General features: G+C 54.2%; 3 protein-coding genes and 1 long non-coding RNA gene across 5 annotated transcripts in view; 2 read left to right on the forward strand and 2 right to left on the reverse strand.

Annotated features, from left to right (window-relative positions):
- The first annotated feature begins 2,291 nt into the window (after nucleotides 1-2,291).
- On the forward strand, nucleotides 2,292-36,713 carry ADORA1 (adenosine A1 receptor). The gene is made up of 3 exons (XM_040462181.1): nucleotides 2,292-2,503; nucleotides 3,372-3,769; nucleotides 34,747-36,713. Exons 2-3 carry the CDS (start codon nucleotides 3,429-3,431, stop codon nucleotides 35,384-35,386), a joined length of 981 nt encoding a protein of 326 aa, XP_040318115.1. The 5' UTR covers nucleotides 2,292-2,503; nucleotides 3,372-3,428; the 3' UTR covers nucleotides 35,387-36,713.
- Nucleotides 36,714-37,233: 520 nt separating this feature from the next.
- Nucleotides 37,234-45,430, reverse strand: MYBPH (myosin binding protein H). Its single transcript, XM_040462188.1, is given in 14 exon segments — nucleotides 37,234-37,304; nucleotides 38,174-38,246; nucleotides 38,248-38,361; nucleotides 38,487-38,623; nucleotides 39,860-40,019; nucleotides 40,611-40,750; nucleotides 40,942-41,033; nucleotides 41,035-41,140; nucleotides 41,504-41,596; nucleotides 44,046-44,154; nucleotides 44,157-44,218; nucleotides 44,969-45,103; nucleotides 45,221-45,251; nucleotides 45,254-45,430. Coding segments are annotated over 14 exon segments (1,500 nt in total).
- A 3,054-nt stretch (nucleotides 45,431-48,484) lies between these two features.
- Nucleotides 48,485-57,345, reverse strand: CHI3L1 (chitinase 3 like 1). Of its 2 annotated transcripts, none has more exons than XM_040462178.1 (10): nucleotides 57,066-57,345; nucleotides 56,801-56,830; nucleotides 55,664-55,865; nucleotides 55,113-55,169; nucleotides 54,342-54,492; nucleotides 53,131-53,252; nucleotides 51,715-51,838; nucleotides 50,801-50,983; nucleotides 49,388-49,504; nucleotides 48,485-49,147 (listed from the first exon to the last, which is right to left on the reverse strand). In XM_040462178.1, the coding sequence occupies exons 1-10, from the start codon at nucleotides 57,118-57,120 to the stop codon at nucleotides 49,007-49,009; spliced, it is 1,182 nt and encodes a 393-aa protein (XP_040318112.1). In that variant the 5' UTR covers nucleotides 57,121-57,345; the 3' UTR covers nucleotides 48,485-49,006. The 2 variants fall into 2 exon arrangements, with proteins under 2 accessions (XP_040318112.1, XP_040318113.1); XM_040462179.1 differs by having other exon boundaries at nucleotides 57,096-57,339.
- A 7,097-nt stretch (nucleotides 57,346-64,442) lies between these two features.
- Nucleotides 64,443-68,839, forward strand: part of LOC121021624 (uncharacterized) — a 21,620-nt gene continuing 17,223 nt past the window's right edge. The window contains exon 1 of the long non-coding RNA XR_005786613.1: nucleotides 64,443-65,265. This is a non-coding gene — a long non-coding RNA (uncharacterized LOC121021624). The remainder of the gene's footprint in view (nucleotides 65,266-68,839) is intronic.

The raw sequence follows: 68,839 nt of genomic DNA on the forward strand, positions 1-68,839 counted from the left end.
CTTCTGACTCTTAATCAAGTGCTCTCCTCACTGTAGCCAGTGGCTTTGCTGTCCGGGAACACTGTGTTCACCACTGACACCCCCACTGACGCCCCATTCCTCCCTGCCCAGGAGACGCTGAGGAGATGGTTTTTCCAGAGCAGCTCCCTGGGATGGACCCGGACTGGGTCAGCTCTATTCTCAAATAGGCCCGGCTAATCCCCCAGGAGGCCTGGCCCTGGGAACAGGCAAAGGTTGAGGGAGGAAGGGAGGGAGGGAGGGAAGAAGGGAAAAGAGTTTGGGTTTATTTTACCCAGAACTGAGGAAAAAACAAATGATCTGCAGGTATTATGCAAACGTGTCTACTACATGTCAAGCACCCACAGTGGGAGTTGGGGGTGGCTCAGGTGCCCTCCAGAGCTAAAGATGCCGGAAAGTTAGATAAGGTGACCCAATCACCCACCCCACTCCCTGCCTGGGTCTTCCCGGGTTTTTCTGTCAGCTGCATGAGTGAAAATCAGGGGGCTGAGTGAAAATCAAAAGAAAGCCTTGGTCCCCAAACAACCTGGGCCAAGGCAAGGAAGGGTTCAAGGCAGCGGGTGCACGCACAGGCTGGGGTGTTCGTGGGCATGGGGAGTATGCGGAATGTCAGGCTGCCTGTTGGGAGGGTTGAGGAAGTCTGGGGCGGGTGTGTGGAGGGAAAGGGGGAAAGGGGAGTGGGCACTTCCTAGTTTCTCTAGCTGGGCTCCAGGGCAGGACTGCAACTTTGCTGTCTGAGGCACAGATTCCTTGCTCCCCCCCCCCCCCCCGCCCCACCCCAAAAGCAGAAATGGAAGTGATCTTGCCCCAAGCTGGGTTTCTTCCTGCTCCCCCAAGGAAGGTTCAGCCCCCTCCTCCCTCCCTCAGCTTCAGGTCCCAGCCCACCCCCCACTGTGCCTCTGCGCAGACCTCCCCCCTAGAAGCTGTGTGCTCACCCTCCTCAGGGCAGAACCTTTCTCTGGATATCCTGAGATCCTGCAGGGGGCAGTGCCCTCAGGGGCCAGATTCTCTGATTCTCTTTGCTTGCCGGCCTCTCTTTGCCCTCCCAGGCCCTTTTCCAATATCCGTGAACAAGGATTTTTCTCAGGTCAGGATGTCTGCGAGGCACATGTTCTGGTTAAGGGTCTGCCCCCCAGGTGGTCCTTGGTGGGGACCAGTGAGCCACCTCAACTGCAGCAGGAGGCAGCCAAGGGAGGGATCAGGATGGGGCAAAGTGTGGAGGGCACTGTGTCAGGAGTCAGGAGCCTGGTTTCTTTTTTTTTTTTTTTTTAATTTTTTTTTTTCAATGTTTATTTATTTTTGGGACAGAGAGAGACAGAGCATGAACGGGTGAGGGGCAGAGAGAGAGGGAGACACAGAATGGGAAACAGGCTCCAGGCTCCCAGCCATCAGCCCAGAGCCTGACGCGGGGCTCGAACTCACGGACCGCGAGATCGTGACCTGGCTGAAGTCGGACGCTTAACCGACTGCGCCACCCAGGCGCCCCAGGAGCCTGGTTTCTTACTCTGGTCCTCTTAGGATTTTGCTGGGTGATCTTGTGGAAGTCCCCTCCTTCTTTATCTATCAGGGCATTTAATTTATCTATGAGGGGATTGGACAGGATACCTTATGGCTTAGGTACTTAGGTGCTGTGAAGAGGGAGAAGGAGGAAAGAAAAGGGGCACAGAAGGGGTGACACCGGCCAAGATAATCTTAGGAAAGTAGGTCACTCCTCTGAGCCCCAGTGCCCTCATTTGTGAAATGGACATTGCTAATAGACTAGCAGGCCGTTCTGAAAGAAAGAGGAGGAAGAAATATAATGACTCAGGGTAGAGCCTGCAAAGTGATGTGCTCCGGAAGGATGTTAGTTCCTGAGACTATGCAGGGGCTGGCTTCATGGGAGAGCAGGGTTTCAGGATTGAAGGGTGGGACAGCGTGTAGAGCTTCCAGCTGACTGTTGGGGGAGGTGGGGGTGGGGTGGGGGACATCCCGGAGCCCTGCAGGTGAGAGGTTGTGCGGCATCGGGTGCAGGGGTGCCGCCGGAGGCCAGACCAGGGCTCCGGGCAACCCACATGGAGAAGGGAACCGGTGAACCCATGGAGGCTGCACCTCTGTCCACTCCCGAGACTGGGTTCACACACCAGACCCTGCGAAAATCTCACATTTTCCCAGCTTTTCTCACCCAGAATCACTTCCTTTGTTTAGAGGAGGGGGTGGGGGAGGAGACGGAGGGCGAGGAGGGAGGGGCCCGCGGGTGCCGCCGCCGCCCCCGCCCCCTCCCGGTGTGCGGAGCCCGGTTGTCACTCAGCTCCCGCGCCGGGGGCGACGGAGGCGGCGGCGCCCGAGTCGAGTCCCAGCCAGCTACCGTCCCCCTGGACCTCCCAGGCTGGCCCCGGATCGCCCAGGCATCCCCGGAGCGAGCGGCTGCCGAAGGCGTCGAGCTGGGAGGGCGCAGAGACACGACCGTGCAGGTAGCTAGGAGCTCTGCCAGCTTTGGTGACCTTGGGTAAGTCTGTGCCTCGCTTCGCCGCCGTGGCTTCTCAATGGGGATGCAGGAGAGTGTTGAGAGGGGCGGCTAGATGTCCCTTGGGACTGGGGTGGGCGAGGGTCCGTGGCCCGGGAGGGTCCCTGGAGCGGAACCAGGGCACTGCTGGGAGGCGGGCGCCAGCAGCGGCTTGGGTGGGTGGCGCCGTGCACGTGTGTGCGCCAGCTGGGCAAAGGCGGGGCCCGCGCCCGGGTCTGCGGCTGGGCTCGGTCCCCCAGACCCACGCCTGCCAGCCCAGTCCCAGGTGCGACACCGGGGCGCTACCTCTTTAAAAGCGCCTGGGGCTGAGCCTCCGCCGCACCATGTGATTGCTGGAAAGGCCGGGCTGGGAGAGCTGCGGCGGGAGCCCCAGGACGATGAGCCGCCGCGCGGGTCCCGGAGCCCAGCCCTGCCCGGCGCGGCCCCGCGGCTCGGCGCGCCCCCAGGTGCCGGCAACTTTGGGCACCGCCTCCGGGACCCCCTGGTGGCCAGCGGGCAGGATGGTGAGCTCCCTGCAGCCTGTTCTGTGGGCATGGGTGGGCAGAGCCAGGCAGAGGGACCCCTGTGGGGTGCGTGTGTGTGCGCCCCGGGAGCTGCCTCACACCTGATAAAGGAGCCAGTGGAGGAGTGAGCGCTGCTATTTTAAGTTGTCGAATGGACCCTCTGGGGAAGATAAGGGGAGGGGACAAAGATCAGGCAGAGAAAGGGCCAGGGTATCCCGCCAGCCTGGGCAGGCACTGGGTGTGCCAAGTGGGGCACAGCTCCAAAGGGCAGTGGGAGTTTCAGAGCTGCCTGGGCTCCCCCTGCACCTGCCGGCAGGCCTCCCCACCCCAGGCTTCCGTGACCACAGGTGCCTGCCTCGTGCCCCTTGGTGCCTGCCTGCTGATGTGCCTCGCCTGTGCCTGTCATGCCGCCCTCCATCTCGGCCTTCCAGGCCGCCTACATTGGCATCGAGGTGCTCATCGCCCTGGTCTCTGTGCCCGGGAACGTGCTGGTGATCTGGGCAGTGAAGGTGAACCAGGCGCTGCGGGATGCCACCTTCTGCTTCATCGTATCGCTGGCGGTGGCTGACGTGGCGGTGGGCGCTCTGGTCATCCCACTAGCCATCCTCATCAACATTGGGCCACGGACCTATTTCCACACCTGCCTCATGGTCGCCTGCCCTGTCCTCATCCTCACCCAGAGCTCCATCCTCGCCCTGCTGGCAATTGCCGTGGACCGCTACCTCCGCGTCAAGATCCCGCTCCGGTGAGTCCAGAGCAGCTGAAGGTACCCCCTGCGCCCCATGCTCGGTGGCTCGAGGGCCATCTAGAGAGGATAAAAGGTCGAGCGTAAGGCCCCACAAAAGCCAGATATTCCGCGGGCCGTTGTGCCCCAGCCCTCACTCTGCCTTCCTGTCCTCTGCTCTACTGAGGGAGGCCGAGCTGCAGTGGAAGCCGTGAGAGCCTGGGGTGCTGGAGGAATGTGAACCTGGCAGTGCCCACGACCCCAGAGCTGAAGCTGCGGCTGCTCTCCTGACGTGGCCAGGAATCCCAAGGCTGCCTGTGCAGCCTGGGGTGGGGGGTTTGGAGGGGCAGCCAAGACAGTCGCAGTGAGCTCAGGGTGGGAATAAACAGCTCCGCCCGTTCCGGGGAGGTGGCAGGGGCAGAACAGACTGCTGGAGTGGGGTGAGGATGGACGGAGGGGGACGTACCAGGGGCAGAGGAGTGCTGCTTCTCGAGCCAGACCCGGGCAGGCTTCCCGAAAGAACGCAATCTTCGGCTCTCCTGTTCTCTGGCATCTGTGGCCAGCTCCGCCCTCCAGGGCTGTCCTTTGAACCCAAGCAGTCTGATTACTTCTGCCCAGCTCCCACTCATGGGATCTCCGTTGCAGGCAGGAGGAGGGAGAAATTCAGGCACTTGCTTTTACTGTGCCTATTCTGTCCCTAACCCACGTGTGTCTTTGCCAGTCACAGCAGAGGTGCTTGTGCGGTGTCCAGGCAGCGCCGGGGTGGGTGGCCTGACAGTGGCAGCCCTCGTGCGGGTGTCCAGTCCACGACGGGGCCTGCCAGGACATTATCTCGTCGCCAGGCAGTGCCTGGGCCACCGAGTGCCAGCGAATGCCTGGGCGCACTGCCAGGGCTGGCCCGGCCGGGATGCTCTTGTGAGGCGGGCTCGCCCCCTCTTTGAGTCTTGTCACCAATAGGTTCCCTTTCTACCAGGGAGCTCTGGCCATCTCTGGCACCTGCCATCCCCAGAGTCACTTCCATATCTGGGACATGGGGCCTCTGGCCTCACTTGGCAGCTTGCCCGGGGAAGGCCTCGGCGCCCACGCTTCTCCTGTTTGCCTTGCATTTGTGCACATTTACCTTTTCAAAGCTTTTCTTCATGCACCGCCTTTTCCTATTCCCTCCGTGATCCCCTAAGGGAGGTGGAGTAGGAGCTGGGAAAGGAGAAACTTCAGAAAGACCCAGAGGGTCTCCCCAAGCTGGTGGGGAGCACAGCCTAGATTCCGCCGCCCACCTTCCTTCCTGATTTCCCGTCCCCTCCCCCACCCCCCACCATCCCAGATTCTGCGCCTTGCTTACGGCCCTCACACTTTCCCAGGGGAGGGGGGTGAAGATGGCTGCTCAGGGCACAGGGGGAGGCACAGGAGGTGGCCCTGGAGCCCCGCAGGCACAGCCGCAGAGGGGCCTTCATGTTGCCATTAGTCCCAGGTCGTGGCCGGGCTGTGCAGAGGAAGCTGGTCGCAGCCCATTAGAGTGGGCTGGGCCTCTGAGCGGGACCATTACAACAACGTATTGCCACATTAGAAAACTCACACAGACACGCAGATGTAGGAAGGCCTGCTCAAGAAATTCTGTCTGCTGAGCAGATGCCAAGGTGAACCAAAGGCCTGATCCTGCTGTGACGGAGGTCACAGGCCTGCCGAATGTGCCCTACGTGCCCTGTGGGGAGGGGGCTGGCTGTGCCGGCAGGGACTGCAGGCTCGTTCTTCCAGGAGGCAGCTGTGGTTGTTCCTTGCTCCAGCTTCCGGGAGCCAGGGGTCTTGAGGAGCCGCTGCCTTCCGAGGGCCGAGGCAGGTGTGTGCACAGAGGCTAAGAATACAGGCTGGGTTCGAATCCTTGCTGTGCATTCCTAGCCGTGTGACCTCGGGAAAGTCGCTTGTTAACCTCGTGAGGCTTCAATTTCCTCATCTATAAAAGGGGATATTAATAATAGTACCTTCTTCCAAAAATGATTGGAAGAATATAATAAACCCCTATACATAAAACACTTAGTACTATGTAATGCACTCAGTATTATCTGCCAGCCATTCAGTGGTATGTTTATGTTTGTAGCTTTAGTATCATTATTCACGTATGGCTCAAAGTGGGTCTGAATGAGCAAAGCCCTCGCCCCCCACCCCACTGCGCCCTGGTGCTTTCAGACAGCAACACACACGCCCCCACACGCGTGCACATGCGCACGCGCACAAACCCCGCGTTTCCAGGCAGATTTCAAAACACCGTGAAGTTATATTTGTACGTGAACTTGTACTTTTCTTCCCCGGTGGATTGTCACTGTGTCAAGGGCAGTGATCTGAGCAGCAGCAATTGCATTTTGTCCATTTCTGCGAATTCTCCAGAATGCCTCGCCCAGTGTCTGGCACATGGAAGACACTCAGGAAATGTGGACTGAACTGGATGAGTTTTCAGAGCTCATAGGGTTGAGCCTCAGGCAGGCATTCCAGATGTCTAACCTCTAACCTTCTTGCGGGAGACTAGACCGCCCGTGCATTCTTTTTATTTATTTTTTATTTTTTTAATGTTTATTTAATTTTGAGAGAGAGAGAGACAGACAGACAGATAGACAGAACACAAGTGGGGGAGGGGCAGAGAGAGAGAGGGAGACAGAATCCGAAGCGGGCTCCAGGCTCTGAGCTGTCAGCACAGAGCCCGAGGCAGGGCTGAGCCTAAGTCAGACACTTAACCAGCTGAGCCACCCAGGCACCCCATCTGCCCCCTGCATTCTGCTTCAGGTATCTGACCACGGCTGTCCCAGTAGCTCAGGCAGTTCCTTAAGAGCCGCAACCCTGCAGTAGCTTGGGAGGGCCCTGCCCCATGGAGAGGAGTCTCCTCGGTTAGAGAAAGGCTGCTGTGGTCTAGCTCCTAAAGCCAGGATCCTGGAGGCTGGGCTGACGTGATGGGCCACTCCAGGCCCTTGCCCGTCACTGCCAGGTCCCCCTGCAGGAGGAACAGCATGATGCTCCCGGGGCAGTTACAGTCAGCAGGCTGCTGGGCCTGGGGGACTGTCTGTCAGCCAGAGGTCCCCATGCACTTGACTTGCTGCCCTGACAAGCCAGTCGGAGGTAGATGCCTTGGACGCTGGGGAGTAATACTGAGCAAGCGTTGGTGAGACATCTGTGGGGTAGCCGGGTGACAGAGTGAGCTTGGGCCCCTCACCAAGCAAAGCATGGTTCGGTCAGTCAACCACAAATTTTATTTCATTCCATTTGGCAGAAAGCCAAGAAAGAAAAGAAGGTTCACATCCCATAGTGTGGTCCAGTGACAAAAAAAAAAAAAAAAAAAAAAAAAAAAAATTAAAAAGGAAGAAAGAAAAGAAAAAAAGAGATCTCAAATTGTTGATTCATCAATAACCTGTGGTCATTTACATGTGTTTTGCATCCTATTTGCATAGCACCTCCACAGGCCTGGTAATCCACACCCCATTACCCCCCCGAGCTCGTACTTCTAGGGAATCTCCAGTCTTTATCCACCACTCCCGCACCCTGAGTTTCCTTGGTGGCCCTCTGTGGCCTACTCCAGGGGGCTGGTTATGGGAAGGAGTGCCAACAGGGGGGCTCCCCGGCCAAAGCCCTCTCTGTGGGAAGGAGACCTGAGCAAGGGTTACCTGTGGCCAGACAGGCTGGGGTGGGGTTGAAGGGGCGGTGGATGCTTGGGAGTCAGGAAAACTTGAGTCTGAACCTTGCTCTGTTACTTCCTAGCCCTGCATCCTTGGATGAATTATTCAAACTCTCTGAGCCCCCCCCCCCCCCCACCTCATGTGTTAAATGAAGGGACTAGATTTGAGGTCTCTGAGCTGCCTTTTAGCTCTAACTCTGTGGTTCTTCCTTATCACGACTCCTGAGAAGGTTGTGTTTTTTAGTTCCTAATGGGTAGGAGCTAGGCACAGTGCTATGTTTTTTTTACATGCTTCATCTCATTTAATGCTCCTGGCTTCTCGCTAGGAGAGGGCATTGCTGTCTCCACTCTGTAGACACTCCTGTAAACAGGTCTAAGGGGCAGGGAGGTTCAGTAAGTTGCCCTGACCAAATTCTTGTCGCCAGCAGAGACAGGATTTGAATCTGAGCCTGTCTCACAGCCGTCTTTAAGCAGGGAGCCCCTGTGCCTCTTGAATCGGCCCCAGGAAACTATGGGGATTATGGAGGAGTTTCCTCAAGGCTGTCAGTGCGGTGATTTTGCTCCCCCGATCTTTGCCAATGGCCCTCGTGCTGTGCCCGTGCTGGGCGCCTCCCTCTGAGTCCTCCTCACCTTCACTCCAGTGCCGCAGCTGAGCCCCAGGCAGCCCTGCCTCTGTCCACAGCTGGAGGCCTGCCCAACTGGGCTGCTGACCCGGGGAGGCACAGCGGGGAGTGTGGGAGGCCAGCATGCTGGGGCCGGGGAGGAATCTGGTAGATGAGGACATGTTTGCTGTTGGGCATAAAGTTAGCGGGCCTGGGTCTTTCCGGACACCCAGCGTGCCTCCTGTGCGCGTACCCCAGCAGGCGACAGTCTGTGTCCCTGGAGGCCCCGAACAGTTGTTCTCTATGGTGACACTGCTTTCACGGGTGGGGGGGGGGTAGGCCATCTCCAGCTCCCCTGCGGGGTGGGGTGGTCAGAGGCTGAGAGTGGCTGGGGAGAGGAGAGCTGGCAAGCCCTGAAGCCTGACTTCCTCACACTTGCTGAAGGGGAAAGAGAGGCCCGGGGCCCCTGTGTGTTCAAGGTCCGTCAGCCACGATCTCTTTTCCTCTCCTCCGATCCTGACTCTCGCCCCCAGCGTCTGATGTAAAAGGCTGGGGCAGGAGGAGCCCTTGGCAATCGCCTCTCCTGCAAGAACAGAACAGAGAACGCAGCCTCCCCAGGGTCAGTCAGCAGATCAGTGGTGGGCTTAGAGGGGGAAAGTGAAGAGAGAGAGACGTCCCTCTGAGATTAAAAAGGACATTTCTTTGTTTGACCGAGGGCCAGCCTCCAGGTGGCTTATGCTGAAGAGCGTGCTGAGTGAGGGGGGCATAGACTTCAGTTGAGAGAAATCTGGATTCGTTTCAAGGGCGAAAGAAACTTCTCCCAGCTGGCATCAGAACGGCTTCCAGGAGGCCTCTGAGTGCTTTAGGAGTAAGCTTCCCAGGTGTTCGTGCTGCTTGGAAGCAGGGGAATGGCCACGACGTCCTCCCGAGAAGCCCTCTACCAAGGGCCACGGGTGGAACCTTAGAGGCCATGTCCTGACATTTGATACTTAATCTCCAAGCATGAAAGCCATCCATGTTTCCTGTTAAAATGTTGAGACATATAGGAGGGAGTAAAGATGATAAAGTCACCAGTAATTCTACCACCTACGCGTAACTAGTGTTAACATTTTGGTGTTCCAGAGAATTTTTCCATGTGTGTCTATATATATCTGTACCTCTAAATATAGATAGATTATAAATATAACTTTTACACAGTTGAGAGCATGGATGGTTTTATGCCCCATCCCATTTTGTTTACTTAATGCATTATGAGCATTTCCCCACGTCAATAAAAATGATTCTGTAAGAATTTTATGAGGGTAAAAACCGGATTGTCTTTTCGTCCATCTTTTTAGGTTTCGGCTAAAACAGCCCCTCCTCCGGGTGGACTTTTCTGACCTCCTCTCCTCCTGGACCAGGCTAATTTCCTCTGTTAGGCACCTTGCACCTACTTCTTGCCCATCACTCGTGGTCCAGCTGGTTTTTCTGGGCTTGGTAAACACCGAAATGGCACGTGTCCCCGTGCCTGGCACAGAGGAGGCAGGCTGGAAGCACTTTCTGAATAAATGAGTTTCATATTTTATTTATTCATGCTTATATTTTGGGCCATTTGGATCCTAACTACAATGATACCCACAATTCACATTGTTGGTAGGGTCAGGGCCAAGCCTAGAACCCTAGGTGAGCACAGCTTCCAGCCGTCAGGATTTTTTAATTTTTAATTTTTAAAATATTTCCCACCTCCCTTTACTCCACCTCTCCCCACTCCTCCTGCCCAATTTCATGGAAACTGCAGATCCCCAGACGTGCATCGGTTTTCCTCTGCCCATTTGCCTTTCTGGGCTCAGCAGGGCAGGACCGGCTGGGCTCCGGGCCTAGTCCTCGTTGCCTAGTCTCTATTCCTTGAGGCCTGGACATCCTGTTTCTTTGCCCCTTGGTGAGGACAGCTGTCCCCGAGTGGGAGAGGCTTGGAGGGTGGCACTTGCTAGTTGGCTCCACTTGGCAGGGTAGGCACAGAGCAGAGAGGAAGGAGGACAGATGGTTCCTTGGGCTGCGTGAATTACCCCGTCAGCCTCAGTCTCCTTAACTCAAGCCCAGAGGAGGCTGCCAACTGCTGCAGAACGAGAAAAGGCTGGTGGGTAGCCATGGGACGGGAGAGGAAGAGGAAGCAGGTGGGTGAGGGGACCTCGGTGTTCATGGCCCCTTGGAAATACTGGCGTGGGGGTGGGCAGGGAGGCAGAGACAAGGGCCTTCCCTGACCGCAAAGACAAGGAGATGAGGCACCTTTTCCTGCACTGCTCTTCACCCTGGGAGTTTTATCCCCAGCGGGATTAGGGGTATAATGTTAGGGACATGGTGACTTTCATAGATCTATTCCAATTTTTTTTAATGTTGTATTTTATTCTTGAGAGAGAGAGAGAGAGAGAGAGAGAGAGTGTGTGTGTGTGTGTGTGAGCAGAGAGACAGAGTGTGAGTGGGAGAGGGGCAGAGAGAGAGAGAGACACAGAATCCGAAGCAGGCTCCAGGCCCTGAACCGTCAGCACAGAGCCCAATGCGGGGCTTGAATGCACGGACCCTGAGATCATGACCTGAGCTGAAGTCGGACACTTAATTGACTGAGCCTCCCAGGTGCCCCCCATAGATCATAAACTGACTTGGAGCACCTGCCATGTCCCAGGCACTTTGCAGGGCTACCTGTAGATACAAAGATGGGTGGGCTGGGCTGGTCTCTACCTCCATCTGGGGGCTCTTAGCCATTGTTGAACTTGTGGATTCCTACAGACCAAGGTGGCTGAGGACAAACTCCCAACCTGCCTATGGTGGAAGTGGGGGTGTCAGGAGACTGGCACTTGACACCTTAAAGTGCTTGGGTGGGGCCGCTGGACCCTTCTCTACATTCACTCTCTGCAGCCCAGGTCATGTGGCAGAGGCCCTTGAGGGATATCTTCCTGCCACCTGCCTCCAGAACTTCTCTGTCCTTTGAGAGAGTAGGGCAACTGGCTCCTTTTTCTTGTTCTCATGCAGAGCCCTGATCTATTCATTCGTTCATTCATTCACTCATCCATTCAACAAATACTTATTGAGTGCCTCCTATGTGCCAGGTATTGTTATAGATATTCTGGATGCAGGATACGTTCATTAACAAAACAAAGATCCCCCTGGAGTCTGCATTCTAATGGGTTGGAGGACAGATGCTAAGTAATGAACACAGTGCCTAATATGCAGAGCGTTAGAAGGTAGAATGTGCCAGTGGGGGAAGGAAAAGAACAGTCTAAGTGGGATTGGGGATGCCAGGGTGGGGGTGGAGAGAGAGGGTTGCAGTTTTAAATGGGGCAAAACCTTAGAGGTGAGGGACTATGCTGTGCAGATATTGGGAGAACATTTCACACGGAGGAGATACTTGGAGCAAAGGTCCTAGGGAAGGAATGTACCTGACGTATTTGGGGACTGGCAAGGAGGTCTGTGCAGCAGGGGTGGAGTGATAAAGCTGGAGAGTGGTCAGAGATAGGGCTGGAAAGATGATAAGCTACTGGCTTAGAGGCTGCTGGAAGGACATTGGCTTTTATTCTGAGGGAAATGGGGAGCCACTGCAGGGTTTAGAGCAAAGAAGCAACATGGTTTGATTCACTCTGCTGCTGTATTGAGACTGCACTGTAGGGGCGGGCGGGGGACTAGTTAGGAGCTAATCACATGAGAGCAGAGGTAGGTACCCTGAATCAGAATGATGCAGAGATGACAGTGAGAAGTGGTTGATTCTGGATGTGCATGTTCAAAGTTTATTTTTTATTAAGGTAAAATGTTTATATAGTGAGGTGCATACGTCTTGAGCATACAGCTCAATACATTTTTGCATGTTGATATACCTATGTAACCACCACTCTGATCAGTATTTGGAACATTTTCAGCACCCCAGAAGGTTCTCTTGTGTCCCTCCCATGCCCTCTGAAAGGTCACCACTATTCTGACCTTTATCCCCATGGACTGATTTTCCCTGTTCTTGAACTTTTATAAAGGGAAATCACATAGTGATTTGTGTCTGGCTTCTGAAGCTTAAAATTACGTCTGAGAGTCATCCCTATTATTGAGTGAAACAGTAGAATTTTTTTGTGGGTTGGCTGGTTTTTGTTTCTGTTTTTTTTTTCTCATTGCTAGAATTCCACTGTATGAATGTACGGTGACTTGTTAAAATTCCGGATGTATTTTGAAGAAAGGGCCAATGAATTTGCTTATGGATTGGGTGTGGGATATGAGAGAAACAAGAGTCCAGCATGACCCAAGCTTTAGTCCGAAGCCACTGGAAAGATGGAGTTGGCATTATCTAAGGCGGGAAAGGTTGTGGACGGTCCAGGTTTTGTGAGCAATAGAGTTCAGATTTAGACACCTTGAGTCTGGACTGTTGAGCGGGTGGTTGGATGGCTATGTAAGGATGGGGTTCAGGAGAAAGGTCTGGACTGGGGATATAAATGTGAGAGCCATTGGCACGTGGATGGGGTGTAAATCCCCAAGGGGCCGCCATGAGGTCTCCAAGAGCGGAAGAACAGATAAAGAAGAGACGGGAACTGAGGACCAAGCACTGAGAGGCTGGGGAGAAGAGAAGGCTCAGATGTAGGAGGAAAACTCAGAGCCCCCAGCACCCTGGGTGTGGTGTCCCAGAAGCAAAGCTTAGAAAGTATGTCAAGGAGAAGTGAGGGATTGGCTGTTTCAGATGCTGCCGGTGGATCGAGTGATGTGAGGACTGAGAATTACTGTTGGATTTAGCAAGAACAGTGGCAGCGGAGGGGTGGGAGCAGAAAGCTTGACTGGAGAAAGCTCAAGAGAGAAGAGGAAGGAATTGAAGGCAGTTGGCGTAGATTACTCTTTTGAAGAATTTTGTTACAAAAGGATCAAAGTAATGGGGCAGAAGCTTTCAGGCGAAGCGGGAACCAGGCATTTTGTTTTGTGTTGTTTTCTAAGATTGGAGGGGGACCTGGGCACACCCGTGTGCCCCTATCTCACGATCCAGGAGAGAGTGCAAAACTGGCGTTGGAGCCAAGGAGAGAATTTCTGGAGTGCAGGCTTCGTTTCGGCAGCCCGGGTGGGGACAGACACTGGTGGGCTGGCTTCGAGGCGCTTGGAGATGGCCTATCAGGCATGAAGGCAGGGCGTGTGGGTGCGGATGCTGCCAGGTGAAGTTCTCTCCTAGTGTTTCAGCTTTCTCGGTGAAGTGGGAAGCAAGGTCATCAGCTGAAAGGGAGGATGTGGGAGGAGGCAGCGGAGAGAGTAGCAAGCGGGAAATAATTCTCTGGAACTGGGGGAGGGAGTAGACTCGAGACTCTAGTCTAGACTAGACTCTCTATACTCGACTCTAGCATAATTGGAGGCAGCATTCAGGGCCCACCCGAAGTTCACGGTGATGAATTTGAAGCGAGACTCTGGCGCCGTGGCCTTGTGCTTATCACAGGCCGCGTTCAGCAGCACTGGCTCAGGCATGGAGTGGATGGAGAGTCCCTTCCTTCATTTAGAAGTGCCAGACTTTGGACCAGACGTTAGGTGTCTTAATCGTGGTCAAGAAGTTGGCCCTGGTCCCTGGAGCTTAGGAACTGGTGTAGGGAGAGAGCTAGTCCACAGATAAACAAGCAGGTAACTACAATGATAACTTCAGGGGAATTCAAGGAAGGAAGCCCTCTTTCTCCTCTCTGTGGCTGGCTCTGGCTTCTCCAAACCCTGAGTGTGTCCAAAGAGACCCACAGGTGTTCGAGGACTTAGGTGGGGGCCTTGTAGCCCTTGTGGTTCCTGGGCAAGGGTTTGGATTTTATTCTGAGTGCGCTATGAAGCCTCTGAGTGCTTTAAGCAGGGAATGACGTCATCTAAATTACATTTTTAAAAGGCCAGAATTAGCCAATGAAATATTAGGAAATCAAATCCGGTGATAGGTAAAAAGGATAATATATCATAACCAAATAGGATTTATTCCATGTGTGCGAGGGGGGTTTAACACCGAAAGAACTCAATCAGGGTATTCGCCACATTGACGGAAAAAGGTCACCCTGCCTGCTGTGTGGAGGATGGGCCGGAGGGGGCAAGAGAAGACTATAGGAGGTCATGGCTCTGGGGGGAGGGTGGGGGTGGGCAGGGAGTCCAGGAGGCAGTGGAGATGGAGAGAACTGGAAAGATTTAGGGTATGTGAGAGTTAGAACCCACTGGTAATGGATTAGGTGTGCAAAATGGGAGAAGGGGTCAAATATGAGTCCCGGATTTATGGTTGAAGCCATTGGGTAGATGGCGGTGCTGGGTCCACAGAGAAGGAAGAAACTGGGGGGGAGATTCAGACCCTAGTAGATACTCAAGCGGAGATGATATGATAATGGGTCCTCTGGTGGCCTTCTCTCTCACTCATTCCCCAGCTTCCTGTCCTTTCATGTGGCCCAGCAGGTGGGCCCCTTCTTGCCTCACACAGCCTTGAGGAGGGAGCCCCTCGAATACCCAGCAGGCTTCCTGGGTGCCTCCAGCTGCTCCGTCTTCTCACCTCACTTCTTGGGAGGCTATTGGCTTTCTTAGGCTGGAACCATAGCAATAAGCCTGTATGTCTTTGGGAAGGAGACAGCAGACTTGGGGGTTCTTCCTTGCTGCCAGGCTCCATTCAGAATGAGACACAGTGGCTTCTGGGATCGCTAAGGCCCCCAAGTGTCTGTCTGTCCTCAGGCTCCCTTGGGTGCCACTGTCCCTGGAGTCTCTGTGTGCCTCCAGAGCCTCATGTCCCCCCCTCCCCACCCCCCCGCATTGCTGGAACCCACCAGACCTAGCACCATGGATTGTGCGGGTCCCCTGCAGGGTGGTTGTACCTCCCCCTACCCCCCCACAACAGGCTCCTCTGACGGCCACTGTGGGGCACTGAGTGGTGCAGTTTCAGCTACAGCAGCAAAGAGGATAGTAGTCACTAAGCAGTTATCAAGTATCAGCTCTGGCATTCCCCCCCCCCCCCCAACGATGGGCAGAGCGGGTGGGATGGGGGAGCCCCATCTGGGTCTTTCTTCCTGGCCTGCTCGGAGAAGCACGGTCTGTCCTTCCCCGAAGAAAGCGGCCACGGTGCAGCCTGATCTCGGAGGCCACTGGTTTCCGATTCTCCCCTCTCCACCCTGACTAAGGGCCCAGACTACCTCGTGGCAAGTGCTGGTTCTCAGTTCTTTTTTTTCTGTCCCGGCGGAACCAGGAGCTCTGATACGTACCCGCCCAGCTAGAACGGGATCTCACCAGGCAATGAACCTCTCGTGGGGGCACAAGAGGGGAAGGTCTGTTGGACAAAAGCCCCTCTACCCTAGCTATTTGTAATGATCCCCTTTTCGGAGAGGCTTCTCTCTTCCCCTGCTTTAACGGAGCTACGTCAGTGGAACAAAGGGTAAAAGCAGTCTCCCCAGGCAGACGGTTCAGCACTTAGAGCTGTGCCATTTTGGAGTGCTTACTTAACCTTTCTGAGCTTCCATTTCCTCCTCTGCACAAGAGGCTGCTTAATACTTCCTTCTAAAGGTTGTTAGGAGGCCTAGTGATGAGATATGTTAAGAGACTGGCACACAGTAGGCACTCAGGAAGTGGGGGCTGTTACTATCGTCAAATAATCCTAACTCATTTTTCATTTACCGCTTGATGTTATGTGGCCCCTGGGGTCCCACCGGGCTCAGATCTGTGTCAAATGGGTTGTGTGCCCTGTGAGGGCAGGGTGTAGATCTCTCCATCTGTCTTGCTCGTTGTATCCCAGTACCTAACACATGTCTGGCTGGCACCTAGTAGGTGGCCGAGTCAGTGTCTGTTGGGGGAAGGAATGAGAGGATGCTGTCACGGAGGAAGGAAGGCTTAGGGGGGGCAGATGGAGTGGCCACCTGGGGAAGAAGTCGATTGGGTCTTTTGTATTCACTCACAGAGGTACTGGAGCATGAAGGGTTATTTCATTAAAACATTCCCAAGAGATCAGAGGGTGGGGGGCTGGGAGGCAGAGCGGTGAAAGGTCTCACCTGGGCTTACCAAGCAAGCTGGGGAGAGAATCCTGGTCTCCGGACCCCAGCTTGGCTCCCTCTGGTCTCCACGCTCCTGTTTCTATGAGGGGAGGGGATGTGAGCAGCCCCTCCCAAGACCTCCTTGTCCTTCTGAGGGGCCGGCGTCTGAGAGAGAGCTGAAGCAAGGGCTCCCCTGGGGGCCGCTGGCTCTGTAAACGCTCCCTGGGGAGGAAAACATTCAGCGTGTTTGGGGACTCAGCAGACACACCTGCCAAGGTGGCTCGTCCCCTGCAGAGTAAACACAACCCTCCCCAACCCCCACATCATGGGCCTCCTGGGGCTGCCTTGATGACAGTGGCCCCGCGAGGGCTGGGGAGAGACACAGACACCATTCAGAGTGGCTGTGTCCGGCCCCAGGGACTGACAGTCTGGGAGTGAGCCAGGGAGCCAGCTAGGGGTGTGAAGGAAGGCATGACGCCTCTGCCGCCACCACCTGTAATCACGACAGGAAGCCACTGTGGCTTCAGGCTCTTAGTGGGGTATGTGTATTCATATATGCACACCAGGGTTTGTGTGTGCATGTGTGTGCGCGCGCGCATGTGTGTGTGTGCCTGTGTGTGTGTGTGTGCAGGGGGTTGTAGCTTTTTATTTTTATCTTTACAAATAAAAAAAAATAATATCCTAGGCTTCCAAACCTTTCATTCGACCCTGTTTGCTCCCCCCTGCCCCCCCCCACCCCAGCTCACACTCTCTGAGGCCCAGACAAGAGTCCCAGCCAAGGATCTTTCCTGTTTGTGCTCCCCAAGGCCCTCATGCCCCGCCCACCACCATGAATCCTCCCTGACAAAGGAACACAGTTTGTGCGGTCAAGTCAACTAGTGTTTTCTGACGACACAGGTCCTGTCCTCAAGGGCACAGACCTATAGTCTGGGGGGTGAGACATGGTTTACCAGTGGCCACGCAGCAAGAAGCCTGAGTAGGCCTGGCCTGCACCCAGGCACACAGAGCCAAGGTCACTCCCCCGAGCCTGGGATGCTCAGCCCCACCCCTCCCTGTACCTGTGCTTACAACTCACTTTCCCTGGCTCCGGGCCAGTTACTTCTTAACCTGTGCGTCCTTGGAGTCTTAACATCTAAGACCATATCTTAGACACACCCATACACCCCGGGAAGCTGTTTTCTTTTCTCCTCTTGTCTAATTCCTCCTCATTCTTTAATACTCAGCTCAGATGAGACCTCCTCCAGGAAGCCCTCCTTGCTCTACCTTCATGTGCTCACAGTTCTTCTTCAAGGGCTTTAAACACAGCTCTTGCCAAACTGCACGGAGGTAATCTCCGTCACTTGCCTTCGAGCAGTTTGCGGGGGTGGGGGTCCAGGTCTATGCATCTCTGTCCCCATGGTGCCCAGCATGCTTTCTGCCCATTTTTTATTCCCATGACTGGTCCAATGAATCAACGAATGAATGGTAACAGTAGCGAGTGATTCTTGAGCACCTAGAATGTGTGACACCCTACGCTGAATACTTTATATGGACTCCTTAATTTCCACATTTTCTGAGAAGCTGAGGCTCAGAGAGGCTGAACAACACACTGTTGTCACATAGCTGCCAAATGTAACCAGAAGTGTTAAATGAACGGCTGAATGGATGAATGAAAAGATCCGTATTTGAGCCTTGACTCCAACACTTAAGCTGGGTGATTCGGGATAAATCACTTCCCTCTTTGGGTCTCAGTTTTCACATCCATAAAATGGGCCGAATCCCCATCCCTACCACCAAGAGTTGCCGGCGAGACGCCGTTCTTGCAATGGGAGGGGAGAATGGCTCCATTGTTCAGGGGTATGTTGGCGCGGGGACGAATGTGGGGGAGGGAGGGTTACCCCACCCCACCCACCCCACCCGCACCCCAAATCTGCTCTCTGGCCTGCAGTTCCAGGTGCTGCCCAAGGGCTGGCCTGACTGCCCGGCGCTGAGGTAGCAGAAGGAGCTGATGTCTCCTGCAGGGCTGGAGGCGCATGAGGGAAGCGGAGACCCAGAAGCCAGGTGGAGAGCTGCCGCTAGGAGATGAAGAGGGTCAGGAAGTGGGTGCTGCCCGACGCTTGGCAGAGGAGCCAGGTCTGCCTTTGGAGCTGGTGTTGCAAGAGCAAGCCTCTCCCCTCTCGGGCGTCTACCACCTGCTGGAGCTGCCGACAGCTCCTGGCTGCTGTGAGATGGGCCGTGAGATGGGCCCCCGGGCGGTGGCTGGCTGCCGGCAGGCTGGAGGGTGTGCGCCACGAAGAGACTCCCCGACCACACCAGGCGGGAGGCGTGCCTTGAGGTTGGCCGGGAAGGAACCAGCAGTGACTGAAGGTGCAGGCTGGCCCGGGCTTTAACTCCCCGGTGATGGGGCAGCCCCTGGCCCTCCAGGGGTCCGCAGAGATGTCTCCTCCCGCTGCTGGAGTCAGTTAGGCGAGGAGGGGCCTAGAAAAGGCCTGTCAGCACGCGGCCTGGGTCTGAGCTCCGTCTGCAGGCAAGGCTTGAAGGAAAAATGTTCAAGGAAAACACCTGTGAGGAGAATCAAGGACAGGGGGCCTTCTCCTGAACCGGGGGGGGGGGGGGGGTGAGGGACGGGGGGAGAAGCGATTTCCCAGTCTGGCCAGTCCAGAGGGAGACTGGGGGCTGGGAACCAAGAGGCCGACGGGTCTGCCACTTGGACAAGCCACCCCACCTCGCCCCACCTTCACTGGTAGAAAGGACGCGGGCTTCTCGGGGGTGTTACCAGGATCCGCTGAGCGGTGTCCGTGCGGAGTCTGATGAAGGATAGGGGAGCCGAGGGGCACAGAGGCCCGAGTGCCTCGGGAGTCAGGCTGGCCACACTGCCCTCCCAGCCTGGGCTCTGCTACTTACGTGTTCTGACCTTAGGCAAAGACTCTGAGCCTCAGGTGCTGTGTATGAAAATGGAAGTAATAACCTCTTGAGAGGGTGATACGTGAAAACCTAACGGCTCCCTCCAGGGTCATGGGGCTTGTTCTTCCCCTTCCTGCTGTTTGGTGGGACGGGGGAGGATGGATGGATAATGGTGTGTGTGTGTGTGTGTGTGTGTGTGTGTGTGTGTGTGTGTGTGCGTCTTCTGTCTCTGGTGCGATTGGGGTGGACAGCTGACACTCCCATCCACCAGTGTGGCTTGAGGGGTTCCTTTACATGCATGTCAAGGCCTGCCGTCCTTGGGGAGCTCAGCCTTGGGGAAGTGGCAGGCCTGGGAGGCTCAGAAAGCCCTGTGCACAGGTAGGGGTGTGTTCCATCACTGCCCTGGAGAGAGTGTTTGGGCACCTCCCTTCCTGCTCCAGGCTCTTCCGTGAGTGCAGGGACGAGGGGGTCCCGAGGAAGGAGAGGTGCGGGCTGGTGGGAAGGGAGTGCTCGCCCGGGGAGCATCTCCTTGGTGTCAGGAGCAGCACTGAGCGCCTTCTTTGTCAGCATATTTGATTTTATGTAGTCCTGCAAGGCTGCGATCAGTATCATTTTACACATAAAGAAATAAGGAACCGGGGAGGTAGAGTCCCTTGAAAATTGTGACCCAGCTCCTAAGGAGCAACACTTGGATTGGAGCTTGGCGCCTGCCAGATGCCAAAGTGGATGCCACTTGTGAAATACCCACTCCCCACTGCCACTGTGCGCAGGGATTTCCAGACGGGGAACCGCAGCCCCTGTCCTCAGAGAGCTTCTGGGCGGCGATAGACACGGGACACAAGATTTTGCAGACAGCGAGGTGGATGGGCACAGCCTGAGCTAAGATGGCTGAGACTTCTGGGGCAGAAATTGCCAGTGGGTGCAGACCTGGCCTGCCGCCTGGTTTCCTTTAGGCCCTGCCTGCTTTCTCTCAGGCCCCGGGGCCCGCACGTGCTCGTTTGCCTGGCCGCTTGAATCACAAGCGCAGGGAAGCTAAATCTGGAGGCGTTGTCAGCATCAGGGCAGCGGAAATGATCCCATGAGGTCCACAGAGGTGAGAGTGGTGGAGACGGGCTAGAGAGGCCTCCCAGCAGGCCCTGGGCTGGGTCCTGGCGGCAGGGGGTGCTGTGAGGGGCTCAGGAGGATCTCTCTGCCACCCACAGGGAGAGTGCATCCTGCAAAGAGCACTGGGCCCAAGTCAGAGGAACCTGGATTCAGTTTCAACTCAGACACTAGCCAGCCAAGCTGTGGCCTTGGGCACGCACTGAACCTTCCTGGGCCTCAGTTTTCCAATCTGTAAAATGGCAACAGTCTGTTCTTTTTTAACCTGGCAAGCTGTTTGCAACAGGTAGGATCCCTGGCTTCGAAGCGCTTTGCGATGGTGCCGGGCTGTGTCATTATCATGTTGCCAAGGTGGGGAGCGTCTTTATCCTTTCTTCTCCCATGCTGGCTCTTTTCTGTCTGCACGGTGGGGGGAGCTATCCATTAAGAGGAACAGGTCACACGGGTGGCTTTGCGATGAACCTGCAGGGGACTTGTGTTCCTGTTTCCTGTAGGATACAAGACAATGCCTTTCCTTTGTTTCTGGGCTCCTCAGTCAGCCTCTCCCCAAACAAGGGTGTGGGGGGGGGGCTATTCTTGTGCCAGATATTGTGCCGAGTGCCATTGGGTCCTGCCACCCACACCTATTATAGTCTGAGAGGCTCAGACAACAAGGGACACCAAGGGATGAAAGGCTACGGTCCCTAGCCTCCCTTCCCTCACAGCCTCACGGGAACACAGATGTGTGAAACACAAAACACCACCTTTGGAGGCAGCCTGAGCTGCGATTCCAGTTCCGGTCAGCAGCTCTATGACCTTGGGCAAATCACTCCCGGGATGACTGAGAAAAGAGGGAAGGAGGGTCTGTGTGCAAAACTCAATGCCAGATGGTGACAAGGGACACACCGGGAGCTGGGCCCGGCAGAGCTCTGCTCCATTTTACAGACGCAGAAGCCAGGATTCTGTGAGGTGATACAATTTGCTGACGCGGCAAGTTTGAATCTGATTCAAAGGCAGGCCCTCTAATGCCTGTTAAGAGCCTGCTAGGGCTGGGTTAACCTGGAACTTCTCGCTCCCCGGCCAACCGGCCAACCGGTGTGGCTGTCAGGGATGTGAGTACCAGCCTCGGAGGTCGGAGGAAGGGGAGGGGTACGTGGTCGGGCCTCTGCAAGATTTAAATGTTGGGGGCCCGGGGCGCCTGGGTGGCTCAGTCGGTTAAGCGGCCGACTTCGGCTCAGGTCATGATCTCGCGGTCCGTGAGTTCGAGCCCCGCGTCGGGCTCTGTGCTGACAGCTCAGAGCCTGGAGCCCGTTTCAGATTCTGTGTCTCCCTCTCTCTGACCCTCCCCCGTTCATGCTCTGTCTCTCTCTGTCTCAAAAATAAATAAACGTTAAAAAAAAATTAAAAAAAAATGTTGGGGGCCCCCGAAGGTGGACCTTCCAAGTAGCCCAGATCGTCAGCATTGGTATCAGGAAAGCCACTTCGGTGCCCCCAGCCCCACCTCCCTCACCCCTGTGGCGGCAGTGCGTGTCCTGCCTGATTCTTGCCTGGTTGAGTCCCCAAGGCCCATTACTGCCAGCCCTCTGCATCCTCTTTTTCCAGCTCTGAGCACGACGCTTTGAAGTTTTCGTGAATGGTAGATGGGAAAAAAAAAAAAAAGGGCTTTGATTTAATAAGCTTCCTCCTCCCCCACACACATCGTAATGTGAGATTCCGCCATCCAGGGTCGTAGCAGATGTGAGTGATTTACAGGGCTTTGCAGAAGCGGGAGTGACTGAAAATGAGTTTATCGATCAGCCCTCAGAGAAGCTGCCTCGCCGGGCCCCTGCTCTGGGACGCTGCCAGCAGCTCTGGCTGCTCTGTGCAAAGGACAGGGGTGCAGGGCAGCTCCCTGCAGAGCAGAGAACAGGCTGGGCCCCACCTCCTCCCAGGGCTGGCAGTGAGGAGAAGGGCTGGCCTTGCAGCAGAAGGAAGTGTGGTTAGACTCTTGCTACAACTATCGAATTAAGTGGCTAAATGTACTGGGCTGGGTGACAGAAGCAGGACCCAAGCATGAAATCCTGAGGATCCCATAGCAGGTGCCTGATCTGTGTGTGCTTGGTGCAGGCTCTTCTGTCTGCTGGGAGGGAGCAGGCTTCCTCTGACCCTCCCTCCAACTTTATCCACACTTCTTCTTTTTTTTTTTTCCAATGTTTATTTATTTATTTTGAGAAAAAGAGGGAGAGAGAGAGAGGCGGAAACAGAGAATCCCAAGCAGGCTCTGTGCTGCCAGTGCAGAGACCAAAGCGGGGCTCGAACTCATGAACCGTGAGACCATGACCTGAGCCGAGATCAAGAGTCGGATGCTTAACCGACTGAGCCGCCCGGGCGCCCCTGACTTTATCCACATTAAAAGTGATTATTGGGGCGCCCGGGTGGCGCAGTCGGTTAAGCGTCCGACTTCAGCCAGGTCACGATCTCGCGGTCCGTGAGTTCGAGCCCCGCGTCGGGCTCTGGGCTGATGGCTCGGAGCCTGGAGCCTGTTGCCGATTCTGTGTCTCCCTCTCTCTCTGCCCCTCCTCTGTTCATGCTCTGTCTCTCTCTGTCCCCAAAATAAATAAAAAACGTTGAAAAAAAATTTTTTTTAAAAAAGTGATTATTGACATGGTCGGATTAATATCTACTGTGCTTGTAACTGCTTTCTATGTCATTAGATTTGTTCCTTATTTCTTCCACCTGCCCCCTCTTTTTCAGCCTTCTCTGGTTTTAATTGAGCGTTTTATACGAATCCATTTTCCTTCCCCGAATATTATTGGGTGCCTACCGTGTGCCAGGCACCGCGGCAGCTGCTAGGACACAACACTGAAGCAGACCTGGGTGCTGCTCTGGGGGTACTTGGGGTTTTATGCTCCAGAGGAAAACAAAGAATTCAACTTATTGTCCCATGTGGGGAGGAGGAGGGCGTCAGGCTCCAACTGTGACCCAGGAGAGCCAACATCCTACCTCCTGCCACGTGCTGTTCTGCAAAAGGGGATCTGTGCCCTCCCTGAGTCCACCCGGGGGAGTGTGGGTGCAGGTGCCCCCCCCCTTCCACTGCTTCTGGGGCCCCCCCAGCTCATTTCCGTGGCTGGGGCAGAATAGAGGGGGCCACCTGAGCCAATGCAGGGTGGGGGGCTGGCGGGGCTCAGGGCCAGCGGCTGTTGCCCCGTTCTCCCCCGTGCGCTGTTGACTGGGAAGGACTGGAGTCTGGGCTGGGCCTGGCCGGGGACTTGGCCGTGTGGGGCTCGGTGAAAATGTACACGTGCAGTGAGATACACGACAAACAAAGCACCGGGAGATGCCGACCAGCAACCGTGGAAAACTTCTGGGGTTCTCACTGCTGTTATTTGAGCTCCAAACCCCACTGAGCTGGATGTCCGTGGGGAGAAAGGCCAGGACCTGGGGGGAACACACAGCTCCTTCCAGGTCCTAAGAGCAGTCCCGCTTTTGGATGGTGAGGCAGCAGAAGGGACTGGAGTTAGACCTGGGAAGGATTTCCTGACACAAAAGCAGAGGCTCTGGAGTGGAGGCCTGATGGTGGGAGTGGACTCTGGAAAGGTTTCCAAGGTGGAGAATTGCCCCTGCCCTCTCGGTCCTCCCACATCCTGCCATCTGTCACATCTTTTCTAGAGGAGAGGGCTAGAGGCTCTGAACGTTAGGAAGCCCCCTGGGAACAGTTGCCTCCCCAGGACGAGCATCCCCGTCTCCTAGGCTGGGGAGGGTCTGGCAGAGGCATTGCCTGTGACTCCAGACTCAGCCACGGCGCAGAAGGCCTGTCTCCTGGGTCCCAGCTGGGCTACTGCCTTTGGGAGGCTCTGGAGTCTGCATGGGATCTCCCTGGCGGGGGTTACGTTATGGTCCCTTGATGGACATAGGCTTTGAGGCAGATGCTGACTATCCCGTGGCTTCTAGGCCAGGAGATGCTCAGAAGGGAGGAAGGAGAAAGAACGTGGGCTCCTCCTGAGTCTGCCCTGCCGCTGTCTGCAGTCTCCACACGGGCCACTTCCCCCGAGAGAGCTTTACTGGGCCCAGCTAGGGAGTATGGCTCCTCCAGGGCCCTGTGTGGGGTTTCGTGCTGGGCTGAGCAAGCTCCCACCCTCCCCTGCCCCCTCCCCACCCCAGGCAGATCAGGGAACACAGACTAATTCTGTACCAAGGTTGAGTTAGGTGGGAGAGCTCCTGCAAAGAGAAACTAGAAGCCATGTGGCCAGTCTTCCAAAATGAAGCAAGCAACTTTAAAAAAAAAAAAATTTTTTTTTTTTTTAACGTTTATTTATTTTTGAGACAGAGAAAGACAGAGCATGAACAGGGGAGGGGCAGAGAGAGAGGGAGACACAGAATCAGAAGCAGGCTCCAGGCTCCGAGCTGTCAGCACAGAGCCCGATGCGGGGCTCGAACTCACGGACTGCGAGATCGTGACCTGAGTCGAAGTCGGACGCTTAACCCACTGAGCCACCCAGGTGCCCCAGCAACTTTTTAATCTGTGTCCCTGCAACCTGCTTTGTATCTCTTTAGGAGCTGACCGTATCTTCCAGTGGAGTCAGGGGTGTCCCCTGGGTGGTGAAGTGATAAGGTGAGGTGACAACGCTAGGCCCCAGCTGCCACTATTGACCCAGGGCCTAGACAAGTTAGCGCACCAGCCCCGCGGTCACAGTGAGCCAGCAAAGGGCGTCTTCTCAGGAAGGCCATTGTGCCGAGGACAGAGCTGAGGCTCCAGTCGTTACTTGCTCAAGGCCACGAGCTGTTAACTGGTGGAGCCGCAGCGTGAACTCGTTCAACTCATTCAACAGAGTGAACTCTGACTCTGCAGCACACTTCATTCATTCACTTACTCCTTCACTCACCCCACACACACGCTTCTCTTTCTGGCCTTTGTCACTGCCCATCGTCCTGTCTGTGGGGCACATAGCTAGAACACGAAAGCTGAGGGGAGGAACTCCCTTCTGGGAGACTGTGGTGCCTCACCCCCACGGCCCTCGGGCCCCTCCTACCCGCACTGGGAGAGGAGTTTGGGTCTCAGGCCCCCCCCCGCCCCTCCAGCCCCGCTTTCTGTTAGCGCCAAGCTCAGCTCTCTATATAGGATGATCGAACGCATTCCAGACGAGGGGGCACACCGTGCAGAGCTTGGGAGACATCTGGCTTAGTCCCACATCATCTCGATTGAGGACACAGATGCCCCAAAGGGGAGGCGTCTCACCCAGACCAGCTCACTCCCAGCAGAGCCTGGACGGGAACCTCTCTCTCCTGACCCACACCACAAGGAAGGACCCCAAGGGAGGACTCTGTCTCTTTTGGGGTCCTGAGGTTGCTGCCACGCGGACAGGCAGCATGGGCCCCTCTGTGCCCTCGAGCCCAGGGTGGTGCGCACGTTCCCAGGTCCCTCCTGCCCTGCCCCGCTGATGTGCCAGACACACTGGAAGATTCTTGGCTGCCTCTTGTCAGTGGCCACTGTCTGAAGAGGCCAGAGAGGCCTGTGGAAATGATCCCATCAGGTCCCTCTCCCCAGAGGCAGGTCTTTCCACTTCACTGGAAAAGGAATTTGGCCCTTCACCACCACGGTCGTCACAGTAAAGGCCTCGCTGCACCAACCACTCACAGGCCATTAAATCCGTATGCAGACAGGGTGGGTTTTTCCGTCCCACCCACCAGATGAGTCAGAAAGTCACCCTCGGCAGGTGGGGCCATTTGGCCTTGGTCTTTTTGCCATCCTGGCCTTACCTGACAGCAGGAGAGAATTAAGTCTCAGAGCAGGAAATGGCCAGGAATGCCGAGGTCTGGGTCCGGTTTCCCCGGTTTCCCCGAGCTGACTGATCAGGTCAGACCCCCTCCTTCTCCAGGGCCACCCGGTCACTGGGATGTGGGGCCACACCTGGCCTTGGGAGTCAGAGAGCTGCTTCCCATGGTGGGTGGGGAGGAGGTGACTGCATCTCAAAATCACCCAGGGCATCGTGTGTTCGGGAACATTCCGACTCACCCTGGGCTGGGGGAAAGGACTGAGGACGGCAGGCAGATGTACTTGGAAAACGTGCCTCCTCCGAATCAGAGAACCCTGCTCCCTACGCCCTACCCCCTGCAGCCGCCTTTGCAGCTCTGACAAATCCAGACCCCTCTCTGTAAGGATCAGGGAAGGCACACCCACAGAGAAGGGGTGCTTCGTGGGGTGGCACGCAGGCCTGGGGCAGGACTGGTGATGCCAGCTACACGTGCAGCCTGTGAGCCTGGGCTTCATGCCGGGAACTGCGGCCTTGTGTGTTTCGGCAGGGGCTGCTCTCTCGTCACCCTGGCCGCTCCCTTTGGGCAGGGGCTGTGCCTACCTGTCAGACAGAGAGTTCCTTTAGGGCAGGAGCTATGTTTTTTTCTGCTCACTCCCAGATCCAAGGGAGAGGCTCTGAATCTCTAGCGGGGAGGGGTGGGGAGGCGGCTGGTTTCTGAATCACATACGCACACTTGATGGTCTGCCCACCAGGCTGTGGAGTGATCTGTCCTTAGCAAGTGACCAGGAGATATTTCCAAGGCCCATTTACACTAATGACCTAATCAATTTATCTGGCTCTTTTCTTTCAAGTTGCTCAGAGCATCCGCTCCTTCTCTCTGTAGCCTTTGGGCTGGTCCTGGAGGTATCAGACAGATTTCCCTCTTGGGGACTGGTGACACTCGTATCAGACACGGTAGCTGATGCCACAGGGTCTGAAGTGAGCAAAATTCAAGGCAGGATTACGAGGACCCTGGCATCCTGGCCCCTGCCTGTGACCCCTGATCCAGACTCCCCTGGGCAATGTAACTGTTAAATACTTGGCCCCTGGAGTGTGCCCAGCACCTTTGATTGTATCTGGTTTCCTGTTCTCCTTTGGGAGGAAGAATTTCTCTGCAGGAAGTAGTTTAATAGTCTGAAAGCCTTACTTCCCTGGTCTTGAGATCCAAGTTTCCAGTTGCAAGTGGCCAAGATTCTTGATAAGAAGGGAGGCAGGAAGGAGGGGAGCCGAACAACGTAGCCTCGCTCCTTCTCAGACACCGAGGAAGAGGGAAGGAGGGGTGGAGGGTTCAGTTCCCGACTCTCCAACCCGTAGGGCTGCAGATACACGCTGACAGCTCCCCGCTCCCCTCCCCAGCCCTCGGGCCCAGTGCTCTGGCCACGTGACTGGGAAACAGGGACAGCCGGACCTGAGGACCTTCCCTGGCCTCAACAGTTGACAGGACACTTCATCACCCCTGTCTTCCAACAAGGCCACATTCAGCCCTTTCCAAAACGGCCATGTGGCTTCTCTCCCTCTCTCTCTCTCTCTCTTTCTCTCTCTCTCTTCTGAGTCAACACATACTTGTGAAGAGTCTGGTCAGTTCTCTCATCCCCCTGGCAGGGAGTTCTCTGTGATGACTGTGTTCAGTCTTCCTGTTCTGGCTTCACTTCTGAGCGGCTGGGGTCTAACGGGGAACTCAGAGATCATTGAGGTGTTTACGGCTGAGGGCCTTGAATGCCAGGAATTGGTTCCGCAGGTGAGGAAGCATCTGAGAGGCCAAACGGGATGGCGAGGTAACCCAGAGATTAGCAGCCACGGGAAGGTAGCCCTGGGCCGAGGGACAAAGGGAGGAGGTGGGTCCTGGGGCCCAGGGGCTGGTGGAAGCTGGGACCACGGTGGGCATGTCCGCTGGGAGGTAAGGCCAAGGAGCCGATGTAACGGCTGCATTTAAGACTCACAGAGAGGGGTAGAAAGATCCTGGCTTTCCTCTCCTCCCTCGGTGCTCCAGTGCTCCCCCGCAGACCCCCACCGACTCAGGAGCTTGGGAAACGCAGCCTGCAGGGCTCAGCCCCTGGTGACACACAGCAGGGCAGAAGGAGGAGGGAGGCTGGGGACAGCCAGCTTCAGGCCCAGGTCTTGTGTGTGCAGTGACAAAGTGCCCTGAACACTTTCTCTGTTTGGCAAGTTCTCCATCCACCAAAGAGAGATCTTTCGGGTCTCCCCCCTTCTCTTTTCTCTGTCACATTCTTCTTTCCTGCCCCCGTCTTGTGGTCTGTTCATCACCAGGTGACTTTCGGAGCTTTGGCCTGCTTTGAGGAGGGTTTTTGCTCACGTTCTCAGGGTCCACCGAAAAGTCAGTGCCTCATCATGCGCAGGAAGATCCTCCCTCGGAGGCTCTGTGCAGGGAGAGGCCTCCCCTCTGGGCACAGCTAGGGCCTCTGACCGGAAGTAATCTTATCTGTGAAAAGGAGCCTATTCATGAGGCACGGGACCCAGGAGGAGGGGCACGCCCATGGCTCCCACGAGGATTTCGCTTGAGATGGAGACATCTTCTCCGGGCTGCAGGCCGGAAGACTGGGGAAGTTAGTTCTGGCCACGGTTCGCAGGGGCAGCGCAGGGCTTTGGGCCACCGTGGAAGTGTTGGGGGCTGGCTGGTGACCTGGGGGCTCTTTCTCATACCTCTCGTAAGAGGCCCTCGTCAGAGCGGCCTTACGTCCCAGGACCTAAGCAGGAGACCAGTAGTTACCCAATTCATCAGTGGGCTCCCACAGCTCCCAGGGCAGCGGGGAATGAACCAGAGAATGATTTTTTCTCATCCAGGGCACTATGATTACTTCCAGGGCTCTGGCTATGCCTTTCTTATCTGACCTTCTCCAACTGAGCAGCTACCATTTAATCTTTATTTCTGGTGCCCTGAGATGCACTCCTGTGATAGGTCCTCAACCAATCGTAGATGATTGAATAAATCCTTTTTTATTTCTCACTGAATAAATTTTATTTATCATGGGATAAATCATAAGTGATTGAATAAATGGCTGTGTGGATTCACTTACCCATTTCTACACGTATCTATTCATTTGTTCAGCAAATAATGATTGAACGCTGTTCGAGGTACCGGGGTTGCGGTGGTGAGCCTGCAAAATAGGGCCCTGTCCTGAGCGGAGCTCACATTCTGCTGGAGAGAAACAGATGATAAATGCATATATGTGTATATATATGTGAAGACAGAATGAGAGAGAGAGAGATAGGAAGTGATAAGCTCTATCAGGATAATTAGGGGCGCCTGGGTGGCCCTAATTTTCCTGATAGAGCTTATCACTTCCTGTGTCGGCTGAGTGTCTGATGGATTTTGGCTTGATTTTGGCCCGGGTCATCATCCCAGGGGGGTGGGATGGAACCCTGCATTGAGCGTGGAGCCTGCTTGAGATTCTCTCTCTCTCTCTCTCTCTCTCTCTCTCCCCCCTACTCTTGCACTCTCTCTCTCTCACTCTCTCTAAAAGAAAAAAGAAAAAAAAAGGAATTAAACAGGGCAAGAGGTACAGGGTGATGGGGGCTGTCTTGCAGGACAGTCAGGGAAGCTTCTCTGAGGAAGTGACGTCTGAGCTGAGATCTGAATGAGGGGAGGTGGACAGAAAGCATCTGCCCCCAGCTGGACAGAAGCGAGGGCCCAGCGATGCGGTGCGGACCTCGTGGGCAAGAGGACTGGGGTTCAGAGTAAGGGGAGGGGCCCCCGGAGGAGCCAGGGGTCGGGGAGACTTAGGAAACGGTATCTCCCTCTGCCCAGTGGCCAGGATCACAACATGAGCATCAGCTTGATGATTCTTCCTCTCACCTGGACGGCCAGACTCAGCAGCAGGTCCCATTGGCTCGGTTCCCAAGTGCGTCTTAAAGCCGTCCATTGTCCCCTGCCCCTGTGCCGACCAGAGAACACCACCTAATCTCTTGCCTGGATGGCTAAAATAGCCTCCCTGTGGTTTTCTTGCTTTCCTGGCCACAACTCATTCTCCACATGGCGGTCCGAGGGAGCTTTTAAAAACAGACGTTGGATGACATTACTCTTTTATGTGCCATGGCTTCCCTGCACTTAGAATATACCCCAGAACCTTTACTGTGCCCCTCCCGGCCCTAGGTGTGTCCCTGGCCATAGCTGTGACCGACCCGCCCTGGTCCCTGCCCTCACTGGCCTCCCTTGCTGCTCTCTGTGCCTTGACCTCCGGCCTCAGCACCTGCACCTGCCTTACCTTGTTTTGTTTTGTTTATAATTTTCAAAACCAACTTACTATAGCAGCATGAAGCCCTCCACACTTAAGGCCTATTACTAGTGTGTTTTCAAATTTTTGTAGTTTTCAAGCGGACCGGCCGTGCCTTCTGCCGGAAGGCTCTGCCCACCCCCCGCCGCCACCGCCCCCACCGTTGCCTGGTTGGCTCTTGGTGATCGTTCGGCGCTCAGTTCAGCGTGTCCTCCTCAGAGGGTCCCCTCTGCCCAGCAGCTGCTCACTCCCTCGGGCAGTCCTGTTGACTTCACTGTCTGAGATGATCTGTTTACTTGTTTTTTACGTCCATTTCCTGTCCCCTTGCTTCGAGAAAGTTACTTTCATGAGAGCCCGTTCTCTTCAATATATCAATGTTTCTGCACCCTAAAGGTGCCCAGTGAGTATCTGTTTAGTGAATCAAAGGGGGGTACCCTGCCCGCTGGGTTGCCCCGACACCTGCCGCTAAACATCTAGGCGGCTCATGAACAGACCAGTCTGGGGGCTATGAAGAGGTCAGACCCGGAGGGAGGAGGGAGGCTCCCAGGCAGGTCTAATGGCATCTTCAGAACGGCTCAATCCAAGCAGCTTGTCTGGAGCAGGCAAGGCTCACCATGGCTCCCTTCCCCTCTGGGGTTCCACCCTCCAACCCCCCTCAACCCCAACTTACGGGAGTGCCAGAGTTGGGTCCAGCCTGAGCTTTGGACTTGGAACGATCCGAATCTTAGAAGTTCTGTCTCTGCCTCTGTCTGGCTGAGGGACCTTGGACGGGTCTCATCATCGGAGTCTCGGGTTCCTGTAGTTGGAAAAAATGGAAATAATAACCATAACAATACCTAACTCATAGGACTGTCTTTAGTCAGGGCCTGGCCACGAAAAATATCAGTAAGTGTTAGCTCCTATCGGCATTGTTCTTGTCATGTTTTCTGATCAATTAGCTGTTATTTTTTCGATGCCCCCCCCCCTCCCTTAGCCTCCGGAACCTCCCCTTCCCGCGTGGCACCCCTGCCAGAGTGTGCAGGGGTGTGGCAACGGCATCCTCTGCCCTGCCCTCTTGAGCGTGGGATTTGTAGACCTTCCCCCTATGTCCGCCTCCGAACCACACTTGCTCTGGCAGCATCTGTGGTAGGAGATTCTTCCTCATTCAGCCGGGCCGGCGCTCAGGGATGGGAACTCCCCTGCCCCTCTTTCCCGAAGCTCTTCCTCTCCCTCTCGGAGCCTGCCACCCCTCTACTCCAGGTGCACAGTCTTTCCATGTTTTCACTGTCATCAGGAAGGTGCTGGCTCATAAGCGAATTCATACTCTGGAGTTAGTGCTGTCTTGGCTTTTAAAAATCATACCCATAGAGGCCAATTCTTAACCCAAAGGGACCTATCTCACCAATGGTGGGGTTTTCAGCACTGTGAAGGAGATACTGGAGGTGATGGGGCTGGTGCCTTCAATGACGTCCAGAAGGTGCTGCCTGTCCTGTGTTTTGATGTCTCCAAAGTTTGCTCCCCCGCGGCCGCTCCCCCCCCCCCCCCAGCCATGTCTATCTGAGACTGCACGCTCCTGAGGACAGCCGTCTGTCTGGCTAGTTCCCAACACAGCCGCGGGGGTGGTGTGGCCTCAGGCCCCAACTTGGGAGGGATAGCCCCAAGCATTGGAGAACATTCAACTTGCCCCACCCCATGTGCGCCCCAGGACTTGCAGCCTCTGTTTCTCTTTCCCACGTGTGGGGAGAGGTGAGTTTCTCCCTGGCCCTGGGACACAGCCCTTCCTGTGAGAGCCCGCCCCACCTCAGCTAAGGTCCTGGGTCCAGCCCTTTCCCACCATGGAGAAAATAGCAAGAAAAACAGATGAGAACTGATACCCTAAGCTGCAGGTCTGCTGGGACCTGGCCCTGGAGGAGCCCCAGGAAAGCTTTAACCCCGGGGCTCCAGACAGTCAGGAAGGGTGAGGGGAGGAGGGGTGTGGGCGCCTCTCTAGTGAGAAGTTGCGTCCTCCCTCTCTCGCACCTGGGTTACTGTCCGTACCCACCTCCTCTCTCAGTGGGTCATCATTGCCCGGGTGTGGGTCCTGGGTGCCCCCCGCCCCCCCGTCCCCCCAGTCCCCAGGCTAGATGACAACATGAGGTCACCTTGTCCATCCCCGTTTCTCTGGGCAGACCCTCTTTGGACAGGGTCCAGATGTTCCCATTTTAAAGCTCGTAGGAAAGGGGCATTGCCACTCTGCCAGTCAGCCTGTATCTAAGTGACCCGTAGGGAGCTTGGTGCCCCGAAGGAGAACTGGTCTGAGTCACGAGACCCTGATAAGTTATCGGCCCGTTTCGGGGCCTGGAGTTCCTAATCTGTGAAATGGTAATCCCATTACGTGCTGCGTTCCCAGGGTGGTTGTGGGGATCACCTGAGACGTGAATGTACAGGGCTCTGTAAACGATAAATGGATATAAATCGGATGTGCGATGGGCCGCGATGGTGGGGTCAGGAGCGGGGGTGCCTGGCCCCCAGCCTTCCACAGCCGCAGCCCCATTTGGTCCTGCTGAGGCTCACCCTGGAAACCCGCTTCCCCCAACCTCGCGGCAGCCATGGCAATGTCAGCCTTCTCTCCCGGCAGAACGGTCCGTGCTCCTTTGGTCTTGCCCCCTAGACTCATCTAGAGCTTCTTTCACCATGGGATGTGTGGGGAGCACTTCCAGATCAGTAACGAGCCCGGAGCCAGATATCTGCAGAGCCGTTAGGCTGTGTTTTGCTGAACATCTAGAGACACTGGAGGTTTTCCAAGTGGGAGCGTTTCTAGGGGCTTCGAGGGGTAGGAGCTCAGGCACAGGAGCATTGGTGGGGTGTTCACAGACTACTTCCCTTATGTTATTTCGTCTGTCCTTACCCTCTGAAGTGGGGTCCACTGTCTCATTTTACAGAGAAAGGGTTGATCTAGTAGGCTGCAAGTTCCAGTCTCTGACTTTCAGTGTGTGCACCAGGCTGGCCATCCTGCTGGCGGTCCAAGAGGTGGGAATGGGCTTCAGTTGCAGCAAGATAGCAAGGATTATGTGTAAGAAAACTTAAGGAGGCACAAGCGAACTGGGTGCCTTCAAGGCGTCTGGGTGCTCCAGGGACACGAGGACCCTATGATCAGAGTAGGGGAGGGGGCACCACACTGAAGGTGTCAGAGTCAGCCAGGGTCCCCATTTTTCCCATTGGAACGATAAGGAGATTGGAAGTGAGGTTCCCAAAGTCCCTTCTAGTGCTTGCTCTCTAGATGGGGTGAGGGGATCTGGTTTCTCCCTCCCCTCCAATCGTTCCCCTTCCCATCCCTATAAACCTTCACAGAGCAGGGGGCTTTGGTGCTTGGAGAGGTGTCCAGGGTGAGAGGGACCTTAAGTATCATCGCCGTGAAGAAGAAAGCCGCGGATTCTGCAGGCACAGGACAGAAGCAAATGGAGTCCTAGGGAGGCCTCCCCTTCCACCCCTGTGGGTCTCAGGAGCTGTTTAGATGCTCAGGAGGGCACTCCATCCATCTCAGAGGCTGCATTGGAAAATAACAACTGGGCAAGTTGCTGCGCTGAGCCAGCTCCTCGGCACAGAGCCGGGCGGGCCCCAGCCCCTGGCACTCACTCCAGGGCGGTGTGTGGGCAGAAGACATGCTGGTTACTGGCTGGATTGGTTTAAAGGGAAGTGGGGAGCTCCCAGGACGCTGAAACTCTCTGCCCTCGGTGGGGGCGCCGTCACCGCCCATGGGCAGCCTCGTCCGTTTTCCGTGTCATCCAGATGTTCTCATTTTCTCTGTGTGTCATGACACAGAAAAGGCTGGAAAGCTCTATCCCCTGACATAATCTGTTCATTTCCTTCAAAGGACATACGGCAACCTGCAATTGTCTTGTGTATTTATTTCCATGTTGGCTGTCTCTTTGCCCGAAATGTGAGCTGTGGAGAGGCCAGGGTCCTTTACCTAATACCAAGCACAGAGACCGGCGCTTGGCACAGAAAACACCCCATCTGTGGAGCAAGTGCACCCATGCATGCATGCATTCATGTGCCTTGTTTGCAGCGAATGCTCAATGACCATCAGTTATCTTTCCCGAGAATAATTCTCCATTAGCTTGGGGGACAGAGATGGTGCTTGAGCTCAAGCCCTCAGGAGATATGCATGGACAGTGATTGGAAGGGGAAAGGGGAGGTAAGCATGGAAGGGGAGATGGGGGCACCGGTAGGGAGGTAAGGGGCAGGGCCAACAGGAGGGAGGTGTGGAAGGCTTTTTTCGACAGTTGAGTCAGCTGGCCCAAGGGGAAGAGTGGTTCTTCAACCCTCTGGCTGTTTTTGGTCAGTGTAGACATGTGTGAGGAAGCACAGGAAAGTGCCACCACCTTCCATGTGGACTTGGGCGGATCACGTGATTGCTTGGAACCTCAGTTTCCTCATCTGTCAGATGGGCACTCATTCGTCCGGTGCTTTCCTACCCCGCGAGGGCTGTCGTGAAACAGTGACGAGAGGTGACCAACGGGGACGTGCCGAGCACACGTGATTGATTTTTACTTTGGTGATTTTATTAAAACTCTTCCGGGAGGTCCTTTGTTGTTTTCTGTCCTGATTTTTAATCTTGATTTTTTAGTTTGTTATGATTTTTCTGCTAACCAGGCTTCCCACCCTCTGCAGGTGAGATGCACCAGTGCATTGTAAGCTCTGGCCCAAATCTTGGATCCTGGAGACTCGGACCTCTAGCCAAAGACCGGCACCTCCCCACTCACTGGGTCCTGGCTGGGGCGGGAGCCTCCTTTTGGGGCCCTGTAGGGGCTGATGGAGCCTGGTGAGAGTGGGGGGGACTCACACTCTGCCCTCCCCTTCCCCAGGTACAAGACGGTGGTGACTCCCCGGAGGGCGGCGGTGGCCATCGCCGGCTGCTGGATCCTCTCCTTCGTGGTGGGCCTGACACCCCTGTTCGGCTGGAACAAGCTGGGGGAGGTGGAGCGGGCCTGGGCGGCCAACGGCAGCGAGGGTGAGCCCGTGATTGAGTGCGAGTTTGAGAGGGTCATCAGCATGGAGTACATGGTCTACTTCAACTTCTTCGTCTGGGTGCTGCCCCCCCTGCTGCTCATGGTCCTTATCTACCTGGAGGTCTTCTACCTGATCCGCAAACAGCTCAACAAGAAGGTGTCGGCCTCCTCTGGCGACCCACAGAAGTACTATGGGAAGGAGCTGAAGATCGCCAAGTCGCTGGCCCTCATCCTCTTCCTCTTCGCCCTCAGCTGGCTGCCCCTGCACATCCTTAATTGCATCACCCTCTTCTGCCCTTCCTGCCGGAAGCCCAGCATCCTCATCTACGTCGCCATCTTCCTCACGCATGGCAACTCAGCCATGAACCCCATCGTCTACGCCTTCCGCATCCAGAAGTTCCGGGTCACCTTCCTTAAGATTTGGAACGACCATTTCCGCTGTCGGCCCGCACCCCCTGTTGATGAGGACCCCCCGGAAGAGGGGCCCCACGACTAGACTCCACCTACTGCGTCTGCCTGCCCCCATCAGGGGCATCTCAGCCCAGTCCCACCTCCCCACCGGTCCCACTCCCTGAGCCTTTCTGGCGGGGCTGTGGGGTGTGGGTGCCCTGCACCTTGGGTTCTGGAGGAGGTTTGGCGGGGGGGAGGGGGGCCGTCCATGGATGGGGAAGGAGCCAGGTAACCTGAGGGGAGGAGGAAAGTGGCTTGAAACTCCCCACCTGTGTGACCATCCCACAGGCAGCCCGGTGCTTCAGGCTGGACTGACCTGGGGAGACTGAGGCTGCAAAGGGGCCACGTGGGCTGGAGGGCAAGCTTGGGCTCCCATGGCAGTTAGGGGAGCCTGCTTATCTCTGGTGGTGGTCATGCAACCCTGGGACCAAGCCTAAGGAAAGGAGAGGATCCCTTCCAACGTGGATGGAGAGAAAGAAACTGGGCTTCATGGCCCTGCTTTCTCTCCTGTTCTGTAGGAGAAGGTGGCAGAGCCATGGAGGGGCGGGAATCAAGGAGCCTCCGTCCCAGCCTCCCGGGACCCTGAGCTCCCAGCTTTGCTGGGCGTCAGGGTACCTGCCCTCCTTGCCCTGGGGAGCCCAGGTTTATATCTGGGAGAAGCAGAAACGGCGGATCCAGAAATCATCCCCAACCTTTGTTTTATTCTCCACCAACGCCCGGACCCTGGGTAGAGGCTCCAAGCCCCCTGGAGCTGGTGTAGAGTTGATGTGCAGGCCTCATGCAGCCACCAGGTGGCAGCACTGAGCCATTGTTCTTGCCCTGAGTGTCCCAAGGTGGAGCCTCGAGGGTACCCGTCATCTGGGCCAACCAGCTCCACTAGCCCCTGGTGATGGCCTGGACTCCCCTGACATCCATCTCTGCTCTTTCTGGGCCAGATGGAGAGGAGAGCCCCAGACGTGCCAACATGAGGGCACATTCTGCCTGCCTGGGGAGGAGGGGACCAGGGGAAAGTGCTGAGGTTGGGCACTCCTGGGATGCCATGGACCAGGCTGGAACAGGCGGGGGGAGACCACAGTCCTGAGAGTAAGGGAGGGGAGGTCTTGCTGGCACTTAGATACCCTCAGTATCCCTGGCATCTAGCACAGTTTTCAGGGGCTTGGGGCTCTGTTGCACAGTCTAGGCTTTAGAGCATCTGGGGAAGGGTCCACCCTCTGCCAAACTCGGGCACCCCGTGTGTGGAGGGAGGGGGGCAGGGTTCTGAGCGTGGACAGCAACTCCAGGCCTTGAGTCCGGGCCCTTCCCTTTCTCAGAGGTAGGATGTTCCCTGGCTCCCAAGGAGGGCCACCTGACTAATAAAAGACTGTGAACCTTGATGGAGAGCACACCCCTGGCTACACCACACCCCCCAACCATCTGAAGGCAATAGACAACCTCAGCACAGAGGAGCAATGGGGGGGGGGGGGATGGGGAGGAAGCAGGGAGAGGGGAGATACGGAGGCGTTCAGAGCAAGGAGGGTTCCAGAGAAGAGGGTGTCTGTTCGCGTAGTTAGGCTGTAGGCATAGCAAACCCTGACTGTGAAAGCGAGATCCTAAAAAAAGCTCATGTCTGGAACTCCCCACCCTCCCATGACATCCTGAGTCCCCTCCCACTGGAACCTTCCTCAGGATGTCATACGTGGAGACCCCCTCACGGTGACACATCAACCCCCCCCCTCACTGGGACACAGCGCCTCCCCCATCACAACGATGCTCGTGGTCACAGAGGCCCCCGCACACACACCTTTATTTGAGCGCTTCTCGCCCAGACTGCAGCTCTCTGCAGGGGCACTCCAATCTCTGCACTTTCCAGGCCCCCTCGCATGCCCGGGGAGACTGGCCTGGGGCCCGCCAGGCCTACTTCTGGCTCCTGGGCACCAGCCGCTCGGGGAGGAGGCTAGGCAGGTACCAGGGAGCAAAGCCATCCGCTGTCACAGAAATGGGGGTCTGGGGCATCCGTGGAGCTTGATGCTGAGCCTGGTGGCCCCAACCCCCCCAGGTCTGCAGCACCTGGCGGAGGACACGTTTCATGAGCCCTGCTGTTAGGCAGGGCTGGGCTCCACCTGCCCTCTGAAGAGGAGAGACAGGGCACGGGGCACAGGGACATAGCCCCTCTCTTTCCTTCCCAGGCCTCCTGCCCCAGGGGCCCCATGTCCAGCTCTGACCTCTGCCTCTGAGGCTCCGGGAAACTTCCCTGCCTGTCCAGAGCCTCAGAACCCCCTGGGGAGAGAAGGTGGGGCATAGGTCATTGCCCCCACATTGCTACCAAGGAAGTGCCCTGGTCTAAGGGCATGCAGAGCCAAGGCTAGACCCCTGTCTCGGGTGCACATTGCCTGACGCTGCAGGTTTGTACCCAGAGCTGACCACCACCTTCCCCTCTCACCCCCACCCCCTGCCTGACCCCAGAGACAGCGGGTCCAGACATTTACCATTCTCATCACAGCCTCCTGTCGCTCTTCAGTGCGTGGCTGAGGCCGGAAGAGATGCCGCAGTTAGAGTGGGGGAGGGGGACACCTGCAGGGGCCCCGAGTTGGGGGCAGCGGGACAAGAGGGGCTCAGGGCTACACCCCTTCACCCCAGTCAATGGATCAGTCTGAGTGGCAGACTCTATTACCTCCTTTTCCTACACCCGGCCAACCTCCCACTTGGAAAATCCTTCTGACAGCCAGACCTCTCCATCTTTACCACCCCTCTGTCTTGCCTTGATTTCCAGCACCCAGCCTCATCTAGCCCAGCAGGAGAGGCGGTGACTTCTCCTCTTCTCCTGTCCTTGGGAGGACCCTCCTCATAACCTTACCTTTGACCTCCAGCCGGCAGGCCACAGATGCCTCCCCTAGCACACTGATGGCCTTGCAGGTGTAGAGCCCGGAGATCAAAGGGGCCGGGCTTCCGGATCTCCAGGGTGCAGACACCTTGCTCAGAGAGGGCGTGGTATTTGGGGTCACCCTGGATGTCCATTTTGGTTTTCATCCAGATTATCTTGGGCTAGAGGAGCATCGAGAGCAGAGGAGGGCTGGGATGGGCTTTGAAGGAGCTGCCTGAGTAGATTCAAGCCACTGCCCCGCCCGCCCCCACCCCCACCAGGACATAGCAGGGCTTCACCCCTTCACCTTGGGCAGTGCTCGGACCCTGCAGAAGAGCTGAGTGCTGTAGCCCGGGGTGGAGGTGTGGTCAGCCAGGGGCGGGGTAAACGAAGGGGCTTCTGAGAAGTCTTGCTCGACAAACCCTTTAGGCTTGGCAACGATATCTGGGTTCGGGAGAGAAAGGGGGGCAAATTCGAGGTTATAGGAGTAGACCTCTTAGAACTAACCCCATCCATTTTCCTAAAGTAATCACGATAGCTTACACTTAGGCGGCTCATTTAATCTGCATCGTGTCCCTCTGCCAGCGTGAGTGTGTTATCCCCATTTGACAGATGGGAAACTGAGGCCTTCATGGATGCGTGTCTTGCCTGATATCACTTGGCGAGTCTGGGGTTTAAAGGGTAGAAAATTACACGAGGACCATGGCTCTCTGATCAGAGAGCTGCTGGTCTGGAGAAGGATCTTAGCATCACAAGGGTAGGCAAGCCATTTCATGGCTGCCGTGGAATGAAGGAGCTCTGTGGCAGGGTCCCACGCTCCTGTGATCTTGGAAGCCAGGGGTGGCCAACGTGTGGGAACGTAGAGCCCGAATGTCTCAAAGCGGCAGAGGAAAGCTGGTACCACGGCTGGGCGGGTCAGCGAGGGGACCGAGAGGGGAATGGGCAAGAAGACTGGATAGAGGAGAAGCTCTTGGCTGAGGCTGGGGACCTACAACCCAGAGATACCATATTTCATTTCTGTTGGTCTTGGGAGACCTGACTGGATTTCCTTTTTTAAACAAACATTTCTTCCTAATTCTGTGTAGCTCGGGCCGGAGTTGAAAAGAGCGTGCCTTCCCAAGCCCACACAGACTCTGCATGGGGGTGGGGGGAGCTGGAGGTTACAGGGCGACAGGGAGAAAGGGCTTGGCATCTCACATTTGACTCAAGCAGGCCGGGTGCCTGTGTGGAGACAGTAAATACCCCTCTCTTTCTTATCCGTCTCTGTGGTGTTGTATTAGGGTTGCTTGGCTTGTGTTTTAGCAAACTCACTGGACAATACCCGTCCACGCGCTCTGCCCTTCAGAGCAGTTGTCTTGGGACACTGCACATTAGCCCCAGTGACTGCTACGATGCCGGCAGCCACCAGCAACGGCAGAATAAGTGCACAGCCTCCCCAGGGGCGCATCTCGTCTGTTCCGATGTGTTTGTTAAAATCAATCAACTGCATGCATTTCTTTACAGCCGCTCGTGGGAATGCGTGAGTGCGTGCGGAGCTGTGGCAGGGGTGAGGAGAGGGAAGCCAACGTCCCAGCTCGTGGCCCCCACCAGAAGCCCGCAGGGAGGGATGCTGACACGCCAGGAAAGGCTGAGCCCGGCAGTCAGGCCTGGCTTGGTGTCTGCTCCCAGGCCCAGACCCACCTGCCTTCCGGATCCGGGCTGGCTCCTTGGTGACGGCAGCCAAGGTGCTGAGTCCACACAGGTTCTCCGAGAAGACCCGAAAGGAGTAGGCGTTTCCCACGATGAGGTCAGAGACAGTGAAGGTGGTCAGGTGGTAGCGCTCCAGCACCGTGAACCATTGCTGTGGGAACCCCAGCCCTGTTGTCCTCCCCTCTGACCCCTGCCCTTGCCCACCTGGCTCACCCTGCGGTCCCTTCCTCCGAGGGGCTCATTCCATGCCCTTTCCCTGGGGGCTGAACCATCCAGCTTTGGGAGAAGGGGTCCCTGGGGCACTCAGATGATCTCTCTGGGGTCCTCAGAGAATTCTGGATTTTTACCACTCCAGGGGTGGCCTGAGGACCTGCAAACTCAGTCACCTGGGAACTCCTTGGAAGTGCAGGATCTCAGTCCCCACCCCAGAGCCACTGAGTTAAAATCTGCATTTTAGCGAGATTCCCAGGTGATTCATAGGCATAATTACATTTCCAGAAGCACTGCTCTAGACCTTGCAGGGCCTCAGAGAGTCACACACACACACACACACACACACACTCCTTGCAGTCTTCAGGAGGAAACTGAGGCCCAAGGAGGACAGGGATCTTGCTAAAAGCCACACGAGGAGTCAGGTTAGTGGCAGTTAGACTAGGACTTGGTCCCTGGACTCTTGGAGGGCTGGGCCTTCCTGGCCACCTTGGCCACTTCCCCCACCCCACTCGGCTCCAACAGGCCTCACCCCTGTCTTTTTGTCTGCCTTCTGCACCACGTAGCCCAGGAGCTCTGTGTTGCCTGGGTCCTGGGGCGGTGTCCACTCAAGGGCAACGTCGTAGCCCCAGACGTCCAGGAGCCAGATGCTGCTGGGGGGCCCAGGTTTCTCTGCGGGACCAGAGTGTGAAGAGGGAGTGAGGGGGGAAGGCTGGGCTTGCCACAACCCCACCCCCCCCCCCCCAGCCAGGATCTGGCTCCTGTCACAGTCTCTGGTCTGATCCCTTCAGCTGTCAGCTCTGGGGTAGGAGGTGGGATATTTGGACTCCCAGCAAGTCAACTCTGCCTCCCCTGACCCGTACCAACCACCAGGATGTCAATGGCTGCCCTGGCCTCCGAATCTTCGAGATGCACAGTGAGCTCGTAGCGGCCTGAGTCGGAGCGCTGGGCCGAGGACGGAGTCCTGGTCCCCAGTGCACACGTGCACTCGCTGGCTGTCCAGGGCGTGGCCACTGTGGGTCCAAGAGGCCTGAGCCTTGGGACTCCCCCGGAAGGGAGGAGCTTTCGGGGCGGGTGCAGGAGGCTCCAGCACCCCCATACCCACTCAAGTCCAGGGATCCCTGGAGCCGTGCCCAGGGGAACCGGCTTCATCAGCCCTTCCCAGGAACGGCACCAGAAGTTGGAGACACACGTGCTGCTCACAGCCTCGTTCTCCAGGTGTCCAGCCAGCCCTGGGACCACCCGCCCTGTCCACCGGCTGGAGAGTCGCAAGAGTCCCGTGTACGACAGAGGGAGGGTGAAGCTATCGTGGTGGGTCTTAGGCCAACCTTCATGGGGATCCTGACATCCCCTGGGCTTCTCTGACACATCTCAGATGGGGGCCCTGATTTCCGTCCAGGTCGTTATCCTGGGCAGGAGCCACACCTACCTGGAAGGGGATTTGCAGACTGACGGTCTCTCCCACCTGGCGGATGTAGGTCTGACGAAGATGGCAGGGGACGCGGATCTTGGGGGCCTCTGCGTCAAAGCGAGAGTTTAGGCTTAGCCCAGCAATAGGGTTGCAGGTTGGAGGCTACTGTGGCGGGGGTAGGAGACAACTGGTGAGGGTCACTGGCTGGGCAGGAGGGCTCCGAGGGGTGTTCTGGGGCTGCCTCCTTGGTGGGCAAGGCAAAGCTCACTGCTGGAGATCCATGGGCCCATATTCCCTAAGGTGCCTGGGGAATTGAGAACCAGGAGGTTCCAGGAGGGCAGGGCCTCCATGGTGTGAAATAGTAGGCATCCTGGGCACTCCCTTGGTGCCCTGACCTTGTCAGGCTGGGATTTGCCCTGCAGCCCAGGCATTCCTGGGCTCCAGATGGGTCCTGGCGGGCTCCTTAGCTCCCCCTAGTGGGGAGTCAGGTGTGGCACCTGTTGGCCTTCATTCCCAGGAAAGGCGTCAATGCCATCTTCCTCTGAATCCAGCACCTTCCTTCCATTCCACACCAGCCATGGGCCTCCAGAGAAGCCCCTCTGAAATTGATTTGCTCACTTCTCTGTCTCAAGGCCACATGGGAGGATTAGGAGCTTTCCCTTCTTAAATGAGGCCGGAGCAGACATACCCCCTTCTTTCTCCGTCACCCCTCTCACTGCCTTTCAGTCTTACAATTGGGAAATCCTTCCTGAAATCTTACTTCAGTCCCATGCCAGGGCAGGGAGCCACCTTCCTGACCGTCACCTAATCAGGTGCAACCGTTAAAGCCACTGGGCATTCCAAGGGAGCCTGCAGCGGCCCCTGCCGTTGTACCCCCTGGGCGGGGCAGCAGTGGTGGTGGCCGGGGCCCCTCAGCAGGAAACAGGTGGCAGCAGTTGGTGGGTGGCACACAGGCTGGAGGGGGAGGAGACGGTGGGAAGGAACACTGTGTCTCCGCGGATTAGCTGTGCAGGCACTTGGCTCTGGGAGCCTAAGGAGCAGAATGCTCCAGGGGCAGCTGCAGGGGGCCAGGAATGCTTGGCAGCTCCAGGTGGCTAAGAAGGGACAGCTGAGCAGCTGAGGATTCTGGACAAGGTCCCCACCCTGCCCTGCCCAGGAGGAGGGCCTGGCTGGTCCCTCTTTGTTCACGGCCTCCCCTCCCTCTCCTCTCCAGGAAATCCCCTCCTTGTCTGCCAGAGGAATGTTAATGGAGTCGTGGGTGCTGAGTGTGGCTGGCTCCTTCAGTGTCGTGCCTTGGAGCAGAGGGCCCAGGACCTGCACCCTCTCCGAGTCTGAGCTCCATGGGGCAGGTCCAGGAGCCTCCCAGCCAGGAGGGCTTCCTGGCACCTCCAGGCTAGAGTCAACGTGTCCATACTGTGGCTGCTAGGGCAGGGCCATGTCTCACACTCAGAGGATGGGAAGGTCCCAGAGAAGACTCCCTGATGCTTGGTGGCATGTGAACGGTCTTGTGTGGGAGTCAGGCTCTGGGATTGCCGCTATTGGGCTGGGTGACCTCGAGGGAGTCCCTGGGCTCCTTGGGACCTGCTTGGCTTAGATGGACCAGCTGTGACAATCTAGGATTCTGATCTCACCAGCCCCGTGGCCCCACATCTCTTGGGCCTTGAAGTCGAGAAGTATTTGCTTGAATCCAAACTTGACCCCTCCTGTGGCCATGAAGCTCACTCCTTTTTGGAGGGCTTGTCCAGAACTGTGGGGGAACACTGTCCCCCTGTGGGTGTGGGGGAACAAGAAGGAAGGCCACCTGCTCGCCTGTGTCTCTCTTCACGCTGGGCCCTGGGCTGTCTCCAGAGACTTCGGATCAGACCAAATGACTCACTGCCATTAACAGACTGAAACCTGAGCAGCTCTGGGAGGGGAGCAAGGGTAGGCTTGAGGCTAATGCACCCTGCAAATAGAAATCTTAGCAAGGGGACAGCAGCTGGCCTCCTAGGTCCCCAGTACACCGCTGCCCTCTGGGGATGGAGAAAACTTCCCAGGCCTTCTGCAGCCTCTCGTCTTCCTCCCACTGGGGACATGGTGGGATAAGAGGCAAGCAAAGACTTCTCTCGGTTACAAAACCTTTGGGAAGATTGGAACCCAGGCCATAGGACAAGAACAGAAAATGGGCAGAAAATGAGCTTGCGTGGCCGCTGGAGGGGCTCAGATTAGATAGGAGGAAGAACAGGATGGCTCCTAGCATTGGGACCCTGAGGCAGGTGACTTGGGGAACTTGAGCTTTTAGTTCGGGGGGGGGGGTCAGGAAGCCCTTCCCCCCCAACACTTGGGGGCTGGGCCACTCGGGGAAATAGCGTCTTTGACCTCCAGAGGCTTGCTGCTGAGGAACCTGGAACTTTCTTAAGGCAAGCTGGTGATAGCACGTGGCTTGTGCTCATGAGGGTGGGATGGGGGGGAGAGGACGGTCCTGTTTCCTTGGCCTGATGGCCTCAGTTTTCCTACCCATTGGATGAGGTGCCTGGGAAGGGCTCGGGGAGCAGGAGACGAAAGGGTGGGCCTTACCGATCATCTTCTGGATGTGGACAGACTGCTCTAGCACAGCTGGTGGGCCGGCCCCCGCAGAGCTCACTGCAGCCACACGCAGGAAGAATTGGTCTCCTGGAGGCCAGGTTCCGCACGGTCGGTCGGCTGGGTCACCATCATGGGCCGGGCATTCATGGGCACCCCCTCAGAGGCTGTGGCAAATGGGGAGCAGGCAAGGCCCCCGCTTCATGGCCATGGTCATCCTTCTCAGAGGGGCTTTCCTTTTCCCTGGTGATCTGGGGAAGTTGACCTCCCTCTCTGAGCCTCATTTCTTCCTTGCTCCCCTTCCCTGACTTGTCAAATGGCATCAAACACCCCTGGTGTTCGAGCCCTGGAATGGTGGCCAGAAAAGCCCAGAGAGGGTTGGACACACTTGCCACGTCATGCAGCAATGTAGGGGCAAAGGCAGAAGCCAGGCTGAACTTGGCCACCGTGGAGGTGAACGGCACAGAGGCAGCAGGAATTGGGCCATTGCCCTGGTCCCCCGTTTCTCCTTATGGTCTCCTGCTCTCAACTGTCCCCTACTCCCTGCTTTTCTGGTCCCCACCTCTGGCTCGCCCTCCCCCAGCAGGGCCCTCTGCGACTCAGCATCTCCTTCCCTTCTCAGCAGAGCAGCACCCAAGGGACCCCTACCCTTCTATCTGATACTTGCTCAGAGGCTCCCTGGAACTGGAGGACAGGGGGTCTCCCGAGGTCATTTGGACAGCCCCCTGCCTCAGAGGTACTTGGAGTGAGCATGAAGTGGGTAGGTGAGTGGGTTGAGGGGACCACTTGCACTTCATCGTTCTGTATCTAGCCCCCCCCCACCCCAGACTGGCCCAGCTGCAGGGTCTGGGGGCTTGTCCCTCCTACCCCCCAGCCCACCACCCCTGGGTGTACGCAGGGCTTAGCCCAGAGCTCACCTCCCTCTCGGCAGAGCTCTAGCACATAGCCCTGAAGCCCCAGCCGCCCTAGCCTCTCTGGGGGCTCCCAGCTCACGGTCACTGAGCTGTCGCTCACATCCTCCACGGCCAGCAGCAGCGGGGCACTGGGGATGTCTGGGAGAGAAGTAGGGAGAGATGAAGAGGCCTGTGGTGGAGAGCTTTCCCCGCTCCCCTCCATTCCCTGCCATTCCCTCCCCGCTTCCCTCCTCCACCTGCCCCATCTCTTGTCACCTTCATTTGGAGGTGCAGGTTTAGTGGCTGCGGGGGTGTGGGGGCTGGTGCCTGAGGGGCGGGCTCCTATGGTGCGGGAGCCTACTCTTCCCCAGCAGACTCCGATGCTGCCGTTTCTCCAGAAGGCTCTGCGCTGGGTGCCTTGGCAGACTCAGAGGTGGTTTCCTCCGGACCACAGGCGAGGGCCTCCGAGGTGGCTTTTTCTGTCATTGCTGCGCTGGCTGAGGGGTCAGGCTGGAGTGTGCAGGGGTCAGCAGGGGTAGGTCTGGACCTCCAGGATGCCTGGGACACCTAGGCCCAGGCTTATATAGTCAGGGGCTGCCCCACCCCCAGCCAATGATGATTCCCAGCTGTGGGGTCAGGTCAGGTGGGAGGACTGGTGGGGAGACGCCTAGGCCAGGAATAGCTCTGGGGGAGGAACTGCAGGGTCCCTTGAGGCGCGCACTACCTCGTCCATCGCTCTGATCGGACCTCGGCGGCCAGGGTGCTGGTGCCCGAATGGCAGGAGGGCGCAGATGGGTGAGATGGGACGTTGCCTCTGGAGGTTGTGCCAGGGGTCAGGGCAGTGGGAACAAGAGCTCCCATCTGGAGAAGGAACCCAGATCGGGTGTTGTGTTTGGCCTCTGTGGAGCCACTTGTACCCAGGGCTTCTCAACCTGGGTGCTGGGACCCAGACAGCCTGAAACAGCCCTCCCTGGGGAGCCCTGCCAGCTTTGCGCTGGTATTCCACACTCCCCTTGGCCTCACATTCCCTGGGCATTCTCACTTGTGCTGTGTGAGGCTGAGGGTTCTAGAGAGGGAAGGAACTGAGATGCCCAAGGTGGGGCTAGTTGGAGGAAAGTCTTCCAGAAATGAGACCCTGGGAAGGGGGTCGAAGGCTTCTGGCCACTGCTTCTGCTGGAGAGGCTGGAGAGGACACCGTCTCCGCGATCCCTGCTCGGGGCCTCAGTTTCCCCATGTAGTACAGAGAGCCCTGTGACAGTCCCCTAGCCCTTGGGAACGAGATAAAGTCACGAGGCAGAGCCAGAAGAGACCCTGGAGGAGGACAGCACTCTGAAACTTCTAGACTCTTGGCAGCAGGGCATGGGCACGGGCATTTGCAGTGGGGGCGATGAGGCAGCTGCAACCAAACGTCTAGTCATTGATTCATCCATCCAATAAAACATTAAGATTGGTAATCATTTAATAAGCCTGAAAATACCACGTGCCTGGGAGAAGGGGAAGCAACAGGAACCGCCATGGCTCGTGGGAGCGGAGATCGAAGAAATCCCTTCGGAAAAAGCGAGACAGTATCTAGTAAAAGTAGACAATGGGCTTATCTGTGACCTGTAGTGACACCCCTGTAGCGACACCTTCACGCACGTACCCCCAGAGACACGCACGAAAACATTCACAGCAATCTTATTTGTAATAGCCCGCGCCTGGTGAAAACGGCTGTCCCTCAATAGCGGAATGCATCACTATTACATCATCACACAGCATCACGGGGCACAGGGGTGCGCCTGTAATCAATCCAAAATACGGAAGGAAATGAACAAACTTCAGCTGCGTGGACGATCTCACAGACATAATGGCGAACGAAAGGAGGAAAGCTCGCGGAACGGGGAGATCCCGTCCGCGTTCAGTTCAAAGGCAGGAAACCCCAGGCTCTCTTTCTCGAGGGGCTTCCGTAGGTGGTGAGGCCACAGAAGAAAACAGGGGCAGTCAGGACAGGTGCCTCGAGGCAGAGGGCCGGGGAGGTATGTGATGGTGGAGTTTCAGGAGCACTACTGAGGTCTCACTTCCTGTCCTGGGTGGTGGGTACGCAGGTTTTCACTAGTTACTAATTCTTTACATTAAACAAATACATTTTATGCACCCTTTAAAAATATTTTGTTTAATGTTTATTTATTTTTGAGAGAGAGAGGCAGAATGTGAGCAGGGGAGGGGCAGAGAGAGAGGGAGGCACAGAATCCGAAGCAGGCTCCAGGCTCTGAGCTGCCAGCACAGAGCCCGATGCGGGGCTTGAACTCAGAGACTGTGAGATCATGACCTGAGCCAAAGTCAGACGCTTAACTGACTGAGCCACCCAGGCACCCCTTATGCACTCTTTAGCATGTATGATATATCCCGTAATTTAAAAATAAATACAGGTGTCATTTATTTAGGGCCCTCAGCCATATGCATGCTCTTCCCCTAGCCGGGGCTGGCAACATAGGAGTGGGGCCGCCTTTCACGGCTGGCTGTCTTCTTTGGGGAGTGGCAGCGGAGGGTCTGGAGAGCCTCGGGGTCCAGCCCTGCCTGGGTGCCTGTGTTCTCTACCAGGTGACTCAGTGTCCTGCCAGGCAGGGGGTGGGCCCTGGAGACCCGATCCCCATCCCTGGCCTCTGACTCTGCAGCTATAAGTGAATGTGACTAACTCTGCAGGCCCCTGAGTCAGCCCTTCGGAGCCTGTCCCGGACTGGGGGAATGGTGGCTGTAGGAAGGAGGAGGGGGTTTGGCTGCCCTGGAGGGTTTTCAAAGACCCTTGTGTGAGGGGGTGGGCGAGGGGCAGGGATTGAGGGTGCCTGGCCCCCCTCTCCAGCGATGAAATGCCAGCTAACCCCCTCCCCCCATTAACTCCGGCCAAGTTCTCATTTTCTTTGCCTTTAGCAGGGCTGTGACCTTGGGATCAGTTGCATTGGCCCAGCTCCAGCTCGTTCAGATTTGAAGGTGGCCAGTAGGTACTTCCTTCCCTACACCTCTAACCCGTGTCACAAACCACTAGGCCAAGTCACAAATAATTCCCTCCAAACAGGAAGGAATCCACACATAATTCTCTTTGACTTTGGAGTGTACATCTGGACTCTTGGGTAGAAGGCATGCCTGGGGCCCTGGGAATGCTGATGAGGGCATTTCTACCTCATAAAGGCTGGAAGACTGGCTTGTCTTCTGAGCCCATCACATCTCATCTATATTCCTACCCCATCTGCCTGCCACCTGCTGTCCCTGGTCAGCCTGAGCAGAGGAACCTTGGTCTCTTCTTGGGTTGAGGGCCGAGTGTGTCCTAAGAGGGGAAGACAATATTTGAACGGCCATCAGCCCTCTTGGGTTAAGTCCACAGCAGATAGATCTGCAGAGGCTGGCCTTCTTTGGGGACCCTCTGGAGCCCAGTGGAGGCCAGGGTAGCCTCACCTCCTACAAGCTCAGGGCCCCCAAGCCTGAAAGAAATGAATCCAGCCAGAAGAGATAGGGGAGGGGAGCCCACGGAGGGTCCCACCGGGCCACAAAGAGAGACTGAAGCTGTACCAACACACCATTAAACTCTGGTGATTTATTGAGCAGCCGCTGGGCAATTAGGAAAGGGAAGTAGGAGGGGAGACCTAACATTCCTGGGTGCAGGTTTCAAGTTGGGCTTCGCTGAGGGTGTAATTACTGTGGCCGCTCCTTTGAGAGTGACGTTTGGCTCCTCGGTTGTAGAGTTGGCCAAAATGGGGTCCTTTGGCAAGGAGGCTTGGGGGTAAGGGAGTTGGAGAAGTCCCCGTGTGTGGGGCTGGGGTCATTGAGCATTTTCATAAAGCAGCAGGTGTGTGCTGTCCCTATGGCTTACACTGTGCTGGCCCCCAGGCCTTACCTGCCCGTGGCCCTGCCTCTACCTGCTTGTCCACTAGAGCTGAGCTCAGATGGCTTCACTGTGGCTCTCTGCGTGGGGTCCAAGGGAGGGAGACTGAGGCTTAGTCAGGGACTCAGAAGGGTGGGCGATCCGGCTCCCGGCTGGCTGGAGCCAAGGGGAGGGGCAGCCCTGCCCCACCGTGGGCAGGACAAGGGCTAAGCCGCAGCGAGCGCATCCTTGATGGCAGTGGTGAGAGGGAAGGGCAGACCCCGGCCACAGAAGGACCCCCGGAAGTCATCCAGATCCACAGCCCACACCATGGCACCAGCCAGCTGCCTGCTCCTCAGGTACTGAACCTGGAAAGGAAGACCCAGAGCGGGCGGAGCTGGGTTCCCTGGGCTAGAGTGTGTATGGGGGGAACGTGCCGCCTAGGCCCCTCCCCAAGGAAGGAAAACAGCAGGTGCCTCAGACCTGATCGTCCCCCCCCCCACCTCAATAACCCAGCTCCACCCTCAGTGCAGGTGACCTGACTCTGGCCGCTTGGAGAAGGGGTTCCCTCTCCCTCTTCATCCCGGGGCACAGCCTTGAGGACCTACCTTGTTTTTGACGCTCTCCTGGTCATCGTACCCCACCCACTGGTTGCCCTTGGTGGCATAGGGGACCTTCTGGGCAGAGAGTCTATGGACCGCGGCTCCCTTGAGGAAGTCACAGATCTGAGCAGAAAACGGGGCAGGGGTGGCATGCGGAGCTGTGTGAGACTTCGCAGGTCACCGAGGAGATGCCATTCTCCAAATCTCTTTCAGCCTCTTGCTTCATCCTGCTGACTACATCTGACCCCAGCACTGCCCCCCCCCCCCAGCTCAGATTGCAGTCTTCATGCAACTTTATGTAAAGCAGATGCAAATGTCCTACAGTTCTGTGGGTGCTGTGGCCTGAGGGCATTAAAGGGACTCTGGTTTGCTTCTGGTATTTTTTTAAATATACTTTATTGTCAAATTGGCGACCACACAGTGAGTACAGTGTGCTCTTGGTTTGGGGGGGTAGATTCCCGTGATTCATCGCTTACATGCAACACCCAGTGCTCGTCCCAACAACTGCCCTCCTCGATGCCCATCACCCACTTTCCCCTCTGCCCCGCCCTCCGATCCACCCTCAGTTTGTTCTCTGTATTTGAGTCTCTTATGGTTTGCCTCCCTCCCTCTCTGTTTGTAACTACTTTTTTTCCCCTACCTTTCCCCCATGGGATGCGAACTGGTGGAGCCGCTCTGGGAAACAGTGTGGAGGTTCCTCAAAAAACTAAAAACAGAACTACCCTAAGACCCACTAATAGGTCTACGAGGAATTGACCCAAGGGATACAGGAGTGCTGATGCATAGGGGCACATGTACCCCAATGTTTATAGCAGCACTTTCAACAATAGCCAAATGATGGAAAGAGCCTGAATGTCCATCCACTGACGAATGGATAAAGAAGATGTGGTTTACAGATTCGATGGGATACTGCTCGGCGATGAGAAAGAATGAAATCCGGCCATTTGCAGCAACGTGGATGGAACCGGAGGGTGTTATGCTGAGTGAAATAAGTCAGTCAGAGAAAGAGAGACAGCGTATGCTTTCATTCAGATGTGGAACTTGCTTCTGGTATATCTTAAACGGGGATGTGGGAAATGATGGGTGGACACTAAGGACTGGCTCGAGGCTGTACAGAGGGGCAGAGGCTGGGGCAAAACAAAGAACCTGGCTTTTAGCCACCGCTCTCTTCCGGGCTGGGAGGAAAACTCTGACTCGGTGGCCAGAGGAGTATCTGGGAGGTTAGCCGTGCAGACCCGCTGTGCCTTCAGGAGACGTAGTACCAAGAGGCCTGACTCCCCCCTTCCTCCTCCTCAGGGTGCAGTGTTTGCTGGAACGTGTTTTTATTCCCAAAGGAGCGAATGGGGGGGTGAGGTGGGAAGCTCACCTTCCCCAGGGCCTCTGGGAGTGTGGGGATCTTACCTTCTCCCTCGTGCATACCTCATAGTAGGCCAGGATCCCTTCCTCCTTGGTGAACTGGCCTGGTAATCCGGGCCCGGAGATTGGGGCTCCCACACCCGTCTCGGAGGAGGCCAGAGTGAAACTCCTCCCGAAGGCGGGGATGCCCATCACCAGCTTATTGGCTGGGGCCCCCAGCCTCAACATGTAGCCCACGGCATAGTCCTGGCAGGGGAGAGGAGGGGAGGGCGTGAGCAGTTAGGGGAACTGGCAGTGCAGGACAGGTGAGATCATACAATTGCCGGTGCCGCCCTGACGGGCCGAGCTCCAGGTCTGCCGTGCATCTGGGATTCCCTTCCTTCCGGGAACTGATAATACCAGTCTAAAATGCATTTTGTAGGGACGCCTGGGTGGCTCGGTCTGCTGGGCACCTGACTCTTGGTTTCGATTCAGTTCATGATCTCACGGTTCCCGGGAGGGAGCCCCCGGTTAGCACTGCGCTGACATCGTGGAGCCTGCTTGGGACTCTCTCTCCCTCTCTCTGCCTCTCCCCTGCTCATTCTCTCTCTCTCTCTCTCTCTCTCTCTCTCTCTCACACACACACACACACACACACACAATACATAAAAATTGAAAAATGCATTCTGTAGTTTCATTCTCGAAAAAATTGTCTTAGGTATAGGAAGGGATTATTACTATTTGGCAGCCAATCAGATGATCGGCTCAGGTTACACAGCAAGCGAAAGGTTGTTCTAGACTAGACTCCTGCCTCCTCCCTTCCGGAGCCGTGGAGAACTCACAGACTTCGCGCCTTAGTTTCCTCATCTGCAGAGTGGGCCCCATAACGCCTCCCTTGCAGGAATTCCTGAGGTACACAGGCTTGGTGTGTGAGCCCTGGCAGGTGACAGGTGTCTGTGGTCCCTTCCTGGCTGGCCACCCTCCTTCCAGGCACTCACGACATTGTTGAATCTGTCAGCACTTTTATCCTCCGGGCCTCGGAACAGGGGGCTATGATGTCCTGTGGTCTGACGCCAGGCTCCATGAAAGTCATAGCTCATAACGCTGATGAAGTCCAGGTGTCTGGGGAAGAGAGGTCAGAGGGCGAGGCAGGAAATTAGAAAGGCATCCATCAGCCCAGCGCATCGTGAACAAGGGGAGGCAGGAGACAGGCCGTAAACCCAAAGCCCCGTAGGGAACCTGTGATCCACTGTCCAGGCCGCGTGACCACTTCCTCTGTGCCGCGCCCCCGGGGGGTGGGCTCAGAGCCCCACAAGTGCATTTAATGCAAGAATGGAACTCTTCTGTTATGCCCCCGGCACACATTTGGGAACTGGCTCTATCTTGCCTCCTGCCCTCCACGTCTGCCACGTTCATCTTAGCGAGAGCAGATTAAAAGTGGCATCGAGGGGTGCCTGGGTGGCTCAGTCGGTTAAGTGGCCGACTTCAGCTCAGGTCACGATCTCACGGTCCGTGAGTTCGAGCCCCACGTCGGGCTCTGGGCTGACGGCTCGGAGCCTGGAGCCTGTTTCCGATTCTGTGTCTCCCTCTCTCTCTGCCCCTCCCCCGTTCATGCTCTGTCTCTGTCTCAAAAATAAATAAAACGTTAAAAAAAATTTTTTTTAAAGCGGCATCGACAGACAGCCTGGTGGGGACGGAGCTGGACCAAAGGATGCACTGGGGTGGGGAGGGAGGGTTACACGCACGTGGGTGAGAGGGACCACAGGTAGGTTGTGTGAATATGAGCCTCAGGTGTTCAGGGCAAATGGTTGAGAACCGCCTAGTTCCTACCTCCTAAACGATCAACGTAAACACTACATCTACACCTCCCCAAATTCTACAGATTCTAAAAAGTCACAGTAAAGAACCTCCGTTCTTTATTCCCAGGTTTCTTAAGCTCCATGTCTTTGTTCCACTGCGACATCAGCCCCGCTGGGCAGTGAGCGGCTCATTCTCACGTGCATCAGGGGGCAGGGGGAGGAGGAGGGATGCACAGAGCGGGGGTCGCCCGTGTGCGTGCAAGCACACAGAGGCGGTGCAGAAAGGCACAGTTTTCTTGCCGCAGTCCGGCATCTCCAGTGACCAGCACTCTGTGGAGAAAAGCCTGGTGTGGAGGAAACGTCCCTCAGTGGCTGGCCGGTTGGCATATCATTTCCTACTTCCTTTTCCACAAATACCTTCATAGAAACTCTCCCAACTGGTTAGCACAATCCCCCCAGGGACTACTATGCCCCCATTTGACAGATGGGAAGACCGAGGCGCAGAGAGGGGAAGTGACTTGCTCAAGAGCACACATCAAATGTGTGGAAGACCGGGGACTAGAAATCCAGTCTTCCGACTTTACGAGGAGCGCTGGGGCGGGGCGGGGGACTCACGGGGATATCTGGGCGATGTCATAGCCGTTGTCGATGGCAACCTTCGCTGCAGACACGGCTGCGCTGAGCAGGAGCTGTCCTGCTCCCCTCTGGGCTTCCCTTGCAAACTCAGCCTTCATTTCCTGGTTGGGAGAGATGCAGGAGAGTGAAAGGGGCCCCGGCTGTGTGAGAGGGAGCCTGGTGAGAGAGACAGAGGTCCCTGAGCATGTCATTGGCTTTCCCCATCTGCTGGGCTCCCCAACCTGACAGGGCTTTGGTGGAAATGATAAAGCAACCAATTCACCTTGGGCTCCCCCATCCTTCTCCTAAAAGAACCTGTTTGGACCAATCACATCCCCACACCCCACACAAACCCATCGACACCCGGTCGCTCCCTGTCCTAGAGGGACCATGAGGACAGACGGTGATCCTAGTTGGCCCACAGGTCAGGTTGGAAGAAATTTGCTTTGCGGTCTGTTTTGTTCAAGCCAGTACGTGAGACGACAAGATTGAAGTGGTCTTTAAATGTACATCTAGCGGTCTTTAAAATTAAAATTATATCGGTACTGTGGACAATTTATTTAAAAAATTTTTTTTGGTTAATGTTTATTCGTTTTTTGAGAGACAGAGACAGAGTGTGAGCAGGCCACGGGGCAGAGAGAGGGAGACACAGAATCGAAAGCAGGCTCCGGGCTCTGAGCTGTCAGCACGGAGCCCGACATGGGGCTTGAACCCATGAACTGTGAGATCATGACCTGAGCCGAAGCCGGACGCTTAACCGACTAAGACACCCAGGCACCCCTTGTGGACAATTTATTTAGGTGATCACTCTGTCCCTGGGATAGTGGAGATGCTTGGGCTCTTGTCAGATGTGGCCAAGTGTCCCCAGTGCGGGGCATGCTTGGTAGCGGGCATCATCAGTTTGGGACCAAACAGTGGATGATGATGCCACCCCACTAAGTGGGTGCCCGGCCTCCTGCCTCGGAGGACCCCAGCCCACCTCCCATCGTGTTAATAAGACGTCTTCCTTGCTGTGTAAGATCTTGGGGCACAGGCCAGTTCCCCAGGAACTGGGGCACAGGCCCAGGACCCCGTGGCCAGGAGGTGTCAGGGCCTCTCTGCCCGCCCTCAGGAGGCCAGCAGCTAAAGACCACTCCCGCCCCCCCCCCATACCCCCTGGTGCTGGCTCAGGTCCCCAACGTCCCCACCCCTCTCCCCAACCCCACCAGTACCTTGACCAGGGTGGTGAAGTAGGGCTTGTCTCTCCGCCCAGGGTGGAGCCAGGCCAGGTCCAGCCCATCAAAGCCATGGGTTCGCAGAAATGGCGGCACCGATTTGATGAAAGTCCGACGACTCTGGGTCGTGGAGGCTATTTTGGAAAATCTAGGACCCAAATCACCCCAGTAGAGGGCTCAGTACCGACGTGCTGGGAGCCTTGGCCGTTGGGAGGGATTTCTGAGGCACGTGCAGCCGCGGGCCTGGGCCCCACAAGCTCTAGAAGGGCATGGCTGGGACGGGACCCCGCTCCAGGCATCTCAGAGACAGCTTCTGTAGTGTCATTTTTGAAAAAATTGTCATACGAGCCAAGCCACTTTGGAAAGGTCATAACCCGCACCTCAGTTTCCTCCTCCGTGAAGTGGGGATCCTGACCCTCTTTCACAGCACTGCCGTGGGGATTTCCTGTCACCGTGGCTGGATGGGTTGCCTGACATGTAGCGATCCCTCTTTACGTGGCAGCCGGTAGGGCCACGTCTCCCCTCCTTTTTAAGCCCTGCTCCAACCCTACCCACCCCAGGGAGTCCTCCCAGTCTGTCAGCACTCCGTGCGACCCTCTGTGGGGCCCTCTCCCTCTCTGAGCTCTGGTTTCTTGGCTATACGTGGGGTGGGCGCCTGACAATCATTTAGGCCTAACCGGTCTGGAGCCCCCGTGACCCCGTAGAGTGGGTGGGGAGACCTACGCCTCCTCACCCCCATTCCATCAGCCTTTGGGGGATGGGTCTTACCTTTGAGAACCAAAGCTCCATCCGCCCACAGAGAGAAGGGTCTTCAGGTTGGGGTTCCTGTGGGGAGCAGGGAGGCGGGGGGGGGGCGGCGTGGAGTGAGGCTGTCGTGACACCGGCTGGCCCCTGTTTGGGAGGCTGTCACAGGCTTCTAGCTTAGGTGGGATGCCTTTCCGACCCTGAGAATCAGGATTCTAAGAGACATAGACCTTGCAGCGGTCACTCTGAGGTACACTGCCCATTTTTGTTCCCCTGAGTGGGGAAGCCGGGATATGGCAAAATAGAGTCATGAGTATTTTCCGTGCTTCCTGGAGAAGCACCCCCAGTGGGGGAGAGGGCTCCCCTCAGCCCGCCTTCCAGAGCCTGCCTCTGTCGTCGCCAGATATGGCTCAACACGTGCCCTCATCGCCTGTTCCCTTGGAAGCCCAGGCCCTCCCACTCCCCACCCCGGGCCCCAGGGGCCCTCATCCATCCTCCCGAGCAGAGGCACCCTGCCCTGGGACCAGCCAGCCCCGCCCGCATCTCCCTCCTTTCCTGGCAGCCTGTGGCCCCACCTGTCCTTGAGCGTGTTCAGCGTGTCGTAGAGAGTGACATCATTCCACTCCCAGGTGTCGATCTGATCGTTGCTGATGTTGGCAAAGCTGTAGATGACGTGGGTGCAGAGGAAGGGGTCGATGGCATCTGGGAAGCAGCTCCCATCACCCTCCCGGTACTGGGACCAGCTGGTGTAGTAGCAGACCAGTTTGTACGCAGAACCTGAAGACGGAGCCCGGGGTGGCGCCCGAGCCAGGACTGAGCCAGGGGACCTCTGGCTGAGCCCCGCGCCGAGCACCGATGGGGCACTGGGCGCTGGGGCCGAGATGTGAGCAAACTTAGAATTCTAAATGCAAGGGGCTGGCTCGGTTCCCTCTGCCTCTGATGAAAATGAGGCCGATTCTGAAAACGCTTTGAACAGATTAAATGCCGTCGATGAATATCCTGTAGATTTAGGACACGGCGCTGCGTACACTGAGGGTAGGGGCTGGTGAATAAAGGTAAAATAGGGCTCGGTGCAAGTAAAGAAGGCCTCCTGGAGGCAGTGGCTTTGAAGGAGAGGAGGGACCCAGCCCAAGTGGGCAGGTTCAGAAGACCCTGGCCCTCAGGGTGGAGCCTCGCAGATCCCGCAGTGTCGTTGATCGGGGCAGCTCTGGCCCGTTTCTTCTCTGCCTTCCTGCGGGAGTGTCCCTAACTTGTCACCCACCCAGAATGGAGGTCCCCAGGCCCCCTCAGCCTGTCCCCCAAACTGGGGCACAATCGCAATGGGCCAGGAAGTTCTTCTCCTCGTTCTAAGTCCTCCTGCTGCAGAGTGGGCCTTTTCTGCCCTCTTGGTTATGGAGGAAGAACCGGGGGCACTCCCCCGTGCTGCTTACCGGGCCCATGGGTGGTGCTCACCAGGCCGTGAGTCCAGGCCTTCATCGGACCCGAGCCTTTGAAGGGTTTTTATTTTGAAAATTTTTCCAATACACAGAAAAATACAGAAGAAGAGTGTAATAAACATCCATATGCTTATCACCTTGGTTTAACAAATGCTAATATTCCCGAGCCATTTGAATCACAGAAGACAGTGGGAAGGGCTCCCCTCTGCCAAGACTTCATCCACATCACCCTCATCAGACCCCTGTCTCCCGTGACTTGAAAGAGGGGTTACTTACAGCTCTGGAGCAGCACCAGGATCGCAAAGCCTGAAGGGAAATCCAGAGTCAGACCCCCTGTGAGTACATCCTGCCCTTCCTTTCTGCTCACCCCCCCTTTCAGGCAATCTAGGGGTTAACACCATTTGCCCTGGTGCCTCCTCCTCCTCTTCTTCCTCCTCCCCCCCCCCCTTCCCCCCCCCCCCCCCCCCCCAGCAGGTAGGAGGCCAGCCTCTCTGTGCAGTGGCTCTGTGGGCTATCTCTGGCTCTCGGCCTGAAAACACACAAGCAGAACAGCCTTGACCAGCCCAGAGACCTGTCTGAGCCGCCTTCAGAGCCATCCTGGCTGCAGCAGAGAGGGGCACGGTGTGGCCAATTCCGGTGCCCTCAGCTCCTGGTGTCCAGCTGCTTAGATGGGGCTTCTTCCCCACACCTCGCACTTCCTTTTTATACCTGTCCCACTCCACTCCCACGAGCTCCAAAACGTCCCATTTATGGGAACTGACCCGTGTGGAGGAAGAGGAACTACTGTGGCTGGGACTCGCAGGGGAGGAGCGCTGTGGGCTGCCGGAGGAAGATTGAGAAACCTTGGAGAGTTTTGAAAACTCGGGCCAGGACTTCAGGAGGCATGTGCCACCCACTGGGGTGATGGTCTGGTGACTCCTGGGTGAATGACCCAGCCTTATTCCCAGAGACCTGCCTCCCTTGCCTTCTGCCCACCCCACCCCGCCCCCACCTTTCTGCCTGCAGTCTCCCAGCTTTCCTAGCAGCCTCTGCCCCTTTGCATCGCCAGCCCTCCGTCCAGGCCCCTGGCCGGGTGGAAACTGGGCACAGTGAGTTCTATAACCCGCAGCACCCCAAACAAGGCTGTAATTTCTTTTCTCCCCAGGCCAGCAGCATCCTGCCTGACCTGCTCCCCACTCAGGCTTTCTGTCTCCAAGCCTGTTTCCCACAGCCTGGCCTGTGAGTCAGGTGAGGCTCAGACAGCCTTTTAGCGATTGATGGGCTAATTTTTTTTTTTTTTTAACTTTTATTTTAGAACAGAGAGAGTGCGCACGCGCTCCGCTCCCGAGCAGGGGAGAGGGGCAGAGGGAGAGGCAGAGGAGAATCGCAGTAGGGAGCCCAACAACATGCTGATTATTTTCTAATGGAAAGCTGCAGAGGAGTGGGAAATTCCCTGGATTGCTCCCAGGCCTGCTGGTGTTTTGCTTTCCTTTTTGAAATTCCAGTTATAGGATTTGTTGCCAACCTGGGGCTGCAGTGAATTGCCACAGTTAATTCCCGCAGTTCTGGATTTCCCCCCCAGGAGCAGATCGTTCCAGAAGATCGATAACCTCCATGATCTCTCTCGTGATGCTCCTGAAACCCACACCTAATGATGTCACGCCCCCCCCCCCCGGGCCCCCGGGGGGCCCTGGTTAGTCTCGGGGTAAGAACAAAAAAGTTCCTTAAAAAATGTTTTTTAATGTTTATTTGCAGAAAGAGACAGAGCACAAGCAGGGGCAGAGAGACAGAGACACAGAATCCAAAGCAGGCTCCAGACTCCGAGCTGTCAGCACAGAGCCTGACGCGGGGCTTGAACTCACGAACCGTGAGATCATGACCTGAGCCGAAGTCCGATGCTTAACTGACTGAATCACCCAGGGTCCCCCAGAACAAAACTTCCTAAGGAGGCTCTGCATGGTTTGCCCCCTTTGTGGGGATACTTTCTTTGGCCAAAGATCCAGGGCAAGCCCATTCTTTGCAGGCTGTACATTAATTAATAGGCAGTGAGTGAAATGTCCCAAATTCCAAGAGCCAGAGCAGCTCAGAGGGCTTCTTAACAAAGCCCTATTATTTTTACCACAAAATTAGGTAATAATCTGACGTTAGCCACCCTGGTTTCACAGCCTTCTCTTGGTGAGTGAGGTCTCTCCTTCTTTCCCCCCTTCCTCTCCTCTGTAAAACTGGGACAAGTCCCCTTTATTGTATGAGGAGTGGACAAAAAGGAGTTTGTCCAGGGTCACTCTGTGCATACTAAAAGGGTCACTGCTTTTCCTTTTAAGGCGACTGCCTCCTTTTGGACCCTGGATGGCAGACAGTGGTTAACGCCAGTCAGTGATAGCTTTTCCTCCTTCATTTGGGCACTGAGAAGCGAACTTCTTCTAAACTTTAGCAGAACTGTTACAAAGTAGCATGCAAGAAAAAGTCTCATTACAGCGGGCAGGAGGTTAAGAAGACCCTTCCCATTTTCACTCTTCCTTTGTTAAAAGTTATCTCATAGGCTCAGATTTGCCCAAGCCTTGTTGTCCTCTGCCCCTCCAGACCAGTTTATTAATTCTACACGTTCTGCATGAAAGTGGCAGTGTCACAACAAATGGCAAAGATACTCCTGGGCCTGCCTCATCAGTGTGGCTTAAGTGTTCCCTAGCTCAGCGCCTCCCAGCCTCCTGTCACCTCCTGCCCCCTGCATCCCCACCTCCACCCGTCTTTCATATCATTATATTTGCTCTCCTGTCTCCCACCACAGGGCTTTTGCACATGCCATCCAGTAGCCTGTCAATAACTGAAGGACCTGAGGTTTTATGCTGCTTGCCAGCTAATGAGATAGACAGCCACAGTTTCATGGATTCTGGCAGAAGACATGAGAATCCTAGGTCAGAAGCAAAGGACTTATTATTCATCGTGGGGCAAGAAGCATGGATTTCATGTTTGTGTCCTTTCCTGTGATGAGAAAACAGCTATTTTGAATTGCAGCCTCAGCATTTTATAGTATGACAACTCTGCTCACCCTCAGAATCTGAACATTTAGATAAGGACCCGAACTTGGGATTCCTGCTACAAGTTCCTGCTTTTCTTTTCTTTTCCTTAAAAAAAAATTTTTTTTTAATGTTTATTTTTCACAGAGAGAGAGAGAGAGACAGAGCATGAGCGGGGGAGGGGCAGAGAGAGAGGGAGACACAGAATCGGAAGCAGGCTCCAGGCTCTGAGCTGTCAGCCCAGAGCCCGACACGAGGCTTGAACTCACAGACCGTGAGATCATGACCTGAGCTGAAGTCGGTCGCTCAACCGACTGAGCCACCCAGGCGCCCCTTTGCTTTTCTTGGTACACCTTTTAAAATAATCACTTAGAGCTGAGCTGGTGAAAAGTTACTGACCTCTGCCCCAAGCAGCTTATAAGTAATAGGTGCTTTTTCTTTGTCTCTTGCCCACTCGTGATCTGGGACAGAGGACCGTCCTTCTCCTCTCTAATTACCATTTATCCTAATTTCTGAGACTTGTTAAGTGAGAAATCTTGTGCCTCTACTACTCTTGTGTGACTGCACTGAAACTGTATGGAGGTTTCCCCAAAAAACTAAAACAGAACGACCCTACCAGCCATATAGCACTGCCAGGAATTTACCCAAGGGATACAGGGGTGCTGATGCATAGGGACACATGTACCCCAGTGTTTATAGTGGCGCTTTCAACAATAGCCAAATTATGGAAAGAGCCCAAATGTCCATCAACTGACGAATGGGTAAAGAAGATGTGGTTTATAGACACAGTGGAATACTCCTTGGCGATGAGAAAGAATGAAATCTGGCCATTTGCAGCAACGTGGATGGAACTGGAAGGTATTACGCTAAGTGAAATAAGTCAGTCAGAGAAGGACAGATACCATATGTTTTCACTCATATGTGGACCTTGAGAAACTTAACAGAAGACCATGGGGGAAGGGAAGGGAAAAAATAGTTACAAACAGAGAATGAGGGAGGCAAACCATAAGAGACTCTTAAATACAGAGAACAAACTGAGGGTTGATAGGGTTTGGGGGGGGGAGGACAAAGTGGGTGATGGGCACGGAGGAGGGCACCTGCTGGGATGGGCACTGGGGTGTTGTATGGAAGTGATGAACCACAGGAATCTGCCCTAAAAACCAAGAGTGCACTTTACACGCTGTATGTTAGCCATTTTGACAATAAGTTCTATTTTTAAAAATAAAAAATAAATATTTACTGAGTTAAAAAAAAGGGGGGGGGCTCCAGGGCATTCACTTCCCCAAAGTGGGAGCTTTGATGCTGAGAGAGGTACCTAATGACCGCGTGTGGATGGCTTGTGCCTCTCCATTCAGCATGTCATAATCTGCATACCCTTTTCATTTTTTATTTTATTTTTTAAAATTAATTTATTTTTGAGAGAGAGAGAGAGAGAGAGAGAGAGAGAGAGAGAGAGCCTGTGCATGCACATGTGTGAGCTGGGGAGGGGCAGAGACAGAGGGAGAGAACCCCAAGCAGGCTCTACACCCAGTGCAGAGCCCGACGCGGGGCTGATCTGGAGCCATGAGATCATGACCTGAGATGAAATCAAGAGTCGGACGCTTAACTGATTGAGACACCCAGGTGCCCCAATCTGCATACTCTTAATATAACACACCAGCTATGGGGCCCCCAACACACTTCCCTTGGCCCCAGGTACCAGGGGTGATGTTGGAACAGCCCAGGTGGATCCTGTGTGTGCAATATCTTGCGTCACGGCGGAGGAACCGAGCTTGAGGAACCCAAATATTTTACAGTGAGCGGTAAGCCTGACTCTCCTTGGACCTTGGGGGAGACAGTATCTTTATTATACTGGACAGTAAACAAAGCTGCCTTTTGCTCCAGGGGAAAACACTGTTTCTTTAAAAAAAATTTTTTTTTTCAACGTTTATTTATTTTTGGGACAGAGAGAGACAGAGCATGAACGGGGGAGGGGCAGAGAGAGAGGGAGACACAGAATCGGAAACAGGCTCCAGGCTCTGAGCCATCAGCCCAGAGCCTAACGCGGGGCTCGAACTCACGGACCGCGAGATCATGACCTGGCTGAAGTCAGACGCTTAACCGACTGCGCCACCCAGGCGCCCGAAAACACTGTTTCTATCTTCCAAGGCTGTTTGCTATACAAACATAATCAAAAAGGTAGCCTGGAACAAAGACGGCCTGTTCTTCTGTTCAGAGGCTGTGCAAAGGTGCTGTGGGGACTTGTCTCCCCACACTGCCGTTCTGTGGTCAGTTTACTCCTACTCGTCCTTCACACTGAGGCTCAGCAAGCACCTTCAGAAAAGGCAGACGCCCTGGGGAGGGATACCGCCCGACGGGAGCTGTCAGAGTACCTTGTATCCCTCTTCCTAGTACCTGACTCGTTGCAAGTTTACATCTTGCGTGTGGATGTGGATGCCTTATTAAGGTCTGCCTCCCTCACTAGGCAACAGGTACAGTAGAGGCAAGGACTGGGCCAGATATTTTTAAATTTTATTTTTTTCAAGTTCAAGTACAATGAACATACAGTGTTATGTTAACAACTCTATACATTACTTAGTGCTCATCACAGTAAATGTATTCTTCATCCTCCTTACCTGTTTTGCTCATCCCCCTGGCCCACTTCTCTCCAGTAACCATCAGTTTGTTCTCTGTATTTAAGAGTCTGTTCTTTGTTTCTCTCTTTTTTTCTTTGTTTGCTTGTTTTGTAAATTCCACCTATGAGTGAAGTCGTATGGTGTTTGTCTTTCTCTGACTTATTTCATTTAGCATTATACCCTCTAGATAGATCCATGTTGTTGCAAATGGCAAGATTTCTTTCTTCTTTATGGCTGAGTAATATTCCATTGTATATGTAAGTATAAACTTTATCCATTCATCTTTGAATGGACACGGGTTGCTTCTATATCTTGACTATTGTAAATAGTGCCGCAATAAACATAGGGGTACATGTATCTTTTCAAATGAGTGATTTTGTTTTCTTTCAGTAAATACACATTCCTAGGAGTTATTAAGTCATGTGGCAATTCTATTTTGAATTTTTTGAGGAACCTCCATACTGTTCTCCACAGTGGCTGTACCGGTTTGCATTCCTGCCAACGGTGCGGTCCTTTTTCTCTACATCCTCGCCAACACTTGTTGTTTCTTGTGTTTTTGACTTTAATCCATTCTGAGAGGGGTGAGGTGACATCTCACTGTGGTTCTGATTTGCATTTCCGTGATGATGAGTGATGTTGAACGTGTTTTCATGTCTGTGTTCGCCTTCTGGCTGTCTTCTTTGGAGAAATGTCTGTTTATGTCTTCTGCCCATTATTAATTGGGTTATTTGGTTTTTTGTTTTTTTTTTTTTTTTGGTGTTGGATTGTAGAAGTTCTCTATATATTTGAGTATTAGCCAAGATTGGGTCCATTTTATTCACCGTTGTATCTGTCCCCAGTGCTTGGGGACACATAGTAGATGCTTAGTGAAGAACTCACCGAATGACTGGATAAACGAATGAATGAATGATCGCAAGATGGTACATAACTCCAAACTCTTCTATTTTGAGTTTGGAACCTGCTGTTTGTGAAATTTCATCTCACGCAATCGTTCTTGTCACTCTGAATAAGACTCTATGCTACACTGGTTATCCATTTACTCATTCAACCAAGGCTTATTGAGCACTTCAGTTGCACCGTCGGAGGTGGCAGAGACAGAAAGATGAGTAAAAACAAAGTCAGTCCCCATCCTCTTGAGGTATACAGTCTGGCCAAGAAGATGGACATGACACAGAGAGTCACATAAATAAGTAATCTATTACAATTGGGAGAAGTTTACCAAAACAATTCTGAAGGTCGGGAGACTTTATACTGGGGCGGCGGCGGTGGTCTGGGTGGTCAGGGAAAGCTTCCGTAGGAAGTGATGTGTAAACTGAGGTAGGAGGGAAGGCTAGGTGCCGGCCTGCCTAAAGAGCATGTGAGGCAGAAGCAGAAAGAGCCTGCGTAGGAAGAGGCCGCCATGTTCCAGGAACTAGAAGAAGAGCTCAAGGAAGGGAGTGAGGGAGGCACAGGCGAGGCTGGGTCAGGAGCCCGAGTGTGGACAGAACTACCTCTCTGAGGACAAGCTCCTGGACCCCGAGGGGGGCCTCTTGTGTGTAGCCATTTTGAGGATCCTTTCCTTTTGCGTAGGGTGTCAGAGCAAACAGACGCGGTGTGAACTTCCCACCAAACATTTGAAGGGAAGGGTGTTTTTTTGGGGGGACAAATTTTTCCTCCAGATAGGAACTTTGGCCAGGTGCGAGTTCACATTCATTTCCAAAACCTCAGCTCCAGCTCTGTGTTGCTGTTGGCACATAGCACACGCTACCGAAGACTCAGAAACATTTAGACAAGAAAACAATTACTTGGGGAAGTGGAAGAGGAGTCAGACTTCAGAAAGAGAGACTGGCCTGTCAAATACAAAACGCAAGTATTTAAAGGGAAAAACAGATGACCAAGGCTACCATATTCATGGTGGAAATCAGCTGCTTCTTACACGTTCATCATGTTTACAACATTTCTTCACTTAGCCTCATCAAAATCAGGGGTGAAATTGTTTTGGTCAGAGCGTCCATACTTTTGAGAACGAGTCAAAGCTAATTGTTTTGGAGCCCTGAACCAGTCAGGATAAGTTGTTTTTGGTTTACCTCCCGATGAACAATGTCCTCACCCCACCAGCTGCACCCCCAGTGGTACTCAGTCACGAATAGAGCAGGGTCAGCCTTTGCTTCTATAGTTTTTCTTTCCTCGTGGGCAAGTTCTTGCTGCTGAGAAAATTTAAATTCGATTAACTCAATGTCTTCAAATTAATATTTTATTTTACTTGATGAGAATTCACTTCCATAGGTATACCAAGCGCCATTGATTAATGCATAAACGCTTTCTTTTTGAATGGCTAACAAAACTTGAGCTGTGTGATACTGATGCTTTATGGTGAACTTCTGTTTGGAGGCCTTGTAAAGCTCCTCAGGTTATAAATTACTCTTATGTGTCAGAAGGATCTTTACCATCTTTATTAGCATGATTTTCTCTAAAATTCCCCTCTGTGTTAATATTTCTGGACTGCCAGGAAGTGAATATTTTTGCTACCCGTAAGGCTGGAATTTCTTGAGTCATAAGGGCTGTCCCAGAGAAGTTTTCCTGGGAGGACTTTATAGGTGTCATTCCCCCATGTAAATCGTAGTCTTTGTTCCTTATGGGTTTGTCACACCTAATTAAGTGGGATTTTGGGCATGGTCAATATCCAAGAAAAGGGACCGATTCTTATTGAACCTAGGTAAATAACCTACATGGTCGTAAGTATCAATTCCCTCTAGAATTCCCTGATGTCGGTTAATGTAAGTATTAACCATAATGAGGCCAATTCATTTAGTCCTAGGTAACCAATATTTGTTTTTGCTGCTCTTGGGTTAGGTAGACTACATCTGCAAAGTTTTATGCTTTTAAATTGTTTGCATATGCGACCACTCAGCTCTGCTGTTGTAGTGATAACAACCCAATGAGCACGACTGTGCGGTTCTTTGTTGACATTTTTCTATTATTTGTTCCAGAAGACTCGTTCCTGATCTTGAGCTCGTAGCAGCGGCCTTTATTAGATGCAGGGAAAAAGGAAATATCATCTGTAATTATAAGATTAATTATCATCTGTACACATGAGATTAAATGGTTCTAGTTAATCAACGAGAATGGAGGAACTTGGGAGTCTTTTATTAAGGTATAATATGCAATCAGTTTGTGAGACCGAGGGCATTAGCAAACCCCTAGGGCCTTTATTTTACGCCATAAAGTAAGAATGTTACCAATTGACGAGGATAATTAAACCTAGGGACAAAATTTAAAGTAAATGAACGTGTTGACAATTATCGTGTCAGTCTCTGTACACGAGTATCAGAAGGTTCCTTTTCAAAGTGAAATGTGAACCTGATCGTTTTCACTAGAATCATGGAAATGTTTAAATCAATGCATTTTACTTATAAATACTTAGTAAAACTGAATGTTTCTTTTTGATGAGCAGGAATAAATAGGACGACTCTGACAATTGTGTCGGGCTAATCAACCATGTGGAGAATGGCAAACAGAACTCATTACTTTTCATACATCCCATTTCATAAAGTGAAAAAATAAGTCCATGCGTTAACGATGGCCATCTCAAAAACCTATCAATGGTTTGGTGTGAGAGATGTCTTCACAGTTTTACTCTTCTGCACAAGGGGCCCGAATTTGGGCAAGGTCAAATTTGAAAGAGTTATGAACTTAAGTACGAGATATGAACTTAATTATTGGATGGCAGAAACTAGTTATAAGCAATGTTTTAACAATATATTTTTAATTTTTTTTAAGTTGCTTTATTCCGACAGAGAGACAGAGAGAGTGAGCGGGGGGAGGGGCAGAGAGAGAAAGAGAGAGAGAACCCCAGGCAGGCTCTGTGCTCTTAGCACAGAGCATGACGTGGGGCTCAAACTCACAAACTGTGAGATCATGACCTGAGCCCAAACCAAGAGTCGGAGGCTTAACCAAATGAGCCACCCAGGTGCCCCAGCAATATTTTTTTTAAAAAACACACAGAAATAGGTAGTAATTATTTAGGAAAATTAATGTTTTCCAAAAGAAGGACTTTATGTTAAAATGTAAAAAAAATATGCCAAAAGAACAAAGAATTAACAGAATCTGTTTATAAAAAGGGACTTGCGGGGCGCCTGGGTGGCGCAGTCGGTTAAGCGTCCGACTTCAGCCAGGTCACGATCTCGCGGTCCGTGAGTTCGAGCCCCGTGTCGGGCTCTGGGCTGATGGCTCAGAGCCTGGAGCCTGTTTCCGATTCTGTGTCTCCCTCTCTCTCTGCCCCTCCCCCGTTCATGCTCTGTCTCTCTCTGTCCCAAAAAAATAAATAAACGTTAAAAAAAAAATTAAAAAAAAATAAAAAGGGACTTGCATTGTTTGGGAGTAGGTTATATTAGTTAGAAAAATGGGCAGCAGATCTCAATGCTGGGTGTGTTCTTTGCATAGATCATTAGTGTAACAATTTATAGTAAAGAATACAATACTCATGAGTAATTTAATTAACATCAAGCCAACCCATTTAAACAATTAACACGTCATTGCTCCTTTCAAACTCATTATTTATAGCTATTTTATACATAAGAAAATGGATTTTACTTTCCCCTTGGACCATCCAAGCTTGTTGCATAACCTCAAATTTGTCTCTTACTATTTTCTTTTATGTTTTGCACATGGACATTTTTAGTTTATGATAAAAGTTTTCTTTTTTTTCTCCTGATTAAAAAATATATCTGTTATCTTGCATGTACATATTATTATAACTGATCTTTTTTTTAATCTTTCTTTTAAAACTCTGTATGTACATTAACATAACCCAAAGGCATTTATACAAGCTTTCAACCTGTTACTGCTGGCTATGCTACGCTGTATTAAATAACAGCAGGGGTATTTTAAAATGATGCTGTTCGAGTATCCAAAAATTGCTTATTATTAACTCAAATTAATATTAGTTTAAGGTCTTATGGTTAACTAAGGCTCTGGAAGTTATAATCTGACACATTAACACTGTGTGTCCTTTTAGCATTCTACAGAATAATCTTTTTCTATAAAGATACTACCCTTTATTATTAACTTACCTGAACTCTTGTATTCTGCAATTTTGTAATCTTAGATAAATTGATGTTAGTTTATGACCAGGAAAAATGGTAGAGAAAAGTTAGGCAATTCAAAATAATTGCACTTTCTACAGGCAAATAAACCCACATTGTACAGACTAGAATATTGCATTCACATTGGTTTTATGATGGTGGTAGAATCAGGGAGAAGGCATAGAGCTGTTTACAAACCCAAATTATTAAACCAGTTTCATTTTTCCAAAGAATCATCTTGATTAGAATATTACACAAATTATTCTGCTTACACAATTATAGATGAGATATTAAAACTTTTAAGATGTTTTAACAGTCGCTTTTGCTTATTTTATACCCTAGTAACCAAGATCACTAATTAAGCCGTCTCCCCCCCCTTTTATAATTATATAGTTTAGCAACAAATTATAAATTTTAGTTTTAGCAAGAAAACTTGAATAGTTTTAGCAAGAAAAAAATTCTCAAAAAGTCAACAGATTTAAAGCATGAAAGTAGAAAAATATTTTAGAAATCTTTGGATTCTTCACATTTATGTGAGTGCTTGATATGGTAATATTTCTTTTAGGAAATGAAGTTTGCAATAGGTACTTAGTCCATTAGATTTGAAAAGATCTTAACCATAATCTGACCTATTAACTTCCTCCAGGAGTGAATAAACTGTATCAATTTGTTTGCTCAAAATGTTTTCCTTTATGTAAAATAGATCATTTTACCAACTCCTGTACAAGTTGGAGGAGCTAAGAGAATCTAAGATAGAAACAGGCACTACCAGTGTCTTTTAAGAAACTTGATCAATTAAGTCCTATAATTAAGCACCATCAGGTCATTTGGAGGACACGTTTTTGAAAGTCCGAGTAATTTGGGGATTTCCTTTTGAATTTAGCAGCGTACGTTCTCTCTCTTATAATGCCCACATCCCTCACAATAATAACCTCCTTTTAACCTCATATGTAAGTTTCCGAAGAGAGGTTAATTTTGAATCATTCATTACTTAGGGACATTCAAGAGAGCCTTTTGTTTCCTTTCATCTTTGGTATAGGGTGTTCACCTTTGTCACTATCAACAGCTCTTGGGACCATAATGAGTACACGATACAAACCAGAACTTTGGGAGGCATCTGGGTGGCTCTGTTGGTTGAGCATCTGACTTCAGCTCAGATCGTGATCTCACGGTTCGTGAACTCGGTCGGGCCCTGCATCAGGCTCTCTGCTGTAGTGCACAGCCTGCTTCGGATCCGCTGTCCCCCTCTCTCTCTCTGCCTCTCCCCTCCTCACGTTCTCGCTCTCAAAAATAAACATTTAAAAAAAAAAAAGCCAGAACTCCGGGATAAGGAAGAGCTTCTGAAATGAGAACAGAACTTCTACCGGTACCAACACGAAATATGCGAACACAGAACCCGATCAAGAGTACAGAAACGCACACACAACCCCTTTTCAACCTCTGTATTCTCAAATGCCGGAAACCATCAGAATCCTCAACCACATTCCTCCCAGAATCCTCAAACACATTCCCCTCACCAAAGCAAAAGCGTACCAGGGGAATCCGATTCCAGAACGCCCGTGGGTTGCCCCGTGACAGAAACCGCTCCGTGGCCAGGCTAATCGCACGGTGGTCTGCACTGCTCCTGCCACCAGTGTGGGCACA

Source organism: Herpailurus yagouaroundi, unplaced genomic scaffold, assembly GCF_014898765.1.
Source record: "Herpailurus yagouaroundi ecotype Mexico unplaced genomic scaffold, PumYag 308, whole genome shotgun sequence".
In the NCBI taxonomy this organism is placed as follows: Eukaryota; Metazoa; Chordata; class Mammalia; order Carnivora; family Felidae; genus Herpailurus; species Herpailurus yagouaroundi.

Coding starts and splice junctions, on each gene's coding strand:
- ADORA1 (XM_040462181.1), top strand. CDS start 3,429: ATGCCGCCCTCCATCTCGGCCTTCCAGGCCGCCTACATTGGCATCGAG. Junction 3,770..34,746: donor CGCGTCAAGATCCCGCTCCG/GTGAGTCCAGAG, acceptor CCCCTTCCCCAG/GTACAAGACGGTGGTGACTC.
- CHI3L1 (XM_040462178.1), bottom strand. CDS start 57,120: ATGGCTCTGAAGGCGGCTCAGACAGGTCTCTGGGCTGGTCAAGGCTGT. Junction 55,170..55,663: donor CTGAACACGCTCAAGGACAG/GTGGGGCCACAG, acceptor TGCTCCCCACAG/GAACCCCAACCTGAAGACCC. Junction 51,839..53,130: donor GACATCGCCCAGATATCCCC/GTGAGTCCCCCG, acceptor TCTCTTCCCCAG/ACACCTGGACTTCATCAGCG.